Source organism: Notamacropus eugenii, chromosome 3 (genome assembly GCF_028372415.1).
Source record: "Notamacropus eugenii isolate mMacEug1 chromosome 3, mMacEug1.pri_v2, whole genome shotgun sequence".
Lineage (NCBI taxonomy): Eukaryota > Metazoa > Chordata > Mammalia > Diprotodontia > Macropodidae > Notamacropus > Notamacropus eugenii.
This window is the reverse complement of record NC_092874.1, coordinates 246,449,968-246,510,915: the sequence shown is the minus strand read 5'-3', so window position 1 is coordinate 246,510,915 and position 60,948 is coordinate 246,449,968. Positions and strand designations below refer to the sequence as shown.

Sequence of the window (60,948 nt, the reverse complement as noted above, 5' to 3'; positions counted from 1 at the left end):
TACCATTTAGTAAATTCACAAGCCATCTAGGTAAAAATAGCTAGAAAAGCAGAATATAGAAATATTAAATACTCCATGTAATCACCTATTCTAATATCAAAATCAAGTGCAAGAGACACTTAATTAGTATGCTCAATCCACTGAACGCAAGATTAGGTTGATGCATATCCAAAAACTATTGCGATGCTTTTTTTAAAGGACAGTATAAATGTTGTCATAGTAACATTATCTTCAAATATTGCTGAACACAAGACTTTCCCTGAGGTGTAAACATCAAATAACTTGAACAGCTTTACACATCAGCCCCATTAAACAGTTTATTACAACACTACATCTATTGTAATCAAAGTGGTGCTGTTTACAGACATTATCATATGAACATTTTAACAAGAACAAACTACTATAAAAACAAGCATTTACTTGACTTTTTTTCCAATTGCTTGCACATTATAATGGCCAAATGTATATAACCAGTAATAAAGTTGCAAAAGCTATAACTTTTAAATCACACAGGTTTCCTTCAAATAAAACAGTTAAGCAACATAAAAAGTAAAAGTAGAGCTACTGGTTACCATTTATGCAGATTTGCTTTATTCAGATCTATTCCTGTTCATTTTATCCATGAATCCTTACAGGTTCAGTTCAATCACAAGAAGCAAACTGCTGGACAAGCGTCATTTTCCCCCATGAAGAATGTTTCTTGTCTTGCAAGGTGTTCCTCTTCCTTCAGCTGTAATGTGTCAAAATTTGTGATGTAGATTTTGCTATTCCCCATAATACACAGAAAAAATGTTGGCTTAACTATACAGACACAAGTCGTGCATCTACTTCACCATCATGTAATCTAACAAAAAATAAGCATTATGGAAACAGTAGCTGTTTGTCTACTGGCAGAGAAATTGAAATCAATATATCCTATCATCACTTACATTTTTTACCCACAACACATTCTTTCTCCTTCCCCCCAAAATGAAATTTTAGTGGCTTAAAAAAGCACATGCACCAATAACAAAGCAGCTACTGTCTCACTGTGATGATGGAAACATTAAGACCTTTTCCTAAAAAGGTATACTACAAAAGTAAATCAATGTGTGCTTGGATGATTTGACTGTATATTTTCATCCACCTACATACCAATTCTAAATTAATTCATTTAACAATTAAAAAGCTGAACTGAAAATAAAATTATTCTTTACATATTAATTATATTTATTTAATAACATACAGGAAGAATATCTGTATTTGTTATAATATGCTGCTTCATGTTACAAAAAGTGTAAATCAATATGGGCAATATAACTAAATATGATGACAGCTAAATACAAATTTTTAGACATAATACAAATGGAAAACATTTACTTAAATTTCCACCCCATTCCACCCAGACAAATTTCTAAACCAGCATTATTGGCTAAGTATAAGACAAAATTTAATTTTTAAAAACTCTACAATGTTCACTTTAAATTACTGACTTTAAAAGATCACAAATAAATAGCATAAATTTGATAAATTTAGAAGTCAAAAATAATCCATTACATAAATTTTCGTATTTCAGGTAGTCACAGTTTAAACATTCAACAACTTCATAAATACTGAAAGCAATTTTTTTCCAGTGACAACACAGTATGTAGTTTTAACACCAGATATTTGAGATAATTCCATAAAAGACCATTGAAAAGTTCTTGTAGGGACTCCTTCAATAATGAAGGAAGTTGGAGAAATCGTAGAAATTATATATTTAATGGTAAAAATGTAGTCTTTGTTTTAGAACACTCTGCTGTGTGGATTTCCTTATGTCAAAATTTAAATGTACTACTATTAATACACAAAATGGATTAAGAATTCCTGCCAATTACTGAGAAGTTTCCTAAATGGATTTTAATTACTTTTTGTTTCCCCAACTAATTTGGAAGATCTTACAGTTATTTACTTAACAGATCTTTGGCTCCCCAGTGCGTTCCACACTGCTAGCACTGAATAAACGCTTGATGATAATGACGATGGTGATGACGATGAGTCTGATTATAGAAGTATATGTGTGTTTGTGTGTAGAGGGGTTGGAACTTCTAATTACTCTATATTTTCTTCTCTAAAACACAGTTCCCAAGTCCTCACAGCTATTTCTGAAGACTTTATATTCACTCTACAAAGAGATACTAAAGAATTTCTAGTATTTTAGTTTATTGCATTCTAATTATGGAATTTCTGAGAACAATAAGCTATCAACTATGAATTAAATACAAAATAGTGGTCTGAGTTCACCTTGCATTCTTTCATCCTTCACACTGCATATCCTTAGGTAGAGAAAGTATTAAATGAATGCAATGCAAAGTATAAAGATCAAGCAAATGTTTAGATATGACAACATGTTAAATAACAAATATTAATTTTTAGGAGGTGGGAAAATAACATGGAAGAGAAAATGTATTTAGTGCCCCCTCCACACACACAACACTTTAGCACATACAGTAACTGGCATTTTAGATTGTTTGGTATTTAAACATGATTATTATTTCCTGACTTTTCTGGGAAGGTTTTTAAATGCATAGTACAAATTTCTATATATAAAACAAGGTGGATTCATCATCTTGCAAAAAAAAAACAAAAAAAGTTTAAACCCAACCTAAACCCTTTAAAAAAAATTCATACAGAACATAAAAAATTAGAACAGTCCAATATTTTGTAATCCTTGTTTCTAAACACATTTATTAGTCATTTAGAAATACAAATGTCACAGTATCTCAGAAGAAAGCGAATTTAAAAATAAATTACAAATGTTTCCATTAACCCATTCAACAGCTTTTCAGAAGTACTTAAGTAGACATCTACATGAACAAAGAATTAGAAAAGAGCACTGAAATTCCAAATATTTTCTATGTCCATGCTTTTAGGAATGTCAGTCTGTCTTATTGGTAATGACTATGCCATGCATGATAACTGTGTCACTGACCTTCTACAAAAGCTAGGATTATGACAGCAGTTACAATACAAAAGCTATGGGAAAAATTTGGAATTCATCAATCAGGTAAGAGAAGTTTGTAAATGGAAATGAATAAGTGTATTAAAGTCCATACACAAAGAAACAAGATTCATTAACATTTTTTGGTAATGCAAAATCATAACAATTTAACAATTTCATTTTCATTTGAAAAATTAAGAATTTCTGCTTTAAAAAATTTCTCAGCAAATCCATAAGCTATCTTTAAACTAGTAAGGCAATTTCACGTGGTAGTAAGATTTTAGTAAGGCAAAAAGAAAAGCACTATAATGGTGGACTTTGTTCAACTCAGTGGAACCAAAACTCTGTCTTTATGACTAAACCTTTCCTTTCCCCTCTAACTTAAAAGTGTCTGGGAGTAGGAGAAAAGAATGAGGGCACCAAACCATGAATGGGTACTTATATTTTGTTATTAACACCCTACATAAAAAAGGACGGTAGGTCTAAATTCCTACATGTTGATGTACTTATAAGAATGTATAATACAAACAATTCTCTGTTTATTGTAGATGTATACAAAAAAAAATTTCACTATTAAAATGCAAGAATTTTAAGATTTTTTCCCTTTCAGTTCTTGAATAGTACTTACCTCTCCTTTAAATTAAATTCTTTTTTTAGAAGGTACCTGGTTGTATTCTAAATTGCCTCACCATGACAGCAGACTAATTATTTGGCATTCTAATTATATTCAAAGTCAGTTCTAACACCCAAATAAGACTCCTAACATATAATTGCCCCCCCCCACCCAATTGACTAAGAACTACTGTGTAAATTTAAATGTTCTCTCCTTCAGGCAAGCTTTCAGATTATGAAAGCATAAACTTTTGTTCTGAATATTAGGTTTTCTGAATAGTATTAACTAATCATTCAATATTAATCTGAAACATTCATTCAAACAAAACTACAGAAATCTAGTTTACAAACTAAACAGTGAAAGTAAGTTTCACATTGAAATGAAGGTGAGGAGATGCAGCAACCCAGTCACTGATAAATAGTATAAAAAGAGAAAACTCAATGAGTTTTTAAACAAAATTATACTTATTCTCAAACCACCATAAGCAAAATATTTACAGCAACTTCATGCAAACCATCATTTTACAAATAATTTACAAAGGCAACTACAAGTCCTTAAATTTAAGGTATTGTTACAAATAGACATACTTTTTAACCATTATTGGTCAGAATTTTTATTATTTCTAGGGAACCAAAAGCATATGCAATAAAAAGTAAGACACTACAAGGACAAAAGAAACATAGGACTAGGCTAGATTACGCAGTTTTTCATATGCTTTTAAGAGTTGAAAAAACTTGTTTAGCACCATGCTTTTTATGTAGCAATTTCTTTAAAAATGTTTGTTTTTTACTAAAATTTTAAATATTTAAGTACTGTATATGAATATCCTCTAGTTCTTTCTGGTTTGTCAGTTCCAGTCTAAACTGCAATATAATGGTGACATAGCATACAAAAATATTCACCTCATCCAATAAGCCAGGTTTTTTTAAAAAAATTATCAAACATTCTACAGCTGTTTTCTAGGCATTAGGTTTTTTACTATACTGCTATGTTCTCAGCAATTTTGTACAACCATGGCTCTGTACAGAATACTAAAATGAGAGAAACAAAAGATCAACTAGTCTAACTATGAGAGGAAACCATAAAAAAAAAATCTAGGATCATAAATTTAGAACTAGAAGGCAGTGAAGAGGTCAGCAAATATAATCCTCTCATTTTACAGATGAGGAAACTGAGACTCCCACAAAGTTAAAAAGTGCCTTCCCTCAAGGTCATAGCACTAGCAAATACTTCATGGCTCCAAGTCCAATGCTCTGTCCTCCTACAACATGCTTATAAGGCAACTTTTACTATGTGAACATTTACAGAAAAGTCTGGAGATAAAACCAGACTGATTCAGAGCTACGGCAAGAACGGCAAAGATCAGTCATAATCTGACATGTCAATTACTCTCAAGTATATGAAGCCCAAATTAACCTTTCATGTTAATGTAGGAATGTTACCAGAAAGCGGTCCTGCCAGAGTAAGTGAAATTTGCTATGGGCATTTTTACTGTTAGAAAGCAAAAGCACTGGTAAATCATGTGTCTAAAATAAGCTAACTCCCCCATAATCTTACTTATAACATGCTTGATTTTCATAGCTAGTACAAATGAAATATAGAAACTTCAGTCCAGCTTAGAACAAATGACCCCACATTCCCAATTAATATACTGTGAATTACTGTACTATAATAGGGCTGAGAATTACTCAAACCAAACATTCAGGTTTTATTCTTTTCTTTTTAAAACAAGAATTTCAGACCAAATTTAATTTTAATTATCTTTCAAAAGGAAAACATATATCAATAGTTTAACTTCTCTCATCCTGATAAAGCTAATCACTTCTGAGATTTCCAGGGGAATGAAAAGGGACAAAAGAAAACATTAAGTGACCCACCATACTTTCCTTTATGAAGATAAAGGAAGTTTACATCCAGAAAACAGAAACTAAAACTGTTAATAATAACTCATTTTTTTAAAAAACTACATAAAGCAAGCACTATACTACTTTATATTTTGCTTAGAGTGGTCTGAGAATAGTGATGAAGAAATTACAAAAAATGAAGCACAATGCAGTTACATACCAAAATTTACAATATTAGAGGTCTTTCCCTCAAACTATTAATAGTTTTATAAAAAGTTACACAATTTTAAGAAATGAGTGAATGTACTTAACATGTTACCAACAGTTTGAACACACAAAAAATTAAGATGGGACAGACAAATAACAACTTGTTGACATTCATCAAATTAACAATTAAGAACGTGCCTGTTTTTGTATCAATGTGTCACTTTTATAAAAATTCCATTGCTACTTTATTTGCATACATAATTTCCACTGACATTCATTTGGCTTTCAGGCTGCTATCGATCCATTAAGCACATCTGAAATCTTACAAGAAAGCTCAAGAGAACTCACGAATTTAAAAGCTTCAAAGCAGGTCAACAGCAGGCCTCATTTTTAGTGGGTTAGCAATAATTTCTATCATTAAAGTTTGGGGTTTTTAAATTTTGCTTTTTGAGATTCTTTGGCTAAAATATTTTATTCTGCTCCATAACCTTTCAATTGACTTTTACATCTGTAATCGATAATGTTGGTACAGCAAAAAGCACAATATATTTCAGAAATCCATAAGCAATTTTTTTCCTTAGATAAAGGCACATATCACAACTCAGTTTGGATTAATGTACAAAAATAAAATGAGGGAATTTTGGTATAAAATACATCAGAATTTTAAGAAAAAGATTTCAGTAACATCTTGCCAGTTCATAATTAATCGCTTAATGTAACTTAACTCAGTATGAAAAACCTACGTGATTAACGTTGGAATGTATTATCAAAGTACTTTAAATTTACAATGGACTTTACATGTCAGGAATTTTTGCCCAAACAAATGTATATTTTCAAAATGTCATTAAACATATTTAAGAACAGAGAAATAACCAGGCATAAGGCCTTTAATGAGGATCAACAAATTTAAGTTAAATCCTAACAGTATTAAAGTTTTATTACTGCTATGCTTTTATTAACTAGAAGCTTGTTGATGTTAACTGACACAATTTAAGTAACAAATTAAAACAGAACCTGTAGCTGAACATAAATGAAATATGTGATTACTAATATGATTCTTGAAATGAGACTGACAAACTCAAATCATTAAGGATTAAAAGCCATATGATGGTCACAATTTACTTCAATAATTAATTGGCACAGTAAATAGTGGAATTTTTCCTCATTAGTTTGGCAAATTCTCAAACTTGGGGCAAAAAAAAAAAGTCATACTGCTGAAGACACAGATTCACAAGATGCTATAACGCTGAACTTCTTCTACCCACATCAAAATTAAATTTATTTTTAATTCTCTATATGTATATATGAGGTCTGGAATTTTTTTTAACCCTTGACAATTTTTTTAACCTCCCCTTAAAAGGGACTGTTTTGACCATTATTCACAAAAAACTGAATTTTCAGTTACTCAATTATGAAACTAAAAGGCCAAGAAAAAACATTAAAACTAGGCAAAATTTAAAACCACTAATGTATTGGTAAAAGTATGTAACCACTATTCAACTTAAATGGGTTACTTTCTACAGAGCAGTAGAATTCATGAGTTACTTATTTTAAAATGAGAAAACATATCTCAGGGGCTGGAAAAAGAAATCTATTCTAGCTGTCATACCAAAGTTTGAAACTTGAGTATTAAAAGTGATACCTGAATCAAGACAATGGTGATTAAATTTCCTAGGTGTACCAAGTTATTACGAGAAGTAAGCTATTAGAGGGTAGTCCCAGATAAGAAAGGGCTTAGTTTAATTAAATATGGATCAACCATCAACATAAGGGCAAATATGCTACAGATAACAAAAAAGTAATCTTTATATGTCACATGCATAAGCCATGTAATACCTTTCCCCACTTCTCATGTTATGAATAAATGCTAATTACAAATATAAACTCAAATTATACATGAAAATGAATTATACAGAGACATTTCTTCTATTAATATCCTTAACACATACAGAAGAAATTGCTTTAAAGTACAGAAAAAAGGATAAGACAAGCAATGGTTATGGGCTTATGAATGACACATTGAAGCAAATTGATTTCTGGCCAAGGGCTTTGTCTCAAACTACTAAATAAGGACCTTCAATTGTTTAAAATTTTATTATCTACTGACATTCTAAACAAATCAGAATTAAGTCATTTTTGTATTTATTTTGCATTATGAAATAGCTTTTTATGATTCAAACAAGTTTTGTGATTGTGAAATTCTATGCTTTTTATCAAAAAGCCTTTATCTTGTTGTAACCATTTGCTGATCCTCAAACTAATAATGATACCGAAGTATAGGCTTACCCATGACAGAAAATAACAACTATGGGGGTAAAACAAAAAGAAATTTTAAACCTTTTTAAAGAAAATCTGGTGTACAGGTACTTATATATTATAGGAAATTTCAAACAATTTCTTTTAATTTATTGAAAATGAAAACTATGAAAATGATTTGGGGGTTAACAAATTTTCAGATTTTAGTAGTGGAGAATGAGCCCTCTTGATTAGATTAAAGGAGTAAGATATCTTCCTCTTTTCCCTAAAAAAAAATCAATCACATATCATACAAATTTACATATTCATGCAGTAAGAATATTAAAAAGAAGGAAGAAATATGGATTTTTATTTTACCTGGAATTGCTTACCTGGCATTACTGTCTTGTGTGTTTCCTGAAGAACAAATCCTGCACATGTAGCGGGACCATTTAATATGTAGGTATTTACTGTATAAACAACAGCCTTGGAGTTATATTTAACGTTAATACTACTACAGACACTGACATACAGAAGGAACCTGCAATACCCACCTTCTCTTAACGGTGACGATACTCTCGCTCTCTATCCCGTTCTCTATCACGGTCTCGGTCACGATCCCGATGTCTTTCTCGTTCTCTGCTTCTCTCTCTGTAATAATCATCATGACGATCTCTACTACGGGATTTGTGACGTCTGCTCTTTTCCCTGGATCTACTGTGGTCCCTCTCTCTTGATCGTTCACGTCTTCTAAAAGAAATTACTAGATTAATACTCTTCTTAACTGGGTCCCTAAAAAACAAACATTTTTTCCAGAAAGTCAAAAAAACCTTTCAAACATAATTTAGATCTTCTACCTTCTCCCATCCTTCTCCTGTATTACTTGTGTCACCAAAAGCAAAGTAAAATCATGTTTTTATTCATGTCACACAAAGTACTGAGTAACGCAGAACACCATACAATTTCTAACACAAACTAGCAAATAAACCAATTCAGCAAATACCGAGAACTACACCTGGCTAAAACAAAGTACAAATTTTATTATACAGACAGATAACAGGTTATTAAAAGCTCAAAAGAAACCTAGAACACTAATCTCCCAAAAAATATTCTGCATAATGAAAGCCTGAGAGCTTTGGTTTTCTCCCTCTTAATTAATTAGGTTTATCCCATTTCAGCTTTCTTTAATCAGATTTTTCTGACACAGCAAAAAAGCAAAGATTCTAAAGCTAATTATTATTTCAAGACAAAATTACACCTGTACATTAACGATAGGGAGGGGAAGAGACTTCTGGTATTTTGTACCAAGAGGTATTTTGGTTAATTTTTTTAAGTCAAGAATAAATCAGAAATACACCAAAAAAAAAAAAATCAAAAGCAGTCCATCAGAGGAAACACACACAACACAACGTTTTCTTTGCACTGTTTTCAAGGGCAGTGACTTTAGGACTGGGTGTTCAGTCGTAGGGGAAGCAGCATGTAGTCTTAAAGTTTGAGATTAATCCAGGAAAGAGATTCAATTGATATTTTTTCTTTCCTCTCATCGATCTAAGGAGGATGAATCTGACCAAGGTAGAGAGCATCATAATCTTCAGATGAGTGTAAGCACACAAAAAGTAGATTGTGTTGCCATTTTTACTGTCGTTTCAGCTGTCTGACTCTTTGTGACCCCACATGGGGTTTTCTCAGCAAAGACCCTGGAGGGGTTTGCCATTTCCTTGTTCAACTCATTTTACAGATGAGGAAACTGAGGCAAATAGGATTAAGTGACTTGCCCAGGGTCACACAACAAATACATGCTTGAGGCCAGATTTGAGCTCAGGAAGATGAGTCTTTCTGATTCCAAGTCCAATGCTCTATCCACTGTACCCTAGTTATGCTTTACAAGAGCAGAATAAAGAAGCAAAAAATCTTAGAGCGGGAAGGGGAGTTAGAGATTACATTAGGTGATATAAAAATTGCTAGGTTCTAAACATTCTCCAGACATGGTTTTGGGCTGAGAGACCTACTTAATTTCTTGAGATTTTAGTTTCCTCCCCTATAAAATAAAGGGCTCAACGAGGTGATCATTCCTATTATCTCTCAAGTTCAATGGTTCTAGTCATGTAGTTATAGGATAAACTATGTTCCAAAGACAAAAGGAAAACATCTTTGCAAATATTTTGTCGTGTCTAATCTCCCCCTTCCTCCTTCTCTGTGATTTTTCCCATTAAGTTCCTGTCCCATTTACAGCAGATACCACATGCTATCACAGATAAAATGGTGGACCCGGAGTCAGAATGATTTAGAAAGAATCCAGGTTTAACACTTCGGTATGACCATGGACAAGGCACCTGACCTACATCCACTTCAGTTTCCTCCCCTGTAAAATGGCTAGTACTTGTCAGTCGCACTTCCCAAGACTGCTCCAAGTCACAAATCTGCAAAGGTTTTAAAGGGGCACTACGATTTTGTAAAGGCTCAATTTCAGGAGCTTGTATGAAGTTTTGTCCCCCTTTTCTGCCCATTACTATGAATGATGTTAGTTTTTCTACCCTACTTGACTAGAAGGTAGTAATAAAAATGGAAGTGGCAGAAAAATAAAAAGTAAATCTCAAACCAGCTATTTTAGGCCTGAGAAAACAAAAGATACTAACAGCTAACATTTACATAGCACTAACTACATGCCAGGCACTGTGTTAAGCACTTTACAAGTACTATTTCATTTGATCCTCACAACAAATCCTGCAGGGCAAGTGCTATTATTAGGATCCCCATTGCAGAGCTGAGGGAACTGAGGCAGACAGAGGTTAAGCTGTCCAGGATCACACAGCTACTTAGTGTTTGAGACTGGATTTAAACTCGGGTCTTCCTGTCTCCAGGCCTAAAACTATCCACTAGGCCACCAGCCACCTAGGACATTCACAGAATGCTTTACATTTCTTACCTCATTTAACTCTCATTCATCTCCTTTAGTGTAGGAAACCTTTAGTAAAAGTATTAATCTCATTTTATATATAAAGAATTTGAGGTCTGACTACTCAGTGGCTATTGTTCTGTGGCTTACATGGTATCCAAGATTTGTTTCCTTTAAAGCTTTTGCAGAATGTCAGTTTAGTATGTTAATCAAGTTTAATATTAAAATACTTCTTATTCAAAAAGTTATTTTTAGAGCTTTTCTACTACACTGGCAAAGATATAGGCAAGGTAAATCATACCTTCTGGACATTATTTCATAGTTGAGGACTGGAATTTCCATGACAATTAAACCTATGTACTGTACTTCTGCCTCGCAATTTGTAAATAAAACATTAAAATTATTTTTGGCAAAATTTACTTATTATGTAAATGTCACAGTTGGTGACCAAGGACAGACTGACAATCTGAGGGATTAAGAACAACAAATTAGTAGTGCAGTCTCATGCTCCTTTTTAGCCTTCCAATTCCCCAACTAAAGATTTCTTGTGGTTAAACTGCTGACTTACAATAAGGACCATTATATGCCAGAGGTGTACCTAAAACATTGACATCTCTACACCAGGATACCAGCTTCTCAGCAGGCAAACTTTTAACCATTAAGAACCCTAACCAAGTGAAAAACTCTTCCTCAGAAAATGAAAACCTGCAGAGTTCTTTCCTCACCTGTTATTACTCAGTATGGTCAGTGGCTATGGCACGCATAAAAAACTCTGGAAAAATTATTTAATATCCTTTTATTCACAAAACCCATTTTCCTCAAAAATTACAATTTCTACTCTGGGGTTAAAATGTAACAATTAATCAAAAAACATTTGCTAAACACCTACTATGTGCCAGGAACTGTGCCAAGCCAGGGGGATCCAAAGAACGCCTCCTCCCCCAAAACCAAAAAACAAGTCCTTGCTCTCAATAAGCTCCTAGTCTAACAGGGGAGACAGCATGCACACAACCAAATTTACAGGCATGTCCCAGCACCTGGCACTGCTTGATCAAAAGACTCCAGACCCTTCTACAGATGAAGAAGCAGTGGCTGAAAGAAGGTAAATAATGACTTTGCTCAAACCTCTACCCAGGTGAAGAGCACAGTGGACGGGGTTAGAACCCAAGGATTGTAAAGCTAAAGCTAGGGCTCTTTTCACTGTCACACCAAAGGTGCAGCCAGACTCTACTGCTTAGGCCTCACTACTACAGAGAGATGATGCATACTTTATCTGAAGTAAAACCAAAAGCTTTATTTTAAACCCTAAAAAATGAATGCAGTAATTTTCTATTTGTAAACTAGTAGTGTAGTTTTAAATGGAACTAAAAAAGGAAAGTTTTACCTTGATCCAGAACCATAAGATTTGGACTCAATCCCATGAAGGCAATCCTGCAAGGAACTAATAAGCACTTTGCAACGATCATCGGCAGATACTTTGGATTGTTTAATTAAGGAAATAGCAGTTACCAATGTCTCAATAGCACTCCCATAATCACCTAAAAAAAAAAAATTAAAAGTCAATAAAATTCCAATAAAACTTATTTTTCTATTATTTGACTTCAAATACCATCTAACCATAAAGTGGCACTATGAATGGAATATTACTTTCCAAAAGCAAACAATATAAAATGACCAAGGATTTCAATTAAGCATTTTAAAAAAATTCTTAATATGGCAAAAACCATTCTGGGTCATTTGCTCACTAGAGCTAATTTTTCTGATTTTCAGGATCTTCTAAGCACTAAAAACAAAGACAGTTTCAAAACCCAAGAAATAACTAACCAGCACTGGCATCAGACACAGCTCTTGAAATGGCACTGCTCGAAATTGCCCTGTTTCTATTCATGATTTCTTCAAACTCTGCTTCACTTAATGGCGTTCTTGCAGCATCCATTTCTCTGCAACAATTAAAATAAACTTTAAATTGTGGCTTTCAAATTGGAGAAATCCCTTCCATTTTAAACAATCCAAACAATCAGCCTTAGGGATGGTGGTTTACATATTCCAGAAAGAACAGCAATGTAAAGTTCTATTCCCCCCCCCAAAAAAAAATTTAAATTAATTTCACTAGATTTTACCTCCTTCAATTGAAAAACTACTTTGAATATAAGAAAAACCTTAGCTGTCTCAAAATTTTCATGATGAGCATAGCTATGTTCAAATACACACCTAAAAGTTCTTTAAAACCAAAAAAATTATAAAACCAGAAACAGGTCAACATATAATAAAAGGACCAGAATAACCCCCAACTTAATAAAAGCTTTAAAATTGGAAGGGACCACCAAAATCAGCTAGTCCAACTACATCATCAAACATATTAGGAAACTTTCAAAGAGGTTACAAAAAATTGCCCTAGAAATCTGACAAAAATAAGTCAGGTTATTTGGTTTCCCCCTTTCATGGTCGCCATGTATGGTGTTCTGAAAGCAGCATCCACTCAGACATGACTGAGAGGAAAAAGCAGGAGAAGGTGGCAGAAATGAATATAAACAACTCATTCTAGTTCTATCATAAAATGTAATGAAAAAAATAAATGAATGTCAGTTCCATTTGTTAAATATTACAATCCTGAACTGCCAGTGTTCCTTAACACATTACAAAACCATAGACTAACCAGGTGACTAAATGTGAGGAGAAGGCTGGCAAGGAAAGGCCATTAACCCAGGCTGGCTGGTTCCTAGTCCATAAGAGATCCCTTGGCTGAGAGTTTCAACAGCTTGCTCAGGGCTACACAGACCACATTAAGTCAAAGGTGAACCTTGAACAGAGATCCGACTGATTTCTGAGGCTCACTTGATGCTTTTCCTTAACGCTTTTAATATACAAATAAACAGATATAAGTTTTCCAATAATCGGTTTATATTTCACATAAGGACAATCTCTCTAGCAAAATAATCTGTACATTTCCTACACTGTCTAATATGCTCTAGAAGTACAAGAGAACTGACAAGCAAATAAAGAAGTCTAAGGTAGTTTATCAAACCAAGTCACCTATCATGCTTTTAGATATATAGAAGCATTCCAAAGACAGAGCTAATTTGAAATGAATACCAGCTTAATTAGCATACAAATTATACAGAATGCTCTGCTTATTTAGGAAACAAGGAAAAAATTCACTGCACTTGAAATGATAATTTCAAGAACAAAAAGACAAGAACAAAAGCAAATAAACGCATGAACAAGTAGAATGTACACTGAGATACATCAAGGTAATGAAGTCAACTCTCAAAACTATGAATGAAATAAATGCATGCTCTTTGATGTTATCATAGACTCCAGATAATAGAAGAACATCTAGTCTGATGCCTTCACTGTAACACCCAAAGATGTGAAGACCAGAGATGCCTGGCACTGCCAGTCAATGACAGCTAGGACCAAGCCCTGCATCCCTGTCCACAGCGTTGTTCCCTCCTCATGCCTCGCTACCTCTTCACAGCCAAGGGTGGCAGAAATACAAAAATGGATGGAAATAAAATATCTGAGGCAAAAGGCTGTAGTTAAAAATATTTTTACAGAAAAGGCTCATGAAGCAGATCTTATTTAAAATTAAATGAAAAGGCACAAATGGCCACTAGCATTGTTTTCCCCCCACAGAACCAAACACTTACATCCTAACTTACCTTCCAGGGGGCCCATAGTCACCTCTATCATACGGGGGAGGTCGGCCATATGGGTCAGTGGGTGGTGGACCCCGACTGTCTGATGTTGGCATGCCGCTGTTGGTTGGTGGGGGAAAGAAAGCTGGGTTCACGTGTGGAGCCGGTGGGGGGGCACCTGGAGGCGGTCCAGGAAGATGTGGAGGAGGAGCAAGTGTGAGGGGTGGCCCCAAAGGGCCAGGTGGGCGAGGTGGAAAAGGGCCTGGAGGCGGAGGTGGTCCCTGCTGTGGAGGTGGAGGACCAGGAGGGGGACCGTAGCCTGGCACAGGAGGTGGAGGACCAGGAGGAAGTGGACCCAGTGGAGGCTGCCCAAAAGGCTGTCCTGGAAAAAGAACTGGTGGTGGAGGGCGATCACCTCGATTAGGAGGCCCAGCTAATGGAGGAGGAAGAACCTGACCAGGAGGTGGAGGACCTGGTGGGCCGGGAGGGCCTGGAGGACCTAGGGGTGGACGTGGTGGAGTTTGTCCAGCTACAGGATAAAGGAGAGAGAGAGAAAATTCAATAATAAGACACTTCTCACTATCATGCCAAGATTATCCCTCTTAATATATAACCCACAACTTAAATCCTATATTAACTATGAAGGCAAAGCATATTTGCATTAACTTAATTTTTTAAAACATTTAAGTTTTTAAGAGATGTTATTCAAATAAATGAAAACTTTAGTAAAAAGGATTACAATTCTCAAGAGTGTTTTTTTAAAAGTCTACCTTTCAGTGTACATACACTTCTTACAGTGAAATCACCCACCTTAAATTCTATTCTGATGCCAAGCTAGAAAGTGAAACGAGGAAAAATGGTCTTGAAAGGATTTTTTTTTAAAGAGGTAAGAAAATAAGACGGATGTAAATATTCTATATATAAAGTCAAGCAAGTTTGGAGAAAAATAAAGACCTTTTAGGCCAAAAATGGGTATTTCCTCTATGCTGTGCCCCATATGCCATGGAATCCTAGTTTCCAGGAACAAAGGCCGAGTTCCTTTAACAAGATGCTTGATCAAATTTCCTGGATTCCAAAAATAGCATAACAAGGAGAGTAAGTCACATTAATAATGCATAACTTGAAAAAGAGAGAAAAGGAAAAGAGGTATTGGGAAGTCAAGTTTATCCATGGTAATTTGAGAAGATTTTTACCTGGGAAAGGTGGGGGTGGCCCTCCTGGTCCAGCTGGTCCAGGAAATCTGTCCCCACCTGGAACAGCCCCTGGAAAACGGCCCCGTCCTCTACCACCTTGTGGAAATGCTGCACGTGAACTGCCTCCTGGAGGGCCAGCTTTACCTTCCCCAGACATTTGTCCTGATTGTGTAGCTGCAAATATCCAAATACTCATAAATAGCATTTATTAAATCAGTCTACTGAAATGTAACCACTGTTGTCAGGGGTAAATTCTCCCCCTCCCCATCTTCATTCATAATATACTTAAACTTGTAGATGCCTTGGGCCTGTGCAAATTGCGTGGAAGTGTTGGTTTAGTAGGTGTTCATATCCATGTGATTTCTTAAAGTCTCAGAATCCAGGTTTTAAGGTACATCCAATGAGGAAATGCAAAACCTACTTTCAAAATACCAAGTATTCTGCAGCAGCCAAGAATTTCAGTTGTACAAACCACTCAGTTTTATAAAAAGTTCTACAACATAAGAGCTTCTCAAAAAAGTGATAAGACATTTAAATTTTTTCTATGCATGTTGGCTATATATTTAGCTGTCATGTCTCCCCAGTTAGATCAGGTTCATTGAGAATGTAGAATATGCCAAGTCTTCGTTTTATCATGTGTAACAGTAGTGACAGATCAATAAATATTGACTAAAACCTTAAATCCTTTTAAGTACAAAACTATTTATACTGCAGTTGCTAATGCTTCAAATACTCAAGACTGTTTCAAAGTCAATTCTTTCCACATGTAAAGCACACAAAAATACTTTTCTACCATTTAACAGCAGGCACGACAGGATTCTGTAACTGTGTAATATCTATCTAAAGGTGCAGTAATGCCATCTCCTGTGTTAAGGGCTAATAACAAGATGTCAAGAAGAAAGGACCATGGTAATTATCAGTACTAAGAAAGATTTAAGGGATTATTAATTACTAAAGCCATCCTGAAGAATATACAAACTTTGCTTTCAGATTTCCCACTGATGATAACCTAAGTGTTAAGATGATTTTCATATCACCTCATGGTCCTACAAATTATATTTTTTAAAAAGGATTTGGAGAACAGGGGGATGAGGGAGAGTTGTGCTTACTTTTCCTGGATTGCATTTCAAATTGACTCAGGAACTGCTTATTACAAGGAGTCACAACAGGATTCTGACCATGTAGTTCTCTTTTAGGCAACAGATCCATTAACTTTTTTGAGGATGCTTCAGATCCAACACCAACAAGGGCAAACCTTTAAAAAGGGTAGAGGGTGGAGCAGGAGGGAGAGAGGGAAAACAAAAGGGAATCAGAAAGTATCCTTGGGTGCAATAATAGAGGAATTCTTCTGAATGTTTTTAATTACTTAATGATTACTTATAAATATTTCTTATATTGTTAGACAAGTTCAAAGAGTTACAGCTAGAAGGGATCTTAAGATTATATAATACAATATGCTCCTTTTACAAGATGAGAAAACTGAGGCCCAGAAAAGTGAAGCAGGTTACCCAAAGTCACACAGCTGGCAAATGGCAAAGTTAGGATTCCAACCCAGGTCCTCTGACTCCAGGACTCTTTCCCAGCATACTACAATGGAAAGAGCACACTGACTGTGAAGTCAGAAAATCTGGGTTCTGAACCTGCCTCTGATAACTGCTATCTTCATTATTACTTTTCCTGTAGTATTACTACCTTGGGCAAGTGTCTTACCTTCCCTTGGCCTTAAAATGAAGGAAGATGGCCCAGATGATCCCTTCTGGCTCTAGATCTATGATCCTTTCAACAGTGCCTCTCTTCACTTGCAATTTCAAGTATTAAATATCTATAACATATTTCTAAAAATAGGCTTATGGCTATTATAGATAGTATACTTAAGGGCTCCAGTCACAAACAATAAATCAGAAATGCCAAACAGCATCAAGGTCAAGAGCTATTACATCTTTGTTCATTTTTAGTTAACAATGTACTGCACAGTAAAGAATGTCAACAAGATCCTTGATTAACTTCCAGACTTTCCCATTGTTATTATTAAGAAATTATTTGAATATGTAGGTACTTTTCAAAGGTGTTACAGCCATTCTCCCACAAGTCAGACAGATCAATCTTCTTTAATGAAATATGGAAATGCTTGAACATTAACTGCCAAGTATCAATTTTCCTAAGCATTATTTGAATAATTTTTAGCTACATTTGTGCAACAGAAACAAGAACTAAAAGATGCTATCAGGATTCTGTTTTTCAGGTAAAATATGTGAATTTTAAGCATTTAACATCAGGTCATCTCCCTGATTCCATAGACTCTTTATTTAATTTCAATAATATTTAGTTCCACATCACCCCACCTGCCCTATCACAGTGTTACTTCAGTAGAGACTAAATATTGCTAAAGGATAATACTATTTAACCTACTGGAACTTATTCTCTACTAACATAACCTTCAAGAACCCAGATTTTACCTCCCTACCACAATAATGCATTTGAACAGACTTTAAATGGAGGTTGTTACTGTATTAACAAAACAGTAGCCCATTTATATAGTGCTTTCTAAGTTTACAAAGCACCTTCCATACAACAACCCTACCAGATGGTATCTCTATTTAAATAAAGAATTAACCAATCATAAATGGCAGAGCCTGGAATTCAAATCCAAATTTTCTACCTCTAAGTCATATGCTCCTTTTACTAGAGTACTCTGGCTCCCACGTAGAATAATCAGAATTCACTATACATGACTTCAAAATCTGTTGCTAAGAACACAGACTTGAGATTGTTCCCTCCTCTTGCTGGTAAGAAAGAGAAATTCTAGCACTTTGTAATATGGATCTGAAGATCTCACTGAGTCACGCCCTCTGCTATTTATAACATAAGAAAGTTGCCTAGCACACTGACACACAACTAGTATGTCAAGAGAAGGAATTTGAAAGGGCTTCCCAGTTTCAAAGTCAGCTCTCTATCCACTACCATCAAGGTATATTTTCATTTTGCAAAAAGCTCCTTAGAAAATGTAAGTTTCATGTATTAATCCTGTTTTTTCATGGTATCTGAGGATAAAGCAGATATGTTCCTTTACAGAAGAGACCTTAAAAAATAAAATTTTTATCACACTTCAGAATATTTTGTACTTAAGATGACTTAGTTTTCTCACATTTTTCTTATATTTTTATATAAAGTATCAAAAAGCATAGTAATCTATCACATGAAAAGTACAGCAAATATAGTTTAGTTCCTGGAGGTAGGCACTAACGCTCTTACTTCTATACTTGTATCCTCAGCACCCAGCACAGTGACTAGCACATGGTAGATGTTTAATAAAAGTTCGTGTGGTTTTTGTCTGACCAACTGGCAAGGGGAAGGAAGACTGGTGTGATGTTAGAAGGCAGGTGACAATGAGGATCTATACCAGAATGGCAATTAGAAGAGAGGATGGATGTGACACAGATCTGAAATACTTACTGATTCACTGCATAAAAAGGTGAAAAAGAAGAATCAGAGGTGACAAGAGTGCCAAAAAATACGAAGAGGGAGAAGACGGCCAAAGACAGAATGTTAAGATGAACGAGCAATGGAAACGAAACGTCTTATTAAAGAAGTTGGAAGAGCAGGAATATTATCATCTCTGAAGCCAAAGAAAGAATATCTAACGGGACAAGATGGCCAGTAGTGTCAAAAGGTGCAGAGAAGTCAAGAGGATAAGGACTAAAGCAGATCGTAGAGAGTTTGACAATTGATAACTAGTTTTATTACAGTGGCTAAAAGTTGAACTACAAAGATTTGTTAAAGGGTAAGATAGGAATGTAGGCATTTCCAATACCTCACACAAAGTTTTACACACCCAATACTCAATAAATATTTGGAGGGAATTTAATTAACTGCTATGCTTTTCCCCAAGGTACTTGCAAGTACTCCCCAGTGAAGCAATTTCTATGCCCTTCCTTGATACCTTTGGTGAGAGTGAGACAGAAAATGAAAACTCACAAATCACTTTAAAAAAACTGACCCTGATAAAACAGTGACCTTGAGTAGCAAACTGAATGTATTAAACAAATTAAAGTTTTTGAATGAGGTGGCTTCCAATCATCCCCCCTTTCCCATGGCTAAATATAAAGAGCACATTACAAGGTTCTAGAAAGTAGTAGGAAATGGGATCAAAGGCACAGGTAGAAGGATTAGTTGTAGGAAGAATATAATTCTGTCTGCATGAGAAAAGGAGATATGAGTAGGTAAAGCTGCTGAGAAGTATTAAGGATTAGATGAGTGGGGTTGAAGAAACTTTCTCCAATAGCTTTGAGTATCTCTCAAGGAGGTTCCAAGGAAAGATCATTTCCAGGCAGGGAAGTGCAGCCATGCACAAATCATTTAACCTCAGTGAGTGGCAGTGTCCTCTTTTGCAAAATGAGGGAGTCGGAGTAGATAGACAGTCCCTCAACTGTCTGCTTTAAACTTGATACTGACAGTGAAAAGGTAGCACCTGCCATGGCTATAAAAGGGTACAGAAGATGGGAAGAGAGCTATTTTGGCATACAGAATAGCATTAGGAAATTTCACAAAATTTTAAGAGATTGAAGCAAACTCACAGATAATCAGCTAGTCTAATCAATCTCTCTTAGGAATTCTTTCTACAAAATCCCCAACAAGAGGTCATCTTTGCTTGGAGATTTCCAGTGAATAGAAATCTGAGAATTCTCTGGAGGTCGTGGCTTTAGACCAAATTAATTGTTAAACTACTCCATATCATGAAACAGGACTAAGTCTGTGTCTAGGCAACCTCCATCCACTGGTCTTATTTCTACCCTCAAGAGTCAAGTAGAACAAGTCCCAAATATGTAAAGAGATATACAAGCAGTAGTGTTTTAGAAGTCAGCTGGAACTGGAGTCAACTGTTAAAACTTTCAGTGTTAATATTTGCATCTTTGAATTTGGCCAACACTTAAAGTCAGGGGTTGATTTGTTGTTTTGATTGTCTAGATATAAATGATAGTAATGCAAATTAAAATTTTAAAAGTATGCCAGCACACTACCCCTCTCCCTCATGAGCCAGTTGTTAAACATTTATCAGCACACCTGTGGATATGGATGACAGAAAAAAGCCCAGTTTTGCAAGAGCATATAATATAAAAGTGTGAGGCAAAGCTGAGTACAGGGGAGGGTTGTTTGATGGAGTAAGGAAGCATTTTAAATTGATGCTTCCAGACTCAAAACAAGGAAAGCAGAACATTGTCAATATAAGTCCTCTCTTATCTTTGAGACCTCTGCACAGTGTAAGTTATCAAAGTTGCTAAAGAAGCAGAAAATCAAAAGATGATATTTTTCAATAAGAAAAGGAAAGGCGAATTTGTTTCACCTATGTTTTTATTCCATTTGTAATTAAACGAATTCCATTTTAAAAATTCGGATACTTCATAATCAGTCGTTTCTATTCAAAGGCAGTTTGTTAAATAAAATTCATACAAGTCTCCAAAAACTTAGGTCTGAACTCAAAAGCCATCTGTTACAATCCAACAAATAAAACAAGAAATATTCAAGAGCAACTTATTTGGAAAAGACTGACTAAACAGTTTTTAGGGGAACAAGTAATAAAATGCAAGTTTCTTGAAAGCAGAGACTTTTATTTTTTGGCTTATAATCCAACTTCTCACAGAAAGCCTGGTATATAGTGCTTCATATATGCTTAAAGTCTAAAGGGCATTTTTGGAAAAAAATTATTTTTGCATCAAAAATGCAACCGATACTGAAAAATAAATAAATAAAATTGGAGGCATACAAGAGAACACCAATAACAAACATACCTGAAGAAGGGGAGGATACCAATCATCACTGAATGGCCCATATATGCTATGATGAAAGACTATTGTAGCATGACAGACCTAATATTTGCAATTCTTTTCATATGACTCATATTGTGATTATACCAATATAGAAATGAAAATGCACAAGCTTAAACAAAAATGTTCCACTATTTCCATAATAATTTCATAGAAAGATTTAACCCACGTAACTCAAAATGTCACAAGGAGACAGACCAAAAGGGCTCAGAAAGCACATTGGTCAGCAAATAGCTAACTTTAAATTAATCTGTAAAATCCTGCAAAGAAAGATTGGCAATTATAAGTTACATCATCTTACGTAGCAGACAAGGAGGGAAGTGTAATGAAAATTTAAAGTAAACTTGCCAAAACAGGCAACTAAGTAAAGATATTCCAATGGCCTTTAAGGACAAAAACGAAAGAAACATTAAAAACAGAAGAAAAATGGAAAAAGATTTGCAAAAAATATTTCAACAAGCTGTTTTCTCCTTCCAGGACAGTGGAAATCACACTACACTTGTTAACATTACAACTCTTGAGATTGCTTAGAATAATTAATAATGATACTAAAGAAAACAACTCAAAAGTAGCTGTATTAGACCAAATTTAAGTTTAGGAAATCCTTGATAGAGATGACAACTGTGAAGGTATTGAAAGGCTAAAATACACAGTACCTCAAGGGGAATATGCCAAAAGCATGGAAAAAATCTTGTACCTTATTAATGCAGGGAGTGTGACCAAGAGAATAATAATTACAAATCCATGTCTATTCTCCTACCATGAGATGAGTGCGTTAGTAGAGAACAAAGTTTTTGTGGTATTTTTAAAGTAATATTCAAAACACATCTTTACCATTTCACAATTTACAAAGCTATATATAGAAAAACTATAGGATCCTCAAAATCAGGTCCTTGTTTCACTCTTTTCATTGTATTTCTAGTACACAGTTGGTACTTAATAAATACTTTTTGCTTATTTACAATACTTCACTTTTCTGTCAACATGAATCAGTATTAACATCACTAGCTCAATGAAATGCCATTAACACTACAGTAGGAAAAAATTAGGCCAAACAAATTCTTACCCCTTTGACTGGCCATTAGCACGGTTTTCAAAAAACTTAATCTCCAAAATATCATTTACTCCCAAAGAATGGACCGCTTCAGTTAAATCTTCGTCAGTTGTCCACTGCAAGACATTAAATTTAAAATTCAGCCATAAAAATATATTCAAAGTTTCACTGCTTGTTGTAAAGTGTTCTAAAACTTTATGCAAAAACAAACATTTACACTGATACTGTTCTTTTACCACATGAAATTGTTTCTCTTCTTAAGTGAACTAAAGGACAAGAATTAGAAATTATAAATAAACACAATTTTATGGAATGGCATAAGCTCTAAATTACATGGAAAACAGAATAACAAAAATGATACTACTGTCAAGAATGCTATATTTTGCACATATTAGTTGTGTGGTACAAGTCATGAAGGATATGACTGGGGGCAGTACCTTTTTAAACATCCTCTTTCCTCATTGGTTAGAATACAGACTATACAAGTTTCCCCTTGCCCCCAAAGAACCGCCTTTGAGTACAATCCTAGAGACACACCATCTCTGTTTTCTAAGGACCATCCCAGCTAAGCACAGATTTTGCACTAATAAGCAATTAAGTAATAGATTCTTTGTTCATTAGCAACCTATGAAACATAAATGTACAAGATGTCTCTTATTATTCCTGTGCAGTGGCAGAAAAAGGCAGTGGATGCTCAGTTTTCAGATGGCCTATCAACAGTACGAGACTCTAAATATGAAATCCAAATATTAAAAATGTCTAAAACTAGAAAAACTGAATATCAATCTTGACATTCTTGCTTAAAATAAAGTTAAAAGATAGACTGAAAAGATTGCTCATAGGTTCAATTTGGAGAAGGAATTAAAGGATGTAGCTTTATTATGCAGCCAAATACAATAAGTATCATTTCACGAGACACTAGGTCATCTCATACTGCAGTGCTAAGCAAAAAGTCTAGTATGAAGTTAAAATTGCAACTTATGAATTATCAGGAGTAAAAAAGAAACTATGAAAAACTCAGATACTCAAAATTATATTGACATAAGGGTGTTACCATATGCAAATTAGGGGAGCATACAATAGCTTACCTGTCAAATCTTATGGATAAGAGAAAGATTTAGGGCTAATGTAGGACCAAACAGGAGCATTATGAAAAATAAAATGGATAATTTTGATTGTATTAAATTAAAAAGTTTGCACCAAAAAACCTAATGCAACCAAAGTTAGAAAGAAAGCAAATCTCTGATAAAAGCCTTCTTTCCCAAATATATAGAGAACTGAGTAAAGTTTATAATAAAGTCATTCTCCAAATGATAAACGGTCAAAGGACATGAACTGGCAGTTTTCAGACAAAAGAAATCAAAGTTTATCTATAGTCATGAAAAATTATCTAAATCACCATTGAGAAACGCAAATAAAACAACTCTGAAGTACCACCTCACACCTATCAGATTGGTTAATGTGACAAAAAAGGAAAATGAAAAATATTTGAGGGGATGTGAGACAACTGGGACACCAATGCACTAGTGGTGAAGTTGTGAACTGATCCAACCATTATGGAGAGCAATTTGGAACTATGCCCAAAGGGCTATAAGACTGCATAATCTTTGAACCAGCAACAACACTACTAGTTCTGCATCCCAAAGAAATTTAAAAAAAAAAAATCTGTTTGTATAAAAATATTTACAGCACCTTTGTTCATGGTGGCTAAGAACTGTAAACTGAGAGGATGCCCATCAACTGGGGAATGGCTGAACAAGTTGTGGTATATGATTATGGTGGAATACTAGTGTGCTATTAGAAATGATGAGCTAGATGCTCTCAGAAAAACCTACATGAACTGATAAAGTGAAGTGGGCAAAACCAGACCAGTGTACACAGTAACAATATCACACAATGAACAACTGGGAATAGTTTAGCTATTTTCAGCAATACAATAATCCAAGACAATTCAAAAGGAGTCAGGATGAAAAATGCTGTCCGCATCCAGAGAGAGAACTGATGGCGTCTAAATACAAACCCAAGCACACGCTTTTCCTTTCTTCCTTTCTTTTCGAGTTTTCTTCCACAAAATGACTGATATGGAAATGTTATACATGATTGCACATGAATAACCTATATTAGATTACTTACCATCTAGGGGAGAGGGGAAGGGAGAAAAGGAGGCATAAAATTTGGAACTCAAAACTTAAAAAGTTAATTGTTTTTATATGTAACTGGGGGAAAATATTATTTTTAAAAATTATATCAACACATACTTTGAAACCTAGTGACTTTGACACAAAGGCAGACACGGGAAGAGGTAAAAATGGCATAAGATAAGACAGAACAAGAAAAGCTAGTACCTGTTAGGTCAAACCAAAGTCTCATGCGGTGATAGATATGGTGAGCATTAAATAGCACAAAAAAAAATTGATTCTATCTGAACAGACAGGGAACAAATGATTAACAGCCTGAAGCTCATTCCAAATTGGCTATCTGTATTTTGTTGTTCAGTTATTTTCATCATGTCAGACTCTTTATCACTCCATCTGGGGTTTTCTTGGCAAAGAAACTGGAGTGGTTGGTCACTTCCTTCTTCAGTTCATTTTACAGATGAGAAAACTGAGGCAAACAGGATTAAGTGACTTAGAATCACACAGCTAGGAAGTATCTGAGACCAGACTTGAACTCTGGAAGAAAAGTCTTCTTGACTCCAGACAACAAACTATATCCACTGTGCCGCCTAGCTGGCCTACCTAAGTCTGAATATACAAACGATTAAAACGAAAAAATAAAATTAATTCAGCCCTCTAACACTTGGTGTCCTTAAATATATGTCCCCCTCCCTCTTTTGGGAAAGGAAAAAAAATATGGGTGTAAAACACTGCACCTATTATCACACATAGCAGAAGTATCCATTAGTTTTATTAAGTTGGGGGTTTTTTTCAGTCATTTATCTTTGGTACAAGGGAAGACTCAATGGCTTGCAGTTATATGCAGAAATGAATATAACATAAAAGCAAAAAAGACATAAAAAAGTATTTGACACAAAACCTCCCTGACAAGAAGAGAGGCTGTCAAGAATAACATCCATTTAGAACAATCTATCTCATTTGTAAAACTCTTTCGAAGGAAGATGATGGAAGAGTGTAATATTAGCAGGAACACTTCATAAAACACTAAGAAGTGTTCAAAGGAAAAAGAATTTTACAGAAAGTTTGATTTGAGATCCAAATAAGCTAACCTAATCATTCCAAAAGCAATTAAGGATAAAACTGGAAGAACTGATGAAAAACAAAAAAGATCTGTTCACAATTCCTATAAGAAATTTCTTACTCCATCAATAACAATGGAAATACCATATTTTGACTCTAATATAATTCTTGGGGAAAAAAGATGGATCTCAAAAAAACAAAAGGAGCTGGATCAGATGAAACATGGACAATTATGATCACAATTAAGTACAATCTGACAATACCTTCAATACTGGAAGACTGAACAGCTAGGTGGAAAAAAAATCATTACTACTACCATTACCAAAAGGTAACCTTGAGGATATCAATAACTCCTAACTCATATGACTACTTCTCATGTCTTAAACATTTTTTATGAGAATCCAAACATATATCAAAAGTGTGAGAAACTAGACAGGAACAGGCAAGCTTTTGCAAATTATATTCCACAGCAGACCACATCTTTACAATCACTCAAATGTGAGACCAGGGGGTGGGCAAATTTAAGATTCATGTTTGCTTTTTTAAAAAAGCATTTGGTTTATGAGGTAAGACTTTTTTAAAGATCTAACAGTTATGATCTTCTAATTATAAATATAAAGCACAGGATGAAACGGAAATATTTATTAATGTCACTGAACCTATCTACCATAGAATCCATCTGGAAGGAGGATTTCCTTTGGATGAGAATCCTCTAGGGACTATTAGACGACATTGTACAGACTCGATCAAGCCCCAGGACATTTCAGACTCCTAAATGAGATCCATAGTCCTAACTAGCCACATAGAAAGAAAAGTGGATAAAGAATGCCTGTTATCCAGTCACAGAACTGGTCCATGATCATATTTTCCAGGCAGGCAATACAGATGGACAATTAACTGAGCACAGAACTGACTAGAAAGAACACAGGCTGGAATGAACTACAAAACTGGGTAACGCTTTCAATTACCCTAAATTTCTCCTCAAAATACTAATCTCACAATTTTTAACACCAATATTTTTACAGCAACATTGAGAATCATGGAAAAAAAGCTACAATCTCAGACAAATCAAAACTGCAGGTCACCCAGAGATTTACAGTGGGGATAGATAGACAAAAGCAAATTACCAATGACAAATAAGATGTGCAAAGCAGAATAAAGTTATTAGAAATTAACTGGCAAAAGAGTTGGGCTAGTCATATAAGAAAAGACAAATACAGACTGATAACCTGAGTGGGGGCAATGCTATCCACACAACGTAAAGCATCTGGGGGAAGGTCTCCAGAGCACTGGATGGATCCCTATTGTGGATTTACAGGACCTGGACAAGTCACCCAACAGGAGAAAGCAAGGGTGGGCCGTAATTTGCATGAATCGAAGAAGTAATCTCATTAATGAGATAAAGCTATTCACTGAGATATGTATATCTATATTTTGTCTTTTGAAAAGGAAAAAAATTTAGAGGTATAGCTTATCTGAACCCACATGGAATTTCTAAAATGAAAGTAATCAGATATATGGGAGGAGGAGGAAAGAGCATAGTATTCCAATCCTGATGCTTCCACTCATCTTGGGCAAAACACTCAGCGTGTCCGGCCCTGTTTCCTCATCAGTTAAATAAGGTGATTAGACTAGATGATCTTCTAAGTCCTTTTTGGTTATAAAATTCCATGATTATACATTTTCAGACCTGGCAAATAAAAAGCTTATTTAAAAGTCACACCAAACAATTTGAAGTATCAATAAAAATGTTTTATGAAATGAATCATCTTTTGAAACTTTTTTCTTTAAAAAGTAAGTACAGTAAGGTGAATCTGAATTAGTAAAAACTAAGTGGAATATTTTTTAAAATAAATGCAGTTTTATAGAAACCCACTTCAATAAAATATTTTTAATTAAAACATCCTAAGAGACTGCCTTTAGTTAAGAAGGATAAATAATAATAAATTATGTTGCCTTTATTATTATTTCTTCTATGATATCCAGTTCCACTTAAGAAAATGAACTGTAGCTTTATTATTTAAACTCATCCCTTTTAAACATATGTATCAGAATCCCAGAGAACATCCAAGTTTGGCAGCAAAACCTATGTCACCAGCATGCAATGACAATGTTCCAGTCAACAAAAACTAGAAATGAAAGTCTCTCAGACTAATTTCAAAAACTACTTTAAAATCAGAAAGCAGAAAAAGTATCATATCCTTTCCCTTCCTCTAAAGTTTCAAATCCTAGTTTAAGAAATGAGGTGAATTTTCCAGAGTAGGAATGGAGTGTCTGAGGTAAATTAAGGAGATATGAGAGGAGTAAAAAGGTAATTATTTAATCTTTTAATTAACAAAAAAACCAATACATGTACTCAAAACTCCTTGACCTGCACTTAGCTGAAGTCTCCTCTGGCTCAAGTTTAATTATCACAAATTAGTGGGAGTCTGAATTTATAAGGTTTTATCATGTATAAGATAATACCTCTCTACTCCTTCCCCCCACCATCTATTCAGGAATAAAAGGCAGGGAAAAAATTTAAGTAATTTCACATTTATATTTTTAAACAATTAAGAAATTGCAAGAAAATTTGAATGACACAAAATCAGAATCAATAAATAGCTGGGGTAGCAAGTACTTACCCATGTAAGATTTCCAATGTACAATGCAATTCTCTTTCCAGTATATGTATAGACAACATTTGGTGCCGATCCTTTACCTACATCATCGCCAACAGATGGTGGGAGGGCATCCATGTAGTCTCGATCCTCGGGGGCATCTCCATTATTTGCAGATGGAGAGATGACATCATCATACAAATCTATCTGATCATGCCCACCATATTCAGCTTCCTGAGATACAGAAACAATGCTCTAGATTACATAATACTCAGAATACTACAAAAAAAGTTGAAATAGAAGGATACTGTACTTTTTTTTAATCTCACAGAAGACAGTCAAGGATCCAAATTTCTCAACACAACTGTTAACTCAACTTTATGGAATAGATGCATTCATGAAAAGATGCCTCTAAAGCAAAGCTCTGTATAACAAATCTTATTTTCTCATTGATTTCTATTACAAAATTGGAGATAAGTTCCTTTGGAAAAATTTAACATGAAGACAACAAAATACAAAAGTAAAATTTTGGTACAATCATAGTCTAAAAAGTCGCAACACATGAATACAAAACATAAGCTATTTTTGACATCTGAAACAATACACTGAAAGGAAAAACTCAACAATTACAACCTTACACACCTTGTACATCACTAAGATCTAGAAATTACAGCTTTTTTCAAACCCTCTCTAATGTTCTAAATAATTTCCCTTAACTGCTCAAATTCAGTCACTCTTTATGAAAGTTGCTGACTTCTACAAACGTACATATCAATCTGGGCCAAAGGGAAGTGATGTGGAAAAATAGGAAAGAAAACGATTTAAAATGTAGCAGTAAATGAAAAAACTGGGAAAAATAAACAGATGAAGTAAAATTCTGTCACAATTGTCACAGATTAAACAAATGGTCATGTTGAAGTACACTGCTATAAATGTGCTGCTATATATATCTCATTCCCAGGCAATGGAGAATTGATCTCTCTCTCACTTAAGTGGCAAAAGAGGAGTTGTGAACATAGACTATAGTAGTGGTTTAAGGCCACAGAGTAACCTGTTTACTGAGTACCTGTGGTTCATCTACCAAAAGCCGAGAAAAAAAAGGAAAAGAATTCACAGCTGGAAGAAACCATAGTCTACTCTTGCTCCTCTCATGATTTTCAAGTGAAGAAAGGTAGGAAAAAAAAATAATTTTTAGTACTGAAAATCATGAAGGAAGGGAGAACATGTACATGGGGGGAGGTGGGAGAAAAAAATGGCACCAATAATTCTGTATTTGAAAGGGACTTATTCTAAGTGCTAACTTCTGGCACCCCCTATTTTAAATCTACCTCTTTGAAAGGAAAATAAAGTACCATAAATGGGTCCTCCCTCTAAGATGCTAGAGTTCACATATTTTTGCTTTTGTGGCAATCGGATGCATCTGAGATGGCAAGAAATCAGAGGAGAATGAAAACAAATGCTGAACAAGAGAGTTGTGAAAATCTGAAGACACAGCTAACTTTCTCACTATTCTCCTACAGTGAAAATTACTCTGAGAAAAGCACATAAAGATATAATTATTAGTTTTAGAATACACAGCTACGTGAAAAACTCCCAGAGAAAAACTTCTGGTACTGTGGTAGCGAGATCAATAAAACATTGCTAATATGGGTCCCCCAAAACATGGAAATGTCATTCAGAAATGTCACTGTAGTCATTATAATAAGATTTTATCTGTAATGGAGAATATATTTATATGCACAACAAAATTTCAAGTTAGTCTTTATATTAATGTACCAAATCTGTTAGCTGATAAATAGGAATTTTATATAGTTTCTATATTTATGAGGCATATCTATAAATTCCTAACAAGGGTCCTCTGAGCTCACTGGCATCCAGAGAATAAAACGGCAGAAACTAAGACCCTGAATCATGGATTGTTGCCGCAATTTTATTTTGTTTATACAGTAGCATAACAAAAAAGACCACCTCCTTAAAATCTGGATGTCTGCTATACTGATACTTTTAAATAAACAGAATAACATGCTCATATTTTATCTATATTAACAACAAAACTTGTGGGAATTTTGTTTCGAAGTTTCAGCATGAGCTGAAAGTTCCTGCTTTGTAGTTGCAGCACAAGGGTTCCACACATGGAACAGGGAAGAGGGTCACAAGTTCGAACCTTCATTTTCAGATCATAAGGGATTGAGGGCACTTTAAACTCTGTTGCAATCCAGCTCTTAACAGCAAGCAGAATTATTATTATTCAAAGAAGCTGTGTCCCCATCCTCTTCTGCAGAAAGTATAACCACAACATAAGGTCTAAGGGAGAGTAAAAAAGAATGTGATGGTTAACAGCAGGGGAAAAAATAAAGATATTTATGCTAACACTTTCACTTACAAACAACAGATCAACGTGCCAAGCCACTTCTTCTTTATAAGTAATCACTGTCTATGAAAATATTAACAATGAGTAAATAGCAATTTGTAAACAAAAACACATCCTACACTAACCTGGTATTTTACAAGGCACTTACTATTTTTGTCCATCCTTGAATGCTGACACCAACCCATCTTTCCATATTGATATGGTTCTACCAATGCTAGGATCAGCCATTTTGTCTGGTATGTACTGCTTCCCATTGGTTGAAACATGATGCTAATGAGACCATGGTCCTGGGTTTGATCTCCATGTAGCTAGAGCTTCATTTTGTCCCAAAGCCAGAGACTATATTCCTAGCCATGGCCAACTGTTTCACAAATGTATGCCATTTGGATTCATTAAGAAAATATGGATAAATGTGAACACATTTATCACCACTACTGGAAAAGAACTCAAAGCTACTATCCTGTCAATCTTAAGGCCAACCCATACCACCTACCCAAACATCTATAGTATCCAACTTTCTATACCATCTTGATTGAATGCTGTTTCAGAAAAGCTTACATTCACCCTCAAAAAAAACAAAAAACTTGTTAACTTCTAAATGGACACAAAATGAGCCCTAAAACTTAATTTTAAAATAACACAAAAGTTTTTCCAAAAAAAAAGTAACAAGTTCTACTACTCAAAAGGTCTTATTTCTAATTATTATCCTTTAAGACTTTTTGTGACATTCAAAAACAAGCAAATATCCCCATTTCTGTTCTCTAATAAGGTTACAGACAATAAAATGCAGGCCCATCTTAAATCTCTTTGTGTATAAATAGAAACTGACAGAAGCAAACTACAAATTTAAGCTATTGTTTCATTTTTAGTAAGAATCAAGTCCATTTTTCTAACCTTTCCAATTCTTGATCATAATGTGTAAAGGCTAGAAAATTTATTAAAGCAGTGCAAATACTTGAAAAGACACTGGTACACACTGCAAGATCTAACAAGATTTGTTCCTATGCTGGTAGTTCCATACCTAACGCAAAGTTAGGAGAAACCCTTTAGAAAATAAGATGTAAAAACTATGAGCTATTGTTTTTGTGGACAGTTCAGCCATGACAGTCAGCAAAAAGTAATATAATTTAATTTTTACATAGTCTCTCAAGTCACTACTGGCTCTCTCTAGTACAGTTCAAACACTGTTCTTGGTGATCCTGCCACTCTAATGCTCACTCTTCCATTTCTCTCTCATCTTTCATTCAGCCACCCAAAAAGACAAAATAAAACCAACTGTTCCAAAGACATACAAACTATTTTGATACAACTGGTCTTCAGCTAAAAAAATTTTTTAAAGTTAATTAAGAAAAAAAAAATCAGGGAATTCTAAAGTAAACAAATTTAATGTCGTAACTAGATTAGAGAGAATAATTTTTTTAAATAGCTTACATTTATATGACATTTTATAGTTAAAAACAAGTTATATCTAATTCTCATTTGATCACAAGCCTCTGAATTTGGTTACAGATGGGAAAACCAGGCTCAGAGAGATTCAGTAACTTGCCCAAAGTCTCACTGCTTCTAAATAAATGGTGAAGTCACAACTTAAACCCAGGTCTTCTTTATGGTACGATACTCTTCTATTATACTACAGGCACACCTCCTTTACCCCATAAACCACGAATGACAGCAAGGATAACTTATAATATTCAGTACAAGAATCATTTGTATTTAGCTTTGGAATACATTTATGACTTTTACCTTCCCAACTATGCTCTGGACTAGAGAAAATGAAATTGAAATATACCAACTTAATGGCAGGAAGTAATGAGAGCCTGTTGCTAAAAATGTGCCACACAAAACTAGTGATAATAAAAACGTACTTTGAAAAAAGTAAGTAGGTGAATAAGAATTAATAACAATTTTTGTGTACAAGCACTCCTGGACAGTTTTCAAAGCATAAACCTTAGCCCAAGTAACATTGTCATTCTTATAAACTGAGCTGAAATCCTCATTTTATCTTGTAGGAACCATAAACTCAGCAAGAATAAACCTATCTCATGCAATAAAAATATTAAGAGCAAGCAATTTAATTGGGAGAAAAATGGTTTAAATACATAAAGGAAAACTTTCTTAACTTACATCAGTTAAATAAATAACATGATGCTGTTGGGTAAATGAAAGCTGCAAAGTAGTCCCAGACTGTGAAATATAAGTGAGGAAGATAATTTTTCTAATCACTAACTAAATGATTCTTTTTCAAGATGCAAGTTGGGTCCCTAAAAATCATAGAACTCAGATAGTCCCATGTAAACAAACAAAAAGAAGCCAGTTTCACATCAGAACCCACTGAAGTCAGAAGATCCAGTTTCAAATCCTACTTCAGACACTTAGTATCTGTTGACTTTTCTGTGCTTTAGTTTCCTCATCTGTAAAACGAGGATGTTGGACTCTGATCTCCAAAGTCTTTTCCAACTCCAAGTCTATGATCCTGTGACTCCGTACTTCACAATTGGACACATCGACCAGGGTTGATTTTTATACATATTTGAGGCAAAAGAAAAAAGAACTGAGTCAAGATGCTCAATTATAAAATTAAAAATAAATAAATATAAATCCTGGAATGGACTGAAACTGCTTTAGTAGCTAGGATTCTAATGCTGTTCTCTTCCCAAACCTAAACACAGTGCATGTGTATGGTGGAGGGGGGATGAAGGGGAGAGAAGAGGATGCAAGTAACATTGCAAAAAGAAAAGCCCAAATGACTGCCTTCAAAAGAGTAACTGTTCCCAATTTGATGGAATCTAGGAACCTCCAATTAAAGACATCAAGAATACCCCCACATAAAACAGCAGAGTCCCTTGTGCTTTTTTCCCTCCCTTATCTTTCCTCACCACTCTTAAATTCATCTGGTCAATGAAGGAATTCACTTATCCCACTCCCAAAGTGCATTATATTAATAAAAAATGGTCAAGCTTAACTTCTAATATATGCATGATTATTATTTTTAAATATATATAAAAGTTCATTTAAATTTTAACAAAACATAATTTACACAGCAAATACAGAATTACCTCTCTGTATATTCAAACATTATACACTTTAAAAGTACAGGATCATGATCAAAGGGGGGTAAAAACAGCAGAGGTCAGTAACATCCAGACTATAAAAATCAAAGTTATCATTTAATCAAACTACAAACAAAAGCAGCACCTTCTAACTTCATCAATTTGAATCTCTAAAATGACATTGGTAAAGCCATTTGAATGTAGGCTGTCTGGTAGATGTTGAAAAAGAAATTCTGAATCCAAAAAAAAAAGCTGACTGTAAAAGTAGTCAATGAAACCCAGGAAATTTCTCTCACCCAGGCTGCAGGAAGTTAATTGAACAGTACCAACTGGCATTACAAACAAAGGAAACATCCCTCCAGGATCAAGTCTGCAACAGCCCTGAAGTATTTCTGAGAAGTGAAGAAAACTGAAAAAAGACTTGGCCACTAAATGATGCCCCAAGTATGCCTGCTCTGTGGAGAGGGAGCTCAAAGCCAAGGACAGAAATTCCTGTAAGGAAAAGGGAATAAAGATTATATTCATCCTGGCCTCCAGTCCTAAAGCATACCCAGGACTCAGAAAATACATAACATTGACCTCTTTTCGGAAAAAAATGCTTGCTAGCAGCAACTGTGCATCTAAAATCCTTAAAAAAAATTAAAAAGCTTCGATATATTCTTTTTGCGTGGTACTTAAAAGATCCTGTATTCTTACTAATAGTTTAAAGACACAGCATAATCTTTAAGCAGAACGGGTTTAGTAATATAAACACTGCAAATATGCAAATAAAAAGAACCATAGATTCCCCCCCAAAATAGCTTTGGTATTCCGTTTTTACGTGGTACTCCAACGCTGCAGGCTTACCAAGTTTAAAGACACTTAAGTGGCATAACCATAAGTCCAATGAACTTTCAACAGAAACACTACAAACATTAAAGGGGCCTGACACAAAAAAGGCTGAGAACCCCTAAACTAGAGTATCCCCCTACAAAGTTAGCTATTCTATTTTCTACGGCACTCAAACATTATATCCTATTCATAGTTTAGAGACATTTAATTGGCATAACCTTTGAGGACAACTTGCCATATTAACATCAGACATACATTCCGTGTGCAGATAAAAAGGGGATCCAAAAAAGCTTTGGTGTCCTATTTTTTTGTGGTACTATAAAGCTGTATTCTCATTAACAGCTTAAAGACACTTAACTGGTATAAACACTGAAAATAATGGGCTTGAAATACAAACCACAAATATCTAAAATATTTTTCATCTTAAGACGCTTTGACCATTTACGGCTTAATATCTGAAACATTTTTTGAAGTGTATCATAGGAAAATGTGGTGATTTCGTCTTTCCTGGGAACCCTACCCCAAGGTACACAAAAAGAAAAGAAATCTTTAAGGAAAAACAATCTGATTTGTGTCAATTAACATATTCACCCAAATTTAAAAAAAAAATAATCAGCAAACTCAGACGTGGGGAAGTTTAAGAAGTTCCTTTCTCCCGGAGCCAGAAAAAAAATAAACCCATCAGGTATGACATTCCTGTGCAGTTTGGGATTATAACCACCACCATCAACAAAAACACGTTATATGGGGCAAAATACGTTATCCACCTTCTGGCTCCTTCCACGTTTCAACCAAAACCCCACCTTTTACAAGAAATCTTTAAAAAAAAAAAACAAAAAACCAAGCCCCCCTCACCCCCGCCTCCCCCAAACCCAATCCCCCACCCCTTTCCCCAACCAGGGCTACTGAACAAAACACATACATCTAATTCCTGGCTTCCAAGTTTCAACTAAAATCCCACTTTCCAGATGAAGGAAAAACCCACCACTATTGGGCAGAACCCATTTAATCCACCTCCTGGCTTCTTTCAAGTGCCAATTAAAATGCCATCTTCCACCAAAAAAACCTTTGAAAACGGCAAAGCCCCCATCCCCACCCCCCCACCCGGGCTTCTCCCACCTTCCACAGGCCCCCTCCAAGCCAGGCTCGAAGGCGGGAGCCCCAGGGGCAGGGGCTGGCTTCAGCCCCCGAGGGGGCAGGCCGCCCCCCGCCCCCTCCCCGCAGGCGCTCCCAGCCTAAGCGGAGGGAGGCCCCGGGCGGGCGCTGCCTTCCCGGGGGCACCCATCCTCCCGGCTCCGCGGCCCAACAGCAAGGGCAGACGTTTTGCAAAAAGAATGCCCGTCCCTCCGAATCCGAACCCCGGCTCTTCCGGAGGAGACTCGGGACGGGGGCGAGGGGGAGGGGGCTCCCCCGCCCCCCCACCGGCGCTAAGCCACAAAGCCCAGGGCCGGAGCAGGCGCCCAACAAATGAGAAAACAAAAAGGAGTATTTTTCAAATAAAAGCTCCCCGCGGCGGGGCTCCCGCACCGCCTGTCCTGCAGGGGGGCGCCCACCCGCCACTCAAACGCTGGAAGGACCGGGGTCCGGGGGGCGGGGATTGGCGACTACAAAGCCTCCCGGGCCAGCGGCGTCAATGGACGCGGTGCACGGAGGCCTCCGGAGGTCGGGGATGGACATTTTCACAGCGAATCGGGCGTATGGAGGGGCACATGGGCAGATGGGCAGAGGCCCTTGCTTCGCTCGGCCCGATTGGCGCGCCCGGTCCTTCAGGTGCGAAGGGGCCATTCCCGCCCGCAGGCCACCGCCTCTCCCCCCAGGCCAGGCCCCAGCGCGGCGGCGGCGGCCAGGCCTCGGGGCCTCGGGAGCGGCGCCGGCGAAGGGACCCGTGGCCCAGGCGGAAGGCGGGATCCGGGAAGAGCGGGGCGCGAGGGGGCACAAAGGGCCGCGAAACGGAGGCTTCCATGAGGCGAGGGGCGGGAGCGGAGCCCAGTGGGGCCCTCCGCAAGGCCGGGCCGGGCCGGGCCGGGCAGGAGGGCGGGCCCCGGCCGTCCTGCCCCTGCTGCCCCCGCCCCCCGGCGCACACGAGGCCCGGCCCCGCCGCTGCCGCCGCCGCCGCCGCTCCGGGCCTACGCCGAGGCGGGAAGCCCCGGGACCCGGGCGTCGCCCACAATGGGCAAGCGGGGAAGGAGGAGCCGGGGCCGAGCAAGCCTAGAGGGCGAAGCGAGTGGGGAGAGCGCAGGGGAGGGAGGCCCCGGAATCTGGCCGAGGTGCAGCCCCCGCAGCAAGCGGGCCCGGCCCGGCCCCGACCCCGCCGGCCAGCGCGCAGCCCGCTTCGGCCGCGCGGGGCCTCCGGGGGAAAAGGGGGTGGGCCGCACGTACCTGGTTGAACTCCTCGCCCACATCCGCGTAAATGTCTATGTGATCCACACCGTCCGCCATTTTCCTTCGGCTGCCGCTGCCGCCGCCGCCGCGGCCACCTACAGCAGCTCGGTCCGCAGCAGCAGCAGCAGCAGCGGATCTAGCGGAGGGGGGAGGGGGGACCCATTGCGTCACTTCCGAGGCGGGAGGCGGGAGGCGGGAGGCGGGAGGGGTGGGCGCTGTGGGCGGCGGGAGCCGCAGCTGCGGAGGCGCCCTGAGCGCGGGCCCGGGCTGCGGCTGCACGGAGCGGGAGCTGGCGCTGGAGGGACGGGGAGGGGGACACCATTTTTCTTTTTTTTCATTTCTCGCCTCCTCCCCCATGGGGCTGGAGCTTGTGGCTCTGCCGCCGGCCATGCAGCGTGGGGGTCTACGCGAAGGCCCGGTAAAGGAGGACGGCCCGACACGTGGCACAGCCTCGGCTTCCTAATTATTTGCAATTAGCAGATGAATGTTTCCGTTTCTCGTTGGGAGTCCCTTTCACTTCACACCCTCCCAGCCCCACCCCCGCCGCCGGTCCTGCGGCTCCGGCACCGGAGAGCGGTTCGAGCCCTGGCACGCGCTGCGTCCCTAAGGCTGGACCCCCCAGCCCCTTCCCCTGCTCCTGGTGCACACCGACCATCGGCTGTCACGTTTTCTCTAGGGGAAAAAACCCGTGTACGTGTTCATGTAAAGGTGTTTAAAAGAAAGAGAAAGTACTGCCCACATCTTCTAATTCTATAAAAACTGGGGCAGAGGAGGGACCTTCTTTATCTGCCTCCCGTTGTGTCCCTGGCAGGGCTGGTAGGGAACCTTGGAAGAGGGGGAAATCATCTAGGAATCCATGGGGATGGAAAAGAGATCCACGAAGGAGCTGCTATTGGTTATGGCGATAGGGCAGGGTGGAGAAAAGGAAGAAAGATGAAAGGCGGGGGAGATCTGGAGAGCAGGATCAGTGTGGCTTGGAAACGTGGGTTTATGGGAATCCTTTCCTGTTCTCATTTCCTAAAACAAGGCAGAAATTCATCAAGACTTCCTCCGAATTTTGTTGGGGAAAACCCTATGAATGTGTGTGACTGAAGACGGCTGGAGATCTACGGAATTCTAGGAAAGGTTATTATAGAGACATGTTCTCTCGTCAGTTACATGTCAGGGCGGGTTTTCCAAACTAAAGGGAGTTACAATGTATCCTCCTCCTCTGAGTCCTCCCTCCAGAGGGGATCTACTCAAGGCAAGAGCTGGTGTGTTTGATTTTGTATGTGTGCCATGGGCAGTTCAGACCGACCTTGATCTGAATTCATCAGGGGACCTACCCAGCTTCATAGCCACTTGGTCAGATCTCGTTCTTTCCAAGGCAGCGTGATTCCTTATGGGTACCAAGCCATCGGAGTCAGGCCTGCGTTCAAGTGTTGTTTCTGATACCTACTATGTATGTGGTCTTTTTTTTTACAAGTCATTTAATTGTCCCACGTACCCTCCCTTTGCTTCAGCTTCTCTAGGACCCAAGCAACTCTTTAAGGAGGCGTTGGTAGAAGGAGTTTGGTCAACAGGTGAGTGTTCGTCCTTCATTGGGGGAGAAGATGATGCCATCAGAGAAATAATGACATGACTTGCACTTGACTTTGTTTTGAGTACTTCCAACAGGAAGGAATTATTTGTCATAATGAAATAATTTGTCATGAAGAAAAAAGAAATACCTGCTAACCCTCCAAATTTATATGCTTTTGAGATGAGGCTCTGATTCTAAGTCATAGGGCATTACCAGAGACAGAGAGAGTATAAAACAAGGGGGTCGTAACTTTTTTTAGGACAGGGACTCCTTAGACCAAGGGTGAACTTTTGAGGACGCATGTGGCCCTCTAGGTGCTCAAGTGCAGCCCTTTGACCGAATCCAAACTTCACAGGACAAATCTACTTAATAAATAATCATGTTATTTATTATTTTATTAGTAGTAGTATCATTATAAATAATCTCCTTAATGAAAGGATTTGTTCTGTGAAGTTTGGATTCAGTGAAAGGGCCACCGTAGGCTGCAGGTTCCCCATTCCACCTTAGATTGTCTAGTAGAGTCTATCAACCCCTTCTCAAAAGATTGTTGTCTTACACCCATAACAGAAGAAAATGCTGAATTTCAATGAGAGGTTAATGAAAGTTAAAATATAATTTGTGTTTCCCATCCACATCACAAATGCCTTGAAATTGATCCACCAACTCCTTGACTGAGTGTGTGTGTATGTAGACAACAGACTAAGAATCCTCATGAACAGGGAGAAGAGATAGTCCTGGACAGAATTCTTGGATACATACTTGGATAGATACTTTAAAAAGATTTTTTTATCCTGAATTTAACAAACATAAAAAAAAAGAATATTTCCATATATAATCAACCAACAAGCATTTATTCTCAAGGAGTTCACATTGTAATGAAATAGGCAAAAGACACATTGCTATATACATACAAGATACAGACACTAAATGAGAGAGAATCCCAAGGAAAAGGCACTAGACCTAAGCAGGGGACCCAAAAAAGACCTCTTGAAGAAAGCAGAATTTGAGCTAAATTGAAGGAAGCAAGGGAAATGAAGAGACAGAGGATGAGGAGGAAGGCATGGGGAACTATAGCAAGAACAGCAAAAATGTCTGGATCACAGGGGACAGAGAGGGGAGTAAAGTATAAGACAGCTGGAGAGGTAGGAAGGGGCCAGGTTGTGAAAGGTTTTAAAAGCCAAACAGAAGATTTTTTTTTTATTTCACCCTGGAGATCATAGGGAGGTACTAGAGTTTTTTTAACTAGTTAAACTCTAGTTCCCTCTAGGGGAGAGAAGTGATGTGGTCAGACCTATACTTTAACATCAGTTTGACCACTAAGTAGAAAATGGGATGGTGCGGGGAGAGAGGAGGCAGGAAGACTAGCCAGAAGGCTATCGCAATAGCCAGAGCATAGTTGATAAAAAATTGTATAAATGAAGAGAAGTAGGCATATAGGAGAGATGTTCTGAAAGAGAACAAGACAAGACTTGGCAACAAATATGGAGTAGGTACAAGGGAGGATTTGAGGATGACACTAAAGTTGAAACCTTAGGTGACTGGGTGGAGGATGGTAAGTGTTCTTGAAAGTTGGGAAGAGGAGAGGGTTTTAGGGGAAATATGATGAGTTCAGTTTTGGATGTACTGAGTTGGACATATCTTTACAACATCAATGATGGGATGTCAGAAGCAATTAATAATTTGAGAGTGAAGGTTAGGGGAAAGGTTAGAGCTAAATATATAGAACTACAAATCAGTATAAAGATAATGATTGAACCCATGGGAGCTGATGAGATCAGCCAGGTCAATAGTACAGAGGGAGAAGAGGTCATCAGATAGAGCCTTGGGGAAGTGACACCCCATGATTAGTAGATGTCACCAGGATAAAGAACCAGAAAAGGATCCTGAGAAGCAACAATCCCCATCTCTCACCAGCTATGCTACTTTGGGATTTCATCATTAATTCATGCCCCAGGAAACTCATCTTTGGGAACTGTTGTTATCTTGCAGGACAGAATCAGCCATGGCATTCCCATCTCATCAGTACCCTTTGAATTTCTGATTGGGCCCTCAGACTGTAGGGTAGACCCATGAGCTCCAAAACTTCCATTTAAGGAAGGGGCTCAGTCTTTCCATTTTCTACCAGTTGAACTGCTCTTAGATTTCCTTATTATGCCCTTGAGCCAAGTGCTTTCCCCCACCTGACTGCTTTTCAAATTCTTTTTGTGTGTTACCTTCTTCCATTATATTTTAAGCTCCTGTTGGGCTGGAACTATCTTTTTATTTGTATCTCCAGCACTTAGCACAGTTTCTGACCCGTAAGAGGCCCTTAATAAATGTTTATTGACTTACCGGTAGAAGGAGAACCAAGAGACTGTGGTATCAAAATTTTCAGAAGAGGAAAAATTCAGATTAATAGTGTCATAGGCTGCAGAAAGGTCCCTGAGAAAAAAGCCATTAAATCTGGCAATTAAGAGGTCAAAGAGGAGTTTCAGTTGAATGATGAAGTTGGAAGCTAGACCATAGAGGGTTTAGAAGAGAAGGAGAAAAGAGAAAGTGGAGGTACCAGTTGTAGATAACTTTCTCAAGGTCATTAGCCAAAAGAAGAGAGGAGAGAGATAGAATGAGAGAGATAACAGATGTGGTAGGATAAAGTAGGATAAACCTTTGAGTTTCAAATTTTCTTCCTCCCTCTTTCTTCTCCTCTCTCCTTGAGAAGGCAAGAGATTTTGTTTTTCAGTGTTGCATTTGGAGTGTATTTGTTTTTTTAAATGGGGGAGACCAGAGCAAGTTTATAGGCAGCAAGGGAGCATTCAGTAGATATCAAGAGATTGAAGATTAGAGACCTGGCATTAGAGAAGAGGCTATCTACTGGTGAACACAGGAAGGGATGGAATCAGGGATGCACATAGAAGGACTTGTGCTGGTCAGGAATGGGCTACCTCTTCATGAAAAATAGGGATGAGGAGGATATAGTGGAGGCATATTTCTCAGTCATGTGAGGTGGGGTGGGGGAAAGAAGATGAAGCTCTCATCAAATGAAGGATGAATTGAGGTGCTCAGCTGAGAGGGTTAGGGAAACGGGGTCCATAGGAGATTTGAGGAGGGATGAGAAGGTTTAGGGCATGTAAAAAAATTGCCCTTAATATAATGAGGGTCCAGTTGAGATTATATAACATAAATCTGTGGTAGACTGAGTCACCATAATTTTCTATCTCTAACTCCATTCCATGAATAACCAGTGAAGGTGATGGAAGGTGGAAGTAATCCAAAATTAGGGTTTGATAAAGCATCATAAGTGACAGAACAAGGGGCCAAGGGATTTAAGTGCATAAAAAGAAGATCATATGGGAAATGACACAGTATTATACACAACTTAGTTTTTTTAATCATATAATTAATTCAACATATGACTTTCATTGCTTTTCTGCTTGTTGTCCTCTGACCTTCCTTCTATTCTGTGTTCTTAAACATGCTTTTTATCCTTTTTTTTAGCAACAGTATCACAAGTTTTCCCTTCTTTCCCAACCCTTTCTCCCCAAATGAAAAGGGAAAAACACAATTCTTACAGTAAATAAGTACAGTCAAGGAAAACAAATCCACATATAAGTCCAAAAATATATGGTTCATTTTGTACTTTGGATCCATCATTGGTCCTCTAGAGGCATAGTTGGTCACTGCATTATCAGAGACTTTAAGTCTTTCCAAGTTGTTTTTCTTTACAGGGTTGTTTGTTGTATAAATTGTTCTGTTTCTGCCTACTTCACCTTGCCATCAATTCATACATGTCTTTCAAGTTTTACAATTTTATACACACACACACACACATCTTGGATATTGGACAGAGAAACTTGATGTAAAGATTTTTTTTTACTAGAAAACTATTACTTTTCTCAATTTAACTGCACAGATTTAGTCATAGATTTTTAGCAAAAACTTTTCCAATTATATGTAATAAAGAGTCTGTTGTATCTTTTATGATCCTCTCTTGCCTGATCATAAATTTTTTCCCCTATCTATAACTGTTAAAGGACATAGGCTTTTTAATTTTTAAAAATATATTTTTATTTATGTAATTAAATATTTCCCAATTACATGTAAGAAAATTTTAACAATAATTTCTTAAAATTTTGAGTTCCAAATTCTCTCCAACCTGTCCTCCCTGCTTGAAAGGCAAGCAATCTGATATTGATTATACATGTCAAGTCATGCAAAACATTTTCATATTAGCTGACACAGGCTAATAAGGAAAAACAAACTTTCACAAAAACAATATTTGTAACATCAAAAGGATTGTACAATATAAATTTGCTTATAGAATTGTTAATTTAAAAAAAAAAGCTTCATTTGATAAAAAGAACCTGGTGAAACAGGCAGTTCAGTGATATGACCAATCATATACAAAGCAGCTTTGAATGGTTCAATTTACATCTAATTCAATGGAAAGAATTGCTAATTTGTCTTAAGATCTTTTTCAGTTAATTAATTGAGAAATTTAAGTTACACCATTTTGCATTGCAAGTGATGAGGTGACAGATGGAGTTAAAGATGCTGATTACAGATAAAGCTATTCTCTTCAAACTGACATTAAAGAAGCAAACTTTTTCATAGAAATGCCACATTGAGATATTTTCAATACAACTAATGGAATTGTTTAAAAATGAAAATAATATAATGTAGGAAGATTGATACATTTCTGCAATTTAAAAAAATTTCTGCCTTACAAGAAATATAAGAAAGTAAATGCCTACTTAATCATTCAACCAGTCTATAGAAGCTATTCTGATTTTATTTTAAAGACCTAGATTTTTAAAATATGAATGCATGAGTAATCTATATTAAAGAAAAATATTAATACTGATAATATACTCTGCTTTTCAGCTTGACTACCAGAAACAATAACATTAATATCGAAGCATTTCTAGTTTAGAGAGCTGTCCAGATTGCCATAGTCCCCCATGCCATCCAACATGACTGCTCCAAAATGATTTCAGGAAATATAGGAATTTTGAACAAGGAAAAGATCCACAACATGCAAAAATACAGTTTTGAGTTAACATTCTAGAATAGTCAATACTTAATTCCTTCCTGGAGTTAATCCACTAATCCACTTAAAGATTAAAAAATAATTCCTTACTATTATCAGTATCTTTACTTTGACTACTCCTCAAGTAAGAAGACACGACCGTTAGGAGGGTCATAGAACCAGTCACTCTGAAGGAGTAGGGATATAATAAAAGGATCTTATCTAGACAAGTTTGTTTATCACCTTGAATCTTTTCCCTATAAAAGACCTCAGTTTGGATTCTACCCATTTTCCTAAAAGGAAAAACTTTTAGGCTGGAGAAAATATTACTTCTTAACATTTTCAGCTGAACTAAAAGGTTTTTAAATATGCTTTCATACCCTATTTGCCATAAGGGAGAACATGATACATTTGGTCTTATTTTATCTTAACATGAATGGTTAGCAGACTTATCTTGTGAAAGTGAGTTTTCTGGTTTATCAAGCAGAACAATACAATTTTAAAAATTATTTTAATCTCTTATTTGTGTGAAATGTCTTTCTGTTAGAGCTGCTGCAAAAACAATATCTCAATCTCAATTACTGATTGAAAAAGAATTACAAGTTGTGCCGCCACTAATGAGAGAAACTCCATGTTCACAGAATCTTGGCACTGAAAAAATATCACATTAACAACAGATACCATTTTTATCTTGTAAAATATGAAAATTGTAACAAATTTAACAATAAGTATGTATATTATGTTATTTCTTTTGAATGTTTAAACATTTTTTGAGTTATAAAGTTGTAGTACATTTTTACTTTTATTTTAATAAAATATACACACTAAAAATTATTGCTTGGATCATTTTATTAAAAGTGTCTGGAGGTGGGGGAAAAATATAAAAAGGAGGAATTAGTAGTGTTTAAATATGGAAACTCACTGCCTTAAGGTACAATTAAGTCTAAGTACAGGAGAAAATCCTCTGCCCTAGGATTTGTAGAGCCTGGCATAGATCCTAATAAACATATGAGGAACCTAAATGCTTCTATAAAAAATGAAAGCTACCCTCTTTTAGAATAATGAAAAAGCCCAAATCTAGCTCTCAATCTGTACTGCTGCTAGATATTTGGACTCAAGGTTTTTGCATAGCATTGAGAAACCTATAATTTTCATTGGTCACACCCTTCAGTTAAAAATAAAAGTGGCTTTGAATTGCCCTAGGCCATATTTCATTTAGTTTTATAGTACTTGCTCCTATGTTTTGTCATTTTTACTCCATTCTTCTTGCTCCATATGAGTTTGTCTTTGAAATTTGAAAAAAAAAAAAATCTTCCTATCAGTCATTTGTCATAATTATTATTTTTATGGCCTATTCTGTACAATATATCTATGTTTTTGCTTTTAAAATTTTTCTAACATTCATTCCAAATTATCTCCCTCACTCCAGATCTTCCCCTACATATTGAGAAGGCATGCAATATGATATCAATTATATACGTGAAAGCATGCAAAGCTTTTCAGTATTAACCATGTTGTGAGGGAAAGAATAGCAAGAACAATAAAGAAAACGGAAAAAAATTATACTTCAATTTGTACTCAGAGTCTATGCATTCTCTCTCTGGATAGCTTTATTCACTGTGACTCCTTCGGAATTGTCTTGGATAATTGTATTTATTAATCAGTGTAGCTAAGTCTTCTACAATTGTTCAGCTTTACAACATTGCTTTTACTCTATACAATGATCTCTATACAATGTCACTTTGCATCAGTTCATATAAGTCTTCACAAGTTTTTCTGAAGCCATACTTCTCATCATTTCTTTATAGCCGCAATAGAATTCTATCCAAATCATATACCACATCTTGTTCAGTCATTCCCCAATCAATGGGCATTCACTCAACTTCCAATTCTTTGCCACCACATGAAAAAAAAGCTGCTATAAGTACATATAGGTTTTTTTTTCTTTTCCTTTTATCTCTTTGGAATACAGACCTAGTAAGGATATTGATGGGTGAAAGGGTGTACTCAATTTTATAGACCTTTGAACATGGTTCCAAATTGTTCTCCAAAATAGACCAGCTTACAACTCCACCAACAGTGCCTTAGTGTATCAGTTTTTCCGTATCTCTTCCAGCATTTGTCATTTTTCTCTTCTGTTACATTAGTCAATCTGATAGGTGTGAGATGATACCTCAGAGTCGTTTTAATTTGCATCTCTAATCACTAGTGATTGAGAGCATTTTGCATATGACTATAGATAGCTTTGATTTCTTCTTCTGAAAACTGCCTGTTTATACCCTTTGACCATTTGTTAACTTGGGAATGGCTTTCATTTTTATGAATTTGGCTGAGTTCCCTATGTGTTTGAGAAATGAGTCCTTTATTGAGAAAATTGCAGTGTAATATTTTCCTCCCATTTCCTGTTTTTCTTCTCATTTGGGCTGCATTGATTTAGTTTGTGCAAAAGATAATCCCCTCTATCTCTTGTTTGGTCATAAAGTCTTCTCTTCTCCATATATCTAATAGGGAAAATTTTCCATTGTCCTCTAATTTTCTTATGATATCACCCTAAATCATTTATCCATTTTGACCTTAATTTGGTACACAGTATAAGATGTTGGTCTATATCTAGTTTCTGCCAAACTCCTTTATGGTTTTCCTAGCAATTTTTGTCAAATAGTAAGTTCTTGTCCCCAAAGCTTGGAATCTTTGGGTTTATCAAACACAATTACTATGGTCATTTTGTACTAAGTATTGTATACCTAATCTCTTCCACTGATCCACCACTCTGTTTCTTAGCCAGTACCCAATTGTTTTGATGATTACCACTTTATAACATAGCTACATAACTGACTGCCTTCTTTTACAATTTTTTTCAATGATTTCCTTGATATTCTTGACCTTTTGGTCTTTCAGATTAATTTTGTTATTTTTTTCTAACTTTATAAATAATTCTTTGTTAGTTTGATTGGTTTGGCACTGAATAAGTAAATTAATTTAGTTAGAATTGTCATTTTTTATAGTATTGACTTGGCCTCCCCATGAGGAATGAGTATTTCTCCATTTGTTTAGATCTCTATTTTTGTGAAGTGCTTCATAATTGTATCCATGTAGTTCCTGTGTGTGTCTTGGCAGGTAGACTCCCAAATATTTTATATTGTCTGCAGTTATTTTAAATGAAATTTCTCGCTGCTGGGGTTTGTTTTTTGTTTTGTTTTTGTTTTTGTTTTTGTTTAAGTAATATATAGAAATACTAATGTGTATATGGGTTTAGTTTATATCTTGCAACTTTCCTGAAGTGGTTAATTATTTCAGCTGGCTTTTTAGTTGATTTTCCATGGTCATCTAAATATGCCATCATATTATCTGCAAAGTAACAGTTTTGTCACTACCTATTCTTATTTCTTCAATTTCTTTTTCTTGTCTAGTATAGAACATTATTGAATAATTGTGATGATATTGTACATCATTGCTTCTGCCCAGTCTTATTGGGAAGGCTTCTAGTTTATCCTCACTAAAGATAATTCTTTCTCTTGGTTTTAGAAATTTACCACTTATCTTTTTTTAAGTTCAATTTATTCCTCTACTTTCTAGTGTTTCTAATAGGAATGTGTGTTGTATTTTGTGAAAAGTTTTTTTTGCATCTATTGATGTAATCTTGATTTTTGTTGCTTTTGTTATTGACATGATCAATTTCACTTATAGTTTTCTCACTATTAAATGGTTAATTACTATTAATTCCTGGTATAAATCCCACCTAATCATAGTGTGTAATATAGTTTTTATCACAAAGGTGACACATTGATGTCATCTTCTTGCTGGTATTTTATTTAAAACTTTTGTATCAGTATTCATGAGGGAAATTGGTTTGTTATTTGTGGTTTAGGTATCAAAGTCATATTTTTGTCATAGAAAGAATTTGGTAGGACTTTTTTACCTATTTTTTTTCCAAATAATTTATACAGTATTGGAATTAAATACTTTCAATGTTTGTACTTTAAATGTTTGGTAGAATTTGCTTGTAAATCCATCTGCTACTGGGGATTCTTTTCTTTAGGGAGCTCATTTATGGCTTGTTCAATTTTTTTTTCCCTAAGGTAGGGTTATTTAAGTGTTCTACTTTCTCTTCTGTCTGGGTAATTTTTACTTTTGTAGATATCCATTTTTACTTAGGTTGTCAGTTTTATTGGTAGATAATTGGGCAGAATAACTACTAATCATCACTTTACTTTCATCTTCATTTCATTGATAGTACATTCATCCTTTTCATTTTTATACTGGTTATTTAGTTTTTTTCTACTTTGAATCAAATTAACTAATGGTTTAACCTATTTTATTGCTTCCCTCCCACTCTCCATAAATTAACTCTTAGATTTATTTATTAGTTCAATCAGTTTTTTTACTGTCAATTTTAAAAAGCTTTCCGTTGATTTTCAGGGTTTTCATTTTGGTGTTTATTTGGAGATTTTAAAATTTGTTCTTTTTTTAATTTCTTTTTCAGTTGTATGGTCAATTCATTAATCTGCAATCTTTTGTTTTTAATTGATAAAAGCTTTTAACAATATAAATTTTCCCCTAAGTAATATTTTAACTGCATCCCAAAAATTTTGGTCTATTGTCCCACCGTTGTCATTGTCTTTAATGAAATTTTATTGATTGTTCCTATGATTTGTTCTTTGATCCACTCATTCTTTAGGTTAGATTATTTAGTTCCTAATTAATTTTTAATCTATGCTTCCAAGGCTGTTTATTAAATGTAATTTTTATTGTTTTATAGTGAAAAGGGGGCACATTTAATATTTCTGCTTTTCTGCATTGGTTTGTGAAGTTTTTATGCCCCAATACATGGTCAGTTTTTATGAAGGTGCCAAATGTAGGTGAGAAAAAGATAGACTGCTTTCTTTTTCCATTTAGTTTTCTCTAGATATCTATCATATCAAACTTTTCTAAAATTCTACTTATCTCTTTAACTTCTTATCTTTTTTTTTTGTAGATTTCTTTGGTTTTGAGAGGAGGAAGTTAAAGTCTCTCTCTAGTTTTACTGTCATTTTTCCTCCTGTAACTCATTTAACTTTTCATTTTTAATTGGGATGCTCTGCCAAATGGTGCAAATATGTTTAGTTTTATATTACTTCATTGCCTGTGGTACCTTTTAGTTAAATGTACTTTCCCTGATTATCTCCTTTAATGAGGTCTATTTTTGTTTTTGCTTTGTCTCAGATCATGATTACTGCCCCTGTCTTTTTTTTTAACCTCAGCTGAAGCATAATAGACTCTTCGACAGCCCCTTATTTTAACTCTGCTTGTGATTTTCTGTTTCAAGTGTGTTTTTTGTAAACAACATATTGTTGGATTCTGATTTCTAATTCAGCCTGCTATCTGTTTCTTTTTTAAGGATGAACTCATTTTATTCACATTCACAGTTATGACTACTAACGGTTTCCCTCCATCTTATTTTCTTCTGTTTATCTTTCTCTCCCTTTTTTTTTTTTACCCTGTTCCTCCTTGAAAGTCTTTTTTTTTTTTTTTTTGCTTTTGGTCATTGCCTCTCTTAATCTGCCCCCTCCTCTTATCACACACCTCTTTCTCTTATCCCCTTTCCTTCCTACTTCCTTTTTGGGTAAGATGGATTTCTACACCGTGTGTGTGTGTGTGTGTGTGTGTGTGTGTGTGTGTGTGTGTGTGTGTGTATTCTTCCTTCTTTGAATCAATTTCAACAAAAGTGAGATTTAAGCATTGCCTGCCATGCCGCTCCATTGTACCCTCCACTGTAAAAGCTCGTGTGCCTCTTTTATATGAGATAACTTTATCCATTCTTCTTTTCCCTTCCCCCTGTGCATCCTTCTCTCACATTCTATTTTTTTATCATACCAACATAATCAACTTATACTCTGTCTATGTAGATGCCTTCTAACTATCCTAGTAATTATAAAGTTCTTAGGAGTTATACATATTATCCTCCCATATAAGAATATAGAAAGATAATTTTATTAAATCCCTTATGAATCCTCTTTCATGTTTACTTTTTTATGTTTCTCTTGTGTCTTCTTTTAAAATTTCTCTTCAATTCTGATCATTGACTTTCACTTGCCTATTTCTAATTTATAAGGAACTATTTTCCTCAGTGGAATTATAAATTATAAAGGAAAATTACCCCAATATCTTAGAACCAGAGGGTAAAATAGAAATTGAAAGAATTCCCTGATCATCTCCTGAGAGAGTTCCCAAAATGAAAACTCTCAGGAATATAATAGTCAAATGCTAGAACTTCCTGGTCAATAAGAAAATATTGTAGGCAGCAGAAAGAAACCATTTAATATCATGGAGTCACAGTCATGACTACACAAGGTTTAGCAGCTTCCATTTAAAAAAAAAAAAAGAGGGCTTAGAATATGATATTCTGAAAGGCGAAGGAGCTGGGATTACAACCCAGAATAACTTACCCAGCAAAACTGAGTATAATTTCTTGAAATATGATGTCTAGTTTGGTTTTTTTTTGGGGGGGGGCATGAATTTCAGATAGTTCAATAATTCTTAAATTATCTTTCCTTCCTGTTTTTCAGACCAGCTATTTTAGTAATATTTCTAATTTTCTTCTATTTTTTCATTCTTTTGATTTTCTTTTGTGGTATCTCATAGAATTATTAGCTTTCACTTGCCCATTTCTAATTTATAAGGAATTATTTTCCTCAGTGAATTTTTGTACCTCCTTTACCATTTGACCAATTCTATTTTTTAAGGTGTCATTTTCTCCAGTATTTTTTGTGCTTCTTTTACCAAGCTGTTAATTCTCTTTTAGTAATGGTCTTGCACTAGTCTCATTTATTTTCCAAATTTTCCTCTACCATTCTTAATTTATTTTTTAAAATGACATTCTTTGCTCCTTCTTTAGCTCTCCCAGGTCTTCTTGTTGGGGTTCTGTTTGTTTTGCACGATTTTTTTTCCTTTGTAGAAACAGCTTTCTGAGTTTATGTTTTGATCTTCCCTGTCACCATAGAATTTTTATGACCAGGATTTTTTGTTGTGGTTGTTTGGTCATTTTTGCAGCTGTTTCTTGACTTTAAACTTTATGTTAACAGTTGGGCTTTGCTCACCTGCTGGGGAGGGCACTCTCCCAAGCTTCAGGTTTTTTTGCACTGTTGTTTTCACAGATAGTTCTAGGGGTCTGTAAGTTTTCAGTGCTTCCAAGGTCTAGGGAGAGGTATGGCCACTGCTTTTCCAGTCTTCACTTCCAAGGTGGTGTGATCTGGGGAGAGATAGGGTCACTGCTCTCCCAGTCTTCACTTCCAAGGTGGTGTGATCTGGGGAGAGGTAGGGTCACTGCTCTCCCAGTCTTCACTTCCAAGGTGGTGTGACCTGGGGAGAGGTATGGTCACTGCTCTCCCAGTCTGCACTTTAGTCTTTACCAGGAAGGACCCCTGCTCCTCTGCAAACACAAACACTTTTCACAGCCCTACATCTGCAAGGGAGTTGACAAATATGGAGTTTCCTGGTGCTGTGCCCAGTGCCAACACAGGAGTCTCCTGTAATCTCTTTCTGACCAGTTGTCCAATCACCTTCAGGTCTCTAGGTTGAGAGGTCCCAAAGTTGCTGCTGCCACTGTTGCCACAGTCAAGGCCTATAGCTGGTGTTGCCACAGTGTGCTCTGCATGCCATCCCTTACCCCAGTGTCACAGACCTCTCCTGCCAACCTCCTATGTTGTCTTGAGCTAGAAAAATGTCTCACTGCACCTTTCATTGGCTATTTGTTCTTGTTGATGTCAAGTCATTTCAATCATGTCCTATTCTCCATGACCCCATTCAGGGTTTTCTTGGCAAAAATACTGGAGTGGTTTGCCATTTCCTCCTTCAGCTCATTTTACATTGAGGGAACTGAGACAAACAGGTTTAAGTGACTTGTCCAGAGTCGTATAGCTAGTAAGTGTCTGAGATCAGATTTGACTCCAGGCCCAGTGCTCTATCCATTGCAGCACTTAGCTACCCCCAGAATTTGATTTGATCTGTTATTTTAAAGTTGTTTGGAGAGGAATGTTGGGAGAGTTAGGCTAGGTTACTACTTCTATTCCCCCATCTTGGCTTTCTTTTTTGTCCCAGGTTTTTACATTTTTAAAGATTTGGGTTCTAGGAATTATTGAAAGTGAGATCCATTGAAGATTTATGTAATTCATACAGTGCTCAGAACAAATATATTTATTCCTCAATATGTAAATAATTGGCAATCTCACTGGTGCAAATCACAATTCAATTACGCTTTCTTATCCTGTGATGTTCTTGTCCATGTTCTCCTGAAGATCTTCCACAGCAAAGTTGTTCAACATGCTAGGTACCTTCCAAAGGCCTTTTTACATTTTGGTTTTTTTACATTTTGTTGGGATGTCCATATGACATTTCTTGCTCTTACTACATGCTCATGCATTTCCTGAATGGTATCCCTTATATCAACTTCTTGGGTAGAGGTCATCTCTAGAAATATGATGTAGCTTATTTTAGCTGACTTTAGCATCTCTCTGTTGACCTTTAGGTCATCAGTTAATCAATCAACAAGGATTTATTAAGTGCCTTCTCTGTGCCAGACACTTCTCTAAGGTCTGGGGATACAAAGAAAGAACAAGAGAAAAGGAGATCACATTTTAATGAGGGAAAGAACAGTGAAGCAACTATGTAAACAAGATATGTGTGTGTATGTATGTATGTATATGTGCATGTAAAATTATTCTACATAGACTTCTATTCATCAGTTCTTTCTCTGGGTACAGATAGTATCTTTCATATGTCCTTTAGAGTTAATTTGAGTATTTGTAGAAGTCAAAATGACTTATTTGCTCAAAGTCATTTTTAAAACAATATTGCTGTTTCTATATACAATGTTCTCTCCATTCTGTTCATTTTGTTCTTAATTTTTTCATGCAAATCTTTCCATTTTTCTAACATCTCTGAGCTCATCATTTATTATAGCACAGTAGTACTCCATCATAATTATATATCACAACTTGTTCAGCCATTCCCCAATTGATAGGCATCCCTGCAATTTGCAATTCTTTGCTGCTATAAAAGCTGCTATAAATATTTTGGAACATATAGGTTTTTTTGCTTTTCCCCTAATCATCTCTGGAAATAAACCTAGTAGTGGTATTGCTGGGTCAAAATGGGATAGGTAGTTTAATCATTCTTTGGGCATAATTCCAGATTGCTCTACAAAATGGTTGAATCAGTTCATAATTCCACCAACAATGAATGTGTCCCAATTTTTCCTCATTCCCTCCACTATTTGTCACTCTTCCCTTCAATCATTTTAGTCAATCTGGTAGATGTAAAATGATATCTCAAGGTTGTTTTAATTTGCCTTTTTCAAATCAAAAATTATTTAGAGCACTTTTTTCATATAATTATAAATTGTTTTGATGTTTTCACTGGAAAATTGCTGTTCATTTACTTTACTCATTTATCAATTGAGTGAGTGGGGGAGAAGAAAATAAAAAAACAAATATGCATGATAACTTTAATATATAGTTAAATGGAATAGCAAGTTGTACATAATAGATCTTCATGTGCAATCATCTTTTTTATTATACTGTGTTATGGAAATGCCTGTTTTATTCCATAAATTAACATTTAATTAATTAAATAATTTGATGGGGGAAAAAACAAGGTATATACGTGGTAAATTGAAAAAATTTCAGAGGTAAGGGACTAGCCTTAAGGGGGACTAGGAAAAACTTCCTGCTGAAGATGGAATTGTAGCTGATTTGAAGGAAGCCAGGGAAACCAGGAGACAGACATCTCAGGAGGGAGAACATCCTACTGCATTTTTATTTATTTTTAAGATATTTCCAAATTACATTTTAATCTGGTCCAGGTGCATGAGGCTGAGTGTTTGATACCTCTGGTCTAATCAATGCTATGTAATTGGAAGACCAGTCAGTTCCCTGAGTTAGTGTATTAGCACATACAATAAATCTGGGTCAGGCACTCCAGATGGATAATGCTTGGAGCCCAGAACTGAATAGGAGAAAGAAAGTGTCTGGGAAATTGTACAGCACTTAAAAAAAATCCCAAGCTGCTCCCTGGCACAAAAATTCCAACCTTTAAACATGAACATTCTCTCAATGATGCTGTGTGGTTTTGAATCTTGGAATCCTACAATCTCTGAAGAACAGATTTCTACTGTTATTTTAAATATTGATATGGCCACTTGGTAAACATCTTGAAGTATTTGTCATACTATAGTGGGGGAAAACAGCACACTAATGACAGATTCTAGTTCTGAAAATTGGAGAAAGAACTCTAGTATTACTTCTACTAGTAACTACCATTTATATAGAGCTAACTGTGTACTAAGAACTGTACTAAGCACTTTTCAATTGTTATCTCATTTGGTCCTCACAATAATAACCTTGGGAAGTAAGTGCTATTATTAGCTCCATTTTACAGATGAGGAAATTGAGGCAAACAGATTAAGTGATTTGTGCAGGTTCGCATAGATAGTAAGAATCTGAGACTGGATTTGCACTCAGGGAGATGACTCTTCCTGACTTCAAGCCCAGCACTCTATCACCACCTAGTTGGACAAACATTCTAAAAACTAACACAATCTAATGATTGGGGTGTGTGTGTGTGTGTGTGTGTGTGTGTGTGTGTGTGTGTGTGTGTGTGTGTTTATCCTTCGTTGCATGACATGACTTGCGCTTGACTTTGCTTTGAGTGAGGGAGGGCTGTGCAGGTCACCAGCCTCACTTTTCCTCCAGAGCCATCTGAATCCAGTGACCAGATATTCATCTGAATGCTCCATGAAAATCAATTGCTAAAAGGAGAAAAATGGCTTGAATATATGTAAGCTAGAGATAATGGGACAAAGTAGAGATTAGTGCAAAGATAAGGGTTCTTGACACTTAGTCAAAGTCTCATTGCTTTCCAGCCAGCTGTTATTATCACCCACATCACTTCATGTAGTTTAAATGTCAGAATTTCTGAATCATCCTTTCCTAGAGTTCATGATCCTTTCAGAAATGAGGAGGCCAATTATAAAGCTCTTAAGTGTTAATAGCTTTGAGTCCCATGATTCCTTTATCAGGAAATTCACTCTGATACTAAAAAGATAAAGCAGAAAGATTTAAAATCTAAAACTCTTGGGACTCAATTTTCATTTTATTTATGTAGGTTTCTGTCTGAATATATAGTTATTTTATATAATATATAATATTCTACATAGTATTTTGTAATTTAGTTTAAGTTATCAAAGATATTTAGTGAAAAACGGTATTCTAATTACCATGTGATAACCCAAATCTTTCCTTCTCTCAGTAAGCTAGTGCTGAATTTGAAGTCAGGAAGACCTGAGTTCAAGTCTAGCCATAGGGACTCACTAGCTGGGTGATCCTGGGAAGGTAACTTTACTTCTCTGTCTGCCTCTGTTTTCTCATCTGGAAAACTGGGGATAATAGAAGTACCTACCTTCTAGGTTTGTTGTGAGGATCAAATGAGATACTACTGAGATACTACATAGTAAGTGTTACATAAATGTTAGTTATTATTATTAGTAATTATTTTTGTCATGATTTTTGTTTTGCACAGACTCTTTTAGGATTTGGCTGTTTCTCTCTGACTTGGGCATGCTTCAAACATGCTTTTTAAAAAATGAAATCTATTCCCTTTCTTTCTGATTGTAAGGCACATTCTAATTATCTGTGAATTTTGGATAATTGATGGGATGATAGAATACTTCTCATATATTAAATTCACAAGGAAACTGAAAAACTGTCAGAGAAGCTCTGTTGAAAATCCTACAGTACTGTAGTTTAATGATTTATTTTCAGGAAGTATTCTTTCTTCATTGACTTAACTCTCATATTTGTATGTATCTCTTTCATCTTAAGTAGATCTTTCTACCCATCACCTCCACCACTTTATGAAGTACTGGTGCTCCCTATTCAACATAAATAGGAAAGTTTAGTGGGACGATGGGCAGAGGAAAACAGATCATGAAGTCTATGTTTTGGGCATGTTGAGTTTGAGATTCCAATCTGACATGTGATGACCCAGCAGGCATTTGTGGATGTGGGTCTAGATCTCAGTAGAGAAATTAAGTCTGAATATATACATCTGTATAGAGATGATCATTAAGCCCATGGGGGAAAATGAGATTACCCAGAGTGGGGGGTAGTATAGATAGAAAGAAAAGAGGGTCCAGGATAGAGCCTGGAGGGCACCTATGCTCAAAGGGAAGGAGATAAATAATGGTCCAGTTAAAAGACAGACAAAAATTCATCCTAAGACAAGGAGGAGTTAACAAGGGAGGAGTAATAATAGAGAAGTGTGAGGAAGACATTTTCCAGGAAGATGGGGTTAATTGAGAAAGTCAGAAGGTTCAAAGAGGTCAGATAGGATAAGAACCGAGAAAAAAGGCCACTAGAGTCACCAGTTAAGGGGTTACACTAGTAACTTTGGAGGTAGTAGATTCAGTGAAATGATGGGATTGGAAGTCAGATTTTTAAGGGAATGAGAAGTGAGTGGGAGGTGAAGAAGTAGAAGCATTAAGTATAGTTTGGGGGGGGGATTGGGTGTGAAAGAAAGAAGAGATAGGATAATAGCTTGAGCAGATGGTAGAGTGTTAAGTGAAAGGTTTTTAGGATGAGGTAGATCTGGGAATGTTTTAGATAGCTGAGAAGGAGTCAGTTGAAAGAGAGAGATTAGAGAAGAAGAGGGAATAATCAGAATAATTTCAGAGGAGAAAGGAGGGGGATGCCAGGATACAAGTAAGAGGAGTTGACCTTGACAAGGAGAATGGCCACCTCTTTCTGAGAGGGAGGAGCAAAGGAGAAGGGAATAGGAGAAGACAGAGAGGGATTGTGATGTGTAGAGTTGAAGAGGCTTATAATGGATACTCCATGTTTTTCTCACTAAAGTAGGAGGCAAGATTTTACAGTACTTACTACAAGGCTCAGAATATTTCAAAAGGAACCTACCAGATCCTTTTGTAGTTATCATAATTTCAGTTTCCTGTGTCAGTATAAAAATAGAATCATAGATTAAATCTCCCCCTCACTTGATGACTTTCTACCTCATTCATTTTCTTGATATTTATGGCACTTTTTCAATGGACGTCATTGTTGGTAATACCTTAGAACCTGTTTGGATCTATTTGTCTTCCATTACCCCTTGGGAAATCTGAAACAGGTTTTTTTTTTTTTAGAGATCATGGTATTCAGTGATTCAAAGCCATAGAGAAAAAAATATAATACTATCAGTGTTCTTTTTTAAATGTTGGGGTTTGTTTTTGTTTTATGAAGGAACAGCTTGGGTGAATTGAAACCATTAAAAGCTGAATTGAGTCTGTGAAAAAGTTAAAGCTTGGAAAAGAAATCATGAACCTAAGATCACTGGCTGAATCTGCAGTGATGTGAACATACATATCCAACAAGGAGTTTTCTACATTTCACTATGGGAATTAGTCGCAAGAGCTAGAAATCAAGAATAACTGAGGATTGGAGAGTAAAATCTCACTTTCAGAAAATATACAAAATGAGTAGAATTTTGCAAGGACTCAGAAAGATTATGTCATTTTAAAGTTTCTGCCATAGTAAAATAATTTTTCTCTCTGCTCAAAGGGTAGGCTGGTCTCCCTCCTGGAAGAAAAATGCAAAAGAGTCTCAAGGAATGTTTCTCCACTCCCCACACCTCTAATTGGAAAAGCTGCACATCTGTTTTTCTTTCATTCTGGAAGAGGACCACGTCACCAGGGAGGTGATGCCATGACATGCAAATAAATTGAGTTTAAATAAGAGAGGGCAAAGTCACCAGCCTCACTTTCTCTTCCACAGTCATCTGGTTCCAGTGGCCAGATATCAATGGGGGGAACTAGAGATGGTCCCAGGTACAATGGGAGACCAATTAGGAATGCTTTAAGGAGGAAGAGAACTTCCCACAAAGATCTCATCAGCTTGGTACCATAGAGAGTGACTGGTACAACATAGGGAAAATTGCAGTGGAGAAGATCAATAGTTGATGGGCATCAACATTCATGCAGGAAGAGAGTCTACAATAAAATCTATGGTCTCAGGTGACAAAGTAATATGAATAAACCACCTGAACTAGAGTATCTAAGGCAAGAAGGCAAATCTAATTTCAAAGTAATCATTAAGTCCTGATAGGATGGAATTCAGGACAGCAGTTTAGTTTGGCAGAGTATACATTATTTAAAAGAAACATAGATAAAAGTGTCTTCCTAACTTTTCTGTTTCTGTCAAGGATATCACCATCTTTCTAATCCTCAGGGTTTGAAATTTCAATCATGCTGAACTCATCCCTTTCCCTCATCCTTTATATCCAAATCGCTTGCATGTCTTGCCAGCATATCTCATATTTGTACTCTCTAGTTTATAATAATAAAGACAACTTCTAGTTTTATTTAGGAATTTAACAGAGGTTTTATTTTCAGTTTTGTTTAGTTTATTTTCAGAATTCCTATTTGGGGGGCTTCTTGCTACTTTTCTAGTTTAAAAAACATTTTAATTGTATGTTTTCAATAAGCACAAATCCAATTTCCTTTTCTCTCCCACCTGTACCCCACTCCCAATGGAGAATGAAAGAAAATAAGACGTGCTATAAAATGTTATTGTTCAGCCATTTCCAACTTTTCATGACCCTGTGAACCATAGCATGCCGATACTGTCCATGGGGTTTTCTTGGCAAAGATACTTGCCATTTCCTTCTCCACTAGATTAAGACAAAAAGAAGTTAAGTGACTTGCCCAGGGTCACACAACTAGTGAATGTCTGAGACTGGATGTGAACTCATACATTCCTGACTCCAGGCCTAGCACTACATCCACTGAGCCACCTACACCAAGGACTAAAGATAAAACATGCTACCCACTTCTTTGTAGAGAGGTGAAGGTCTCAGCAAGCATAATGAGGCATAGTTTTTTATACATGACTAATGAAGAAATTTGTTTTGCCTGATTGTACATGTTTATGAGCAAAACAAATTCTTTAGCTTTCTACAAGGAAGTAGATATGTTCTATCATTAGTCCTCTGGAATTGTTAGTTGGTCGTTATGCCAATCAGAGTCCCTAATTCTTTCAAAGTTTTTTGAATTTACCGTATTGTTGTCATCGTATAAACCATTCTCTTGGTTCAGTTCACTTCATTTTGCATCAATTCATATAATTCTTTAAAGTTTTCTCTAAAACTATTCCCTTTTCATTTCTCACAGCACAATAGTAGTCAATAACATTTATATACCATGACTAGTTTATCCATTCTCTAATCTGTGGGTATCTCTTCGGATTCCCATTCCTTGCCATCTCAAAAAGAGCTATTCATATTTTTGGACATCCTTAGAGTTTATTTTGTGTAGGACTAATCCCTCCCTTAACCTACCCTCCTTCTAATTTTCCCTTTTCTCTTCTCCCCTTTTCCTCCTATTTTCCTATCGAATAAAATGTATTTCTGTACCCAATTATATGTGCGTATATTCTTCCTTCCTTTCATCAGTTCAGATAAGTGAGGTTCAAGTCACTTCTATTCCCCACTCTCTTCTCCTTGTCTATTTATGCACCCTGATTATGTGAGTTAGTTTTCCTTAATCTTTCTTTCCCTTCCTCCTTCCCCCACAATGTATTCCTCTTTCTCTCCCTTTCCATTCTTCTCTTAACATTATAAAGACATAAGAGAACCACTCCTATACCTTGTCTAATTAGACTCCTGATGATGATAGGGTTCAGAGAGGCTCAGATATCATATGTTATTACCTCCCCAAATTTGAATATGCCATTTATCCTTGTTTAATCCCTTATGGCTACTGATTGGTGTTAATCATTTTATGTTTCTTTTAATTCCTATATTTGAACTTCAAAGTTTCTATGCAGCTCTGGTGATCATCAGAAACATTTGGATTTCATTAAAAGATCCATTTTCACCCCTGTAGCATTATACTCAGTTTTGCTAGTAAGTTATTATACAAGCCTATATGCTTTGCCTTCTGGAATATCATATTCCAAGCTCTTTACTCCTCACTGAGACTATATCACATTCATAATTATGTGTGATTCTGACTGTGGCTCCTCAGTACTTGAATTCTTTCTTTCTGGATGATTGCAGTATTTTTTTTTTCCTTTTACCTGGAAGCCCTAGATTTTGGTTGTAATGTTTCTGGAAGTTTTTCTTTGGAGATTTCTTTCAGGAGGTGACCAGTAGCCACTTTCTATTTCTACTTTGCCTCTGGTTCTAAGAGATCTAGCCAATTTTCTTTTAGGATTTCTTTAAATATATGTGTTACCACCAAGACTCAACAGGAAACAGATTTCCACTTAAAATAACTATAGGCAGTATAAAATAACGACAGACTGTCAAGATACACACAGGAACCACATGAACATAAATACAAAACACTCTTCACACAAATAAAGACAGATCTAAATAATTAGAGAAATATTCATTTCTCTTGGGTGCATTGAAATAAAAATGGCAATACTACCTAAATTAATTTACTTATTCAGTGCCAAACCAACCAAATAAGCAAAGAATTACTTTGTAGAGCTAGAAATAATCATAATAAAATTCTTCTGGCATAACAAAGAGTTCAGAATATCAGGGGAGTCAATGAAAAAAAATAACAAGGAAAGGGGACTAGTAGTAGTAGGTGTCATAGTTTACGACAAAGCTGTAATCCTCAGGACAATTTGGTACCAAGTAAGAAATACAGAAGTTGATGAGTGGAATAGATTATATACACAATATACAGAAGCAAGTGGGCACAATAACCCAAAATTTGCTCAACCCAAAGATCCCAGCTCTTGGGGCAAGAACTCACTATTTGACAAAAACTGTCAGGAAAACTGGAAAACTTATCTAGCAGAAACTAGACATAGACTAACATTTCATGCCATGTACCAACCTAAACTAAAAATTGGCACACAGTTTAGACATAAAATATCATAAGAAAAATAGTGGAGTATGGAAAAATCATCTATCAATTCTATGAAAGAGAAATGACTCATGAACAAATGAAATAGAAGGGTTTACAGGAAGTAAAAGGAATAATTTTGATTACATTAAATTGAAAAGGGTTTGCACAAATAAAACCAATGCAGATAAAGTTAGAAGACTAGCAAGAAACTGGGGGAAATCTTTGCAGCAAGTTTCTCTGATAAACTTTTTTAAAATAGGTTTTTGAAATATATGGGGTACAGAGTCAAATGAACAAGAATAAGATTTATTTTCCAATTGATATATGGATCAAAAGATGTGAATAGGTAGTTTTTAGAGGAAGAAATCAAAGCCATCAATAGCCATATTAAAAATACTCTAAATCACTAATAATCAGAGAAATGAAAATTAAAACTCTGAGATACTACCTCACAGATTGGTAAAGATGACCGAAAAGAAAAATGACAGATGCTGGAAGTGATGTGGGAAAAATAGTTACAGCATACTAATGCATTGTTAGTGGAACTATGAACCAGTCCAACAATTCTGGAAAGCAATTTGGAACCATTTCCCCAAAATTTT

General features: G+C 36.2%; 1 protein-coding gene across 8 annotated transcripts; it reads right to left on the bottom strand.

Moving 5' to 3' along the window:
* Nucleotides 1-303: 303 nt before the first annotated feature.
* CPSF6 (cleavage and polyadenylation specific factor 6) lies at nucleotides 304-37,061 on the bottom strand. Of its 8 annotated transcripts, none has more exons than XR_011977264.1 (12): nucleotides 36,890-37,061; nucleotides 28,283-28,492; nucleotides 22,474-22,577; nucleotides 16,695-16,840; nucleotides 15,586-15,759; nucleotides 15,347-15,457; nucleotides 14,417-14,921; nucleotides 12,579-12,694; nucleotides 12,139-12,292; nucleotides 8,413-8,608; nucleotides 8,251-8,328; nucleotides 8,126-8,144 (listed from the first exon to the last, which is right to left on the bottom strand). XR_011977264.1 is itself a non-coding variant. In XM_072655340.1 (11 exons), the coding sequence occupies exons 1-10, from the start codon at nucleotides 36,947-36,949 to the stop codon at nucleotides 8,419-8,421; spliced, it is 1,770 nt and encodes a 589-aa protein (XP_072511441.1). In that variant the 5' UTR covers nucleotides 36,950-37,061; the 3' UTR covers nucleotides 304-730; nucleotides 8,413-8,418. The 8 variants fall into 8 exon arrangements, 5 of the variants coding, with proteins under 5 accessions (XP_072511441.1, XP_072511444.1, XP_072511445.1 ...); XR_011977265.1 differs by having other exon boundaries at nucleotides 8,128-8,144; nucleotides 8,413-8,605; XM_072655340.1 differs by lacking the exons at nucleotides 8,126-8,144; nucleotides 8,251-8,328 and adding an exon at nucleotides 304-730.
* Nucleotides 37,062-60,948: the final 23,887 nt, after the last annotated feature.

Excerpts from the sequence above, each read along its gene's own strand:
- CPSF6 (XM_072655340.1), bottom strand. The coding sequence starts at position 36,949 with ATGGCGGACGGTGTGGATCACATAGACATTTACGCGGATGTGGGCGAG. Across the intron at positions 28,493-36,889 it reads TGGGCGAGGAGTTCAACCAG|GAAGCTGAATATGGTGGGCA; the intron begins GTACGTGCGGCC and ends TCTGTATCTCAG. Across the intron at positions 12,695-14,416 it reads GACTATGGGCCCCCTGGAAG|AGAAATGGATGCTGCAAGAA; the intron begins GTAAGTTAGGAT and ends TAATTGTTGCAG.